Source organism: Loxodonta africana, chromosome 4, assembly GCF_030014295.1.
Source record: "Loxodonta africana isolate mLoxAfr1 chromosome 4, mLoxAfr1.hap2, whole genome shotgun sequence".
Lineage (NCBI taxonomy): Eukaryota > Metazoa > Chordata > Mammalia > Proboscidea > Elephantidae > Loxodonta > Loxodonta africana.
Window position 1 is genome coordinate 117475955 of NC_087345.1, and position 65790 is coordinate 117541744.

The 65790-nt window shown below is 36.2% G+C and overlaps 1 protein-coding gene across 3 annotated transcripts; it reads left to right on the top strand.

Moving 5' to 3' along the window:
- The first annotated feature begins 11848 nt into the window (after window positions 1-11848).
- Window positions 11849-48449, top strand: SLCO1A2 (solute carrier organic anion transporter family member 1A2). 3 transcript variants are annotated; one of them, XM_003405682.4, is made up of 14 exons: window positions 11849-11908; window positions 16922-17063; window positions 19017-19149; window positions 23766-23872; window positions 25495-25641; window positions 26345-26443; window positions 27732-27953; window positions 30246-30410; window positions 31921-32116; window positions 34028-34193; window positions 35132-35304; window positions 42935-42999; window positions 43741-43858; window positions 47983-48449. In XM_003405682.4, the coding sequence occupies exons 1-14, from the start codon at window positions 11849-11851 to the stop codon at window positions 48200-48202; spliced, it is 2013 nt and encodes a 670-aa protein (XP_003405730.2). In that variant the 3' UTR covers window positions 48203-48449. The 3 variants fall into 3 exon arrangements, with proteins under 3 accessions (XP_003405730.2, XP_064140567.1, XP_064140568.1); XM_064284497.1 differs by lacking the exons at window positions 11849-11908; window positions 42935-42999; window positions 43741-43858; XM_064284498.1 differs by lacking the exons at window positions 11849-11908; window positions 19017-19149; window positions 23766-23872.
- Window positions 48450-65790: the final 17341 nt, after the last annotated feature.

Sequence of the window (65790 nt, forward strand, 5' to 3'; positions counted from 1 at the left end):
AGGTAAAAGACTCCTCCATACAATTAAAAAAATCTGCACTGAGAATACCCCAAATGACTTTACTATTAAAATCCTGGTGCCCATGAAGGAAATTTCTGTGGTGACGGAAATGCTCTATTTCTTGATAGGGATGTGTGCTACGTGGTTGTATTCAATTATCAAAACACACTGATCTGTACACTTACAATTTGTGCATTTCACTGTATGTTAACTTTGCCTGCAAAGCTGTAAACACATATTAATTCTATTTAGTAGGTGTGCTTCTCACAGACTTTAACAAGTCTGAAACTATTTTCTATATATTCTATGTTTGAGCAAATAACTGTATTGAGGATAAGGAAAAACAGGTTTCTTGTGATGGAGAGGATATAGAAAGAGGGTGTCCTAGAATGTACCCTGTGTTGTTGGATTGAAATTATCAGTATGATACCAGTTTGTTTATGGTATCAGTATGTTTACTATTCATACGTTTACTTATATCTGTTGATACACACATATGTTTCCTAGGTGTGTATACGTATAAGGATCCCTGTTGGCCCAGTGGTTAAAGTGATTGGCTGCTAACTGAAAGGTTGGTGGCTCAAAACCACCAGTGGCTCCATGGGAAAAAGGATGTGGCAGTCTGCTTCCACAGAGATTTATAGCCTTGGAAATCCCGTGGGGTCTATGAGTTGGAAACAACTTGATGGGAGGAGGTTTGTTTTTTGGCTTATATATGCATACTTCTATCTCTATTTTTATCTTAGATTCTAATTATTATTCTCCACTAAAAGAAGCCAGGGATTTATTTTTTTAAGAAAGGGGAAAGGGTTAATTTGAGAGACCATGCCAGGGAAAGTGGAAAAAAAAAAAAGAGAGGCTGGAATGTCTTCTGGAGTCAGAAAGTAAGGAAGTGCTCAAAGAATGATGGTGACATATCAAAGGATGCAGGAACTAGCTTCAAAGAGCTCTTACTGGACATGGGTACATAACAAGAGGTTACAGGAACCACTCTGAAAGAGCTTCTACTGGACGATTTGAGCATGAATATAAACAATGATGGTAACAGATTATGAATCATTGAATAAAATAAAAATTCATGAGTCCATACTGAAATAAATGATTATAGGGAAGAGAAGGAAAACTTTCTTATAATAGAATGCCAACTAAAACATATAGCATTAATATGAGGTTAGAAAATTTTCGCTGAATGCTAAAACCAGTGGATTAAAGTTTGATGAGAAGCAGGATATTTACATATAAACACTATATAGTCTCAATGTGTGTCTATAAAAATTACTTATAAATTACAAAGGCAAATATAGTAACTTTGTATTGAGAAAGCTGGCAGATATACTTTAAACATGTGATCAAAGCTAACACTCGTATTGGGACAAACTGATATCAAACCTTGCAAGATATCATGTGCTGAGAAGGACACAATATCACTTTAATGGTATTTCTGCCCAAAACGTGCAACCAAAACTTAATTACGAGGAAACATCAGACAGACTCATATTGAGGGATAGTTTACAATACTACTGGCCTATACTCTTGAAAAAAAAAACCAAGATCAAGAGAAAAAAAGGCTGAGAAACTCTTCCTGATGAAAGGAAACTAAGGAGCTAGGAGATATGATAATTGACTGCATTGTGTGGTGCTGGTTAGATCTTAGACCACGAAAAAAAAAAATCTATGAGGGACATTATGTGGATATCATTGATTAAATTATGTTCCCCCCAAAATGTGTATATCAACTTGGTTAGGCCATGATTCCCAGTATTGTGTGGTTGTCCTCCATTTTGTGATTGTAATTTTATGTTGAGAGGATTAGGTTGGGATTGTAACACTACCCTTACTCAGGCCACCTCCCTGATCCAAGGTAAAGGGAGCTTCCCTGGGGTGTGGCCTTTTATCTCTCAAGAGATAAAAGTAAAGGGAAGCAAGCAGAGAGTTGGGGACTTCATACCACCAAGAAAGCAGCACCAGGAGCACAGTGCATCCTTTGGACCTGGGGTCCCTGTGCCTGAGAAACTGCTAGACCAGGGGAAGACTGAGGACAAGGACGTTCCTCCAGAGCTGGCAGAGAGAGAAAACCTTCTCCTGGAGCCGACACCCTGAATTTGGACTTGTAGCCTACTAGATTGTGAGGAAATAAGTTTCTCTTTGTTAAAGCCATCCACTTGTGGTATTTCTGTTATGGCAATACTAGATGACTAAAGCAGTGGACAATTGACGTAATTTGAATACAGACTGTGGATTAGATAATATGGAGTCAATGTTAAATCAATGTTGGTTATGTAATAAAATTTCCCTATTTTTAGGAAATACATTCTGAAATATTTAATGGTAGAAGTCCACAATATCTCCAATTTATTCAAGTGATTAGGGAAATACACACACACACATATAGGTAGGTAAAGAGAGAGAGAAAAAGCAAAGAAAGCAAAATGTAAACAATTGGTGAATGTGAGTAAAAAGTATATGGAAATTCCTAGTATAATTCTTGCAACTCTTCCCTATGTTTGAAATTATACCAAAAGAAAAGTTATCAAAACAATACTGAAATTACACCAAAATAAAAGTTATCAAAACAACACTGGTACCTAACAGGAAAGATGAAGGAAATAGAACTCTTTACAAAAAACTCTGCTTTAGCAAGTTTCATCGCTGTCTGAGATTGTGATATAATGTGGACAGGTAGAAACACTGAAGACAGTGGAACTATGTTCTGGCTAAGAATCATGGATGCCAGTGGATAGTTCGATTTTTAGTCAAAACTGTGACTGTGTTTAAGTGATTTTCTAAGTGTTTTGTGTGCATATGGACTATGAAGGACACATACAGAAAAATTCCTGACATTTTCATATTTGTCAAATGAGAACTTAACTGGATCGATGTTTGCCAATCTCTTTTGACTCACCATTTTCTTTACAGTAGCGCACAATGTTGAAAACTTTCATGAATTAAAAAAAAGATTGACTTAAAATAAATGCTTCTACCTAAAAAGTTTTATTTTACATGTTTTCAGATGATTGTAAACTTTATTTAATTATGGTATTAAGTATGAAGACAAATTTCTTTCTTTAACATGCAATATAGTGCCGTGGTTAAGCATTTGGCTGCTAACCAAAAGGTCGGCAGTTCAAATCCACCAGCCACTCTTTGGAAACCCTATGGGGGTTGTTCTACTCTGTCCTACAGGGTCACTATAAGTTGGAATCGACTTAACGGGTTTGATTGGGTTATACATTCCTTATTTTAAATGAATGTTGTGAGACAAGCAAGACCTGTTGAGAAGTAAATTCAAAGATGACAATATGTTGTATTTGGTTTCGAAGAGTCATATCAAAATGTAGATTGGAGTTATTCTATTACATGTGTTAAGGTGTTAAAATAAGAAAAAGTTAACATTATGATGTTTGAAATTTTTTAATTAATTAATTTTTTTAAGTTTCAGGACTCGGTTAACTTAGTTTTATAATGTTTGTGTTTTATTTTTTGTTTTTTAATTGAGGAAATACAAAACTGGGTTTTATATCATTATTTGCAGCTATTTCTCAGAGTATGAAAAGCCCATGTAGATACAGTTCTCTGTTGTGTTCTGTTATTCCTTTTCAGAATTTTTGAACTATGGAACCATAAACAAGCAATAGGTAAATAATAATAATAATAGGGTAAAAACTTTGAGTAGATGAATGAAATTTACCGATTAAGCTCGTTGACATCGAGTTGATTCTGACTCATAGCGACCCTAGAGGACAGGGCAGAACTGCCCCATAGGGTTTCCAAGGAAGAGCTGGTGGATTCAAACTGCCAACATTTTGATTAGCAGCCAAGCTCTTAACCACTGTAGCACCAGGGCTGCGCTTCCAGATTAGGTGAAGGTGATCTTGAGAGAAACATACAACATGTTATTATTATTTTTATGCTCCCCATTAGGTTACATTTTAACATCAGTGCTCTTCATCCTTTCTGTCTTTATCAAACGGTCTGTTGTAGTATAAATAAAACACTGTATGACCATGAATAAAGATAATCTAAAATTGTCAAATGGTCCAAACCGCCATGCTGAAAAATGGTATTCAGCTGAGGGGTAAACTGAAGGAGAGGCTGAGTCACAGGCACACTATCCCTGAGCATCTCACTTGATAGTTATTCAGAGCCCCAAACTGCTCCCTTTAAATAAATCGGATAATTATTTTTTAATTTAAAAACAGAAATTTGAACTGTTACCATTATTGCCTGTAAGTGCATGGAACCAATAGGAAAATTCAGAGTAGCTGACTGAAGGTGTCTTTCAGAGCTAACATTCCTTGGCCTTTTTGTTAAATTAAACCCCAAATAATCAAAGAGAAGGCAAAGAAAGAGGAGACTGATATTTCACAAGGTTCCTAGAGAAAGCAAAATAGATAAACAAGAAAAGAAAAAGTTGTTAAGAACACAGCATTAATATGGATTAGAATTTTGCAGAGTTCTTATTACATTAAAAAAAAATCAATTCCCATAATGCTTATTCTTTTTTTCCTAAACCATTTATTTTACTTGGAAAAAAATACTTAATGATTCCCAAAGGAAAAACAAACAATACCAATCATAATCCTATCCAGAGATAATCACTTTTAAGATCTGGTTTAGGCTCTTCAGTATTTTACCTAAGTTAATACACAGGCAGTTTAAGGTAGTGGCTAGGGCTGGATTGCCTGGGTCTGAATGCTGGCATTGTCACTTACAAGCTATGTGACCTGGGGCAAGTTACTTGACCTCTCTGTGCCTTAGTTCCCAAATCTTTAAAACTGTGATAATGATAGTACCTGTGTCGTAGGGTTTTATGACAATTAAATCAGTTGACATGTATAAAGCTCCTAGAACAATGCCTAGCATATCAAAAAAAAAAAAAAATTTTTTTTTCAGCAGCAAATAAGAGTTTATATTTTTATTATCTCCAATCATATACAGTTTTACAAAAAAATGGCATTACATTGTATGAATTATATTATGGCTTGGGTTTTTCCAGTTTGGTGCTAGTCCCTTAGAAAAATCTGCTTCTTCATGCTTTTCTTGTATGCTGGGGTCATAGAGGGTGTTCAGTATACACCAGTTTTCTTCTCCCATCCAAATGACGAACCAATTGAGAAATAAGACAAACATGGCACATGGAGTCCAAAATATCCTCCTTAACACTAAACGAGCTGGTATTGGAGAATGTGGCTTGTATCTGTTGGCCGGCAGATGGCAGATGTCCTAATAGTAAAACTCCATACAGATCGTCTGTCTGGAGGGGAGATGAGAGGGCAGAGGGGGTCAGAAGCTGGCCGAATGGACATGAAAAGAAAGAGTGGAGGGAAAGTGTGTGCTTTCTCATTAGGGAGAAGTCAACTAGGAGTATATAGCAAGGTGTATATAAATTTTTGTATGAGAGACTGACTTGATTTGTAAACTTTCACTTGAAGCACAAAAAAAAAAAAGAATCTGTATGAGACCAAAAAGTCAACATTTACTCTAAAGCGAAGATGAGAAGATAAGGGGGCAGGGAAACTAGAGTACTGGAAACGGAACAACCAGAATGTAGTTAAAGAGAATGTTTATACATTGTGAAAAATGTAAGTACTGTCACTGAACAATTTGTGTAGAAATTGTCAAATGGGAACAAATTTGCTGTGTTAACTTTCACCAAAAACACAATAAAAAATTATTGAAAAAAAAAAAAAAAACTCCAAATAGACTTCCCCATGTAGTCAGTGAATCATGTAACCTTCCCCACATAGAATGAGTGAGGTTATATAGAGAGGGAAGGGATGCTATGCCAATGGAACACCATCTAAATAGAAGGGGACAATAGGATTGAGGAAGAACCATTCCTTCCATAGTATTATACTTTCTCCTTTATCTCCTTCCACCGTAGAAAAGTTTTACTTTTGACTTTTTTGTGCTGTCTTTAATCTGACTGCTGAAACAGATAACCAAGAACATGTATCATCTATCTACTTTACTCTCTTTGGACATTTCTATACACCAAACCAAAACCAAACCCATTGCCGCCAATCCCAACTCACAGCGACCCTATTGGACAGAGTGAAACTGCCCCATACGGTTTCCAAGAAGTGCCTGGTGGATTCAAACTGCTGACCTTTTGGTTAGCAGACATAGCTCTTAACCACTATGCTACCAGGGTTTCCTTTCTACACACACATAACCTAAATTAGAAAACGGATTATATCTTGCTGTGTGAAGATTTGATTACTATGGTTGTGTTTAACCCAGATGCCAAAGCAATTGATTAATGTATTCAAGCTAGTTAGAATATCAATTGATTTGATGACAAAATCTCATCTCTTATTTGGCATCACATAGAGATTGTCATGACTACATATGTAAAGTGGATACCTGGCCAATTATGCAGATAGTTCAGTCCCCTGAATCTTTTATAACTGAGAATAAAAGGAGGGCTGAGGGCTGAAGGTATGATTATCCAGTAATATGAATAGTTACCTTTTGCTGAAAGTTGATTGTGCACTAGCATTGCATAATGCATTTAACATGTATTATTTAATTCTACTACCATTGATTATAGTTGTGTTGGTCATTTGCCTCTCTGGCCTCCTCCAATTTATTCCCTCCCTTCTTATCTATTTATTCCCTCCCTTCACTTATCTACTCCGTATCCCGGGAGACTGACTTCTGAAAACTGTTTCCTGGGCTCTGTGGCCATCTAACTTTCTGTTGGGTTGTGTCAGTGAGAGACATTGGCGTGAGGTTGGAGTTGTGGAGAAGGGAAAAGCCAGGGCGCTGTCTCCCCTTACTGCTTTTAGTGGTGCCTCTGGCAGTGGGTGTGTGTCCACAGGGGCTCAGGCTCCTGCGGTTCAGCCCGTTCCCTTTCTGATACAGACCTACAAGTCCCTGCGCCTTCTGCTGTTGTAAACATCTGGGCAGCCTCACTATCTACAGTTTGGCATTTTAACTCTTCTGATCCCTTTTTAAGTATCTTTGTAAGTAGTTTCCCATATTAAATTTCCAGTAGGCTCGGCTGCTACCCAAAAGGTCGGCAGTTCAAATCCACCTGCCACTCCTTGGAAACCCTATGAGGCAATTCTACTATGTCCTATAGGGTCACTATGAGTCGGAATCAATGGCAATTTTTTTTTTTTTTTTGTATTAAACTACCTGTCATGGGATCTGTTTTCCTGTCTGGACCTTAACCAATATAAAAAATAGATATCTTCATTTTATATATAGATTAAATGACTTTTACAATGTCACACGAGTAATTTTAAAACCAAGGTTTACAACGGGGTGTGCCTAATTTCAAAGCCCAAGCACTTAAATTGTTATACTGTATCCAAATAAATATCCAAATGAATAAAAAAAAAAATTCTCATTTTTTTTTTGCATTATTTCTTAGCTCAACTTGTCTTCATCATGGCACTAACTAGCTATTATTTTCATTGAATTCTCTTTCTCTCAATAGCTTACGAGGCCTTTTTTGAAAGCAAGCACATGTTATTCATCTTCATATCCCTAGCACCTACTACTGTGCTTGGAATGTAGTATAGTCTCAATAAATATTTGTGGAATGAATGAATAATAATCATTGCCATTTACAAAGTGACTGTTTAATCCCAGCGACCATGCTAGAGATCTTATATAATTTTCATAAAGCAATGTTCATTGCCAGGTAGGCATAATTATTCCAATGTCTAAATAAGGAAAAATAGGTTCACAAATTTTAAATAATCTGGGATTATACCTGGGCCAAATGGGCACCATGATCTGACATGTGACTATCTCTAGACACCTCCCTATAGCCATTAATGTGAACAAATACACAAATAAATGAGCTGGGGAAAAAAATCCAAACATCTTATTAGATTTTCAGTTACCTTTGAAGTTATACAAACAGATAAAGCATTATCTTTATAAGAAAAAGGGAACAACAGTTCAGTATTTACTAGGCATAAATTAAATGGAAGTACATGTCTGTATATTTAAAGTTATTGCTACCTAGGCAAAAGAGAGAGAATAATGGGATAATGATCTGCAGAAATTAATAAGTTCATATCAGAAGTGTGGTAAACACAGGTTACTCCCGTAATTCTCTAATTATTTCCTAATATTACTTGTACAAGGTGTAACACTGATGGCATGCATAGCCAGTTATATAGAGCTCAACTTTCAGCTTTATTTTTTTGCTCCTTGTTCTATTATTCAGAGTTAGACGGTAGGTTATGCAAAGCAACAGTGTGGGTACATTCGCTGCTTGATTGCTTTGCTTTTGCTTGTGTTTCTGTGAGTCCTATTCTTTGCTTTGCATGATGAGATCATATGTATCAGTAAAATTCTATGGTCAGCTAAGTTTCTCCCTTGTTTTGCTCAGAATGATGCATCCCTGGTATCTCTAAACGTAGGAAGCAAGATAATACCCATATTTGTAAGGCTGATTTATAGAATGTATTATTTTATCCTTTGATTTCTGATGAAAATGAGCTAATAGAAGTGAAATAATTTGCTAGGCATCATACAAAAAGTCATTGTTGCTTCTACATGTACTTCATTTGACACTTCCTTGCTGGGTTTGGTATTGGTTGAATCTCTTTCAGCTGGATACCGCCCATGAGGCTGCTCTCTTCTCTCAGAGCTAGGAGTCATTTGAAGACTCTGGAAATAAATGATTCTTCATAAGAGTTTTGCAGGTGTGACTCTTTATTTTTCTCCAAGGAAAGGACATTCTCCTAAGTCTTCTCCATGTATGTACTAGCTTTTCCATGCTAAAATCTTTATTTCATTAATTCAATAGCAGACACTAATGTAAAATTAAATGCATGCTTTTTTTTTCCAGTTGATTTCTGATGATTACAAATTATGTCAGTATATTTAATACTGAAGAAAGAGCACAAACAAGATTGTTTATTCATTTTGTAAAGTTTCTTTTTTTTTTTTTCTTGTGATTAAGACATGTCCTTAAGGGGGCAACTAGGTATGTCAAAAACCACAGAGTGTGACCGGTAGGCACAGAAGAAACTCAGCCCCGTTTGTATGAGAAAGCATACTGAGGCATTACCTGCTTCCATCTGAACTCTGAGAAGGAAGAGTTAGGGGAATAGAATGACTCTTCACTTTATAAAACTTCAGCAAGAGTCGTTTTCATTAGCAGTGGTGATGATGGGGATTTGTTGATGACGCTGTATGGTCCCAGGGGCGCAAGTCACACTGTAAACAACACTGTGCTAACAAAAGGAGATTGTTCACATGGCTGGCACTTGTAGGGCTTTGTGGATATGAAGAAACAAAGGGGTAAATCCTCCCAATTTTGGGCCAAAGCGCTCAACAGTGAGTGTAATGTTAACTACTGGATTCACGAATTTTGTTGAACAAACAGAATAGGTTTTATTCATCATTTCTTTTTCTCCATTAAATTTTTTAGAAACGTGGCTGTAAATATAAAATGTTTTCATTGTTTAAATTGGCAAATTAGGGAAGGTTTAGGGTTAATTTAATCACCTTTAATTCCTTCAGAGTGCTTAACTTCAAACACTGCCTCTTACCCTAGTCAAGGCAGTTTGTAAAACTTTTCTCAAGACACCAAAAAATATTTTGAAACAGATTTTGGAGGCAAGATAACAAAAACCTGTCCTAGGTGGTTAGATAATGTTATAATTTGCAGGAGGAACTTCAAAATTTTCCTGTGATTTTCTGTGGCACTAATTCCAGTTTCTATGTTTCTCAGCTAAATATGGGAAATAGGCGTTTTGAATAGTCATGATTTTTGGCCGCTAAAAGCAATGGAGATGACTTTGACATGGAAAAGGAATAAGTGCTCTCTTATTTTTGATAGGGTGATTATATTGGGCTTGGATATTGGCAAAGAGGAGTTGAAGAAAAAAAGGTAGGGGAGAGGGATTGAGTTCTAAAGGGATAAGAAGGAAGAAATGAGGGCAGTTGAGAGATTTTGATAAAAGTATATGTATTTATATGTATTAGGAATGAGGACCAAATATTAGCAGTTTCTATTCTTTTGACAAATTAATGCTATTAGTTTTCCAAAACAATTGTCAGGTGTTTGCACTGTAGTTAAGGTGATTTGGAGTCCCTATGTGGTGCAAATGGTTAGTGTGCTCAGCTGCTAACCAAAGCATTAGAGGTTTGAATCCACCCAGCGGTGCCTTAGAAGAAAGGCCTGGCAATGCATTTCTGAAAAATCAGCCATTGGAAACCATATGAAGCACGTTTCTACTCTGACACAAATGGGGTCACCGTGGGTCAGAATCTACTCCATGACACCTGCCTTTTTTTTTTTTTTTCCCTAAGGTACTTTGGAATTTTATCTGAGGGGTTTCAGTGCCAGTTTATTTGTATGGCCGTTCAACATTGCCAGAAGTATTTCTGATAGCTTTCATCCATGACCTATGGATTATTTCACCACTTACATACCAAACAGTTTGTACTTGATTATACTCTACATGGTTCTGTTCCATTGTGTTCTGTTTAAAATTTTTCACATTTCACTATTAAAGTGTAAGTTCCTTGGGGTCTGGGTTTAACTATCTTCCATAAAGCCTTATCCTTCTCTAGCCATCTTATCCATAGGACAACTCACTTGTCTTTTTCACCACTGACTTTCCAGTGCTTAGCGCAATGACTTATGCGTAGTAGTCGATGCAGAAAGTAGGCTTTTGAGAGGTATTTGTTACCTTCGTAAGAGAATGAGTAGAGAGAACTGAGCTCGTATATAATTGTGCTTTAGCTGTTGCCTTAATGTGTATGGGTATGGATTCAACAAATTTGTGGAGGTAAAGCGCTTAGGTTTTTTAAAAGTAGTGCCATTCAAGATCACTTGTTGAAGAGACAATTTAAAATATATTAATAATGCAGAGGATACTGTTAAGACAGCATACTGCAACTCTAAGTTTGAGAATCTGAGAATAAATATTGTCAAAGTGAAAGACTGGTTTGGGTACAAAATATTATCCTAGTCTCAAGACAAAAAAAAAAAAATCTTTGACAAAGGTCTTCATAGAATTTAATGGCGTTTAAGTCATCCTTTTGTTTTATGTATAAAAAATGTGCCTCCATGTTATATATACATACAAATATACATAGATGTATCTATAACTACAAACATATATACATATAGATCTCCACTTACATGGTTGATCCTCACTAAACCTTACATCTTCACTTGCAACTCTAGGATGCTTTTCCAGATGATAGAATTATTTATTATTTTTACCTAGGCTATTTCCATGATTACAATTCCATGTCTCCCCAGGTTTCTGTGAATCAGCAGTGCCCCAGAAAGCATTTCCCTTCCTGAGACTCCAGGGAAGTCTTGGAACACAAAGAACTTGAAGAGGGAGCCTGGCCAAATAGAGATTTTTGAACCTTTGTAGGCTTGCTGGAGCAGATTGTTAGCACAAACAGAAATCAAAGTCTGTGTGTTCTCACAAGCAGCAATTTTCATGTAAGTCCAAGGAGTTCACTTTGATGCTATTCGTTTTGGCTAAACAAATAAAAAACTTTATTTTAACCACATGACCATTATTATTTTGTGAGGAAACCATAACAAATTATTACAATATCTTTAATCTCACTAAAGAGTAACTAAGTTATTTGACATTAACTTTTCAATAGAAAATTAACAACTAAATCTCCTCCAACACCATTATTTTCTGGATCTGAATAAATAGCTTCCTCAGTATTTTTGTGAGACAATGGGTTCCAGTTGCTTTATTCAAATTGAGAACATTCTTCCAAAGAATGAGGGCATATGATTTTGTCAGTTATTTAATAGATTTTTGTTTTTGTAAAAGGATAGACCTAAGAAATATCAAGACTTAAAAGATAAATACCTTGGAACATTCAGAAGAACGACATGGGAGAAACTGAGGAAAGAACTGAAACCCACAGAATAAGATGTTTTTCCAAGATGAAGGTATGGCATTTTTTTTGTGTGGGTATACGTGTACATATATTGAGATATATATACATTGAACTTAGTCCTTGTAAAATTGCTCACATCTGTCTGAAGTGATCTAATAGGAATGTCATACTGCCAGATCTAGTGGTAATTTCTTGATTTAAAGAAGCTGGTTTTGTAACTGAGGGTGTGTCTAAATAGGATTATTGACTCAGGCAATTTAATCAGGAACGTTTTGAGGGACTTCCAATGGAAAACAGGAACTTAAAAATTTTCAGGCATACATTATTTTCATGGATCAAAGCGAAATTCTTTAGGAAACATGGATCAATTCAATCTCCAGCCTTCCAGGACTTTGGGTGTGGGGGATTCTCCTAGGAAATGGTTCGATGGACAGAAATGCCTTGTTTATCTGTTTGCAATGGTTGCTTCACAATGACCCAGTAAAACAAATGTTTTCTTCAAGCTTTGGCAACGTAACAATCATTCTCTATATGAAAAATGCCCATTTATTAGCTGTTTCTGGAACTTTTGACTATTAAAGAGAAAATTATTTTTCATAACTTCAAAGCCATTTTGTATTCAAACAAATTTTGAATTTTAAACCAAGGGATCTGGATATTTGTCTTAATTCTACAGCTAGTGCTTGCAGGTGGTTCTGAAACGATGATACTGCTAGCAGTTTCCTTCTATCGAAAACTTGTTTTTCCTTTATATACGTGTAGAGAAAATCCTCACATGTACACTGAGGGAAAGTTATGCTATACACCTAGAAAAGCACTTTTGCCTAAAATATCATGATAATTACGAAATTTTTTTTTTCTTAAATTATCCCTCAATTTTTACATTTTTTCTCATATAATGGAATGGTTAAAAATTAGGCTCTAAGTCCAGGCTCTCCGGGTTTGTATCTGAGTCAGCTGCTTATGTGTTTTGTGACATTGGACAAATTGCTTACATCTTCGTGCCTCAATTTTCTTATCTGAGGAGGCTAATAAAATAACAAGAGTTCTATGTCATAGGGATTTTTATGTGTCTGGAATAATGACCAGATTATTGTAAACATTCACTAAATACTTGCTGTTGATGCCACAGTGGTTAAAGCGCTCAGCTGCTAACTGAAAGGTGGGTGGTTTGAACCTACCAGCCTCTCTGTGGGAGAAAGATGTAGGAGTCTGCTTCCATAAAGATTACAGCCTTGGAAATGCTTTGGGGCAGTTCTACTCTGTCCTATAGGGTCACTGTGAGTTGGAATCAACTCGAAGGCAATGGGTTTTTCATTGTTGTTGTTGTTTTTGTTACTTTTAATAGCTTTTGTGGTGAAAGTCAAGTTGGGAGTTATTTATAAGTAACAGGCCTTCAGTTTAATTTTTGATTACTTTGGAGTTAGGTAAGATGAGGTATCGATGTGAAGGTTGTGTCAAAAATATTGCAAGCAGAAGGTTATCAGGAAAAAGTGAGAGCTGGTCAATTGCTTAAAAATCAGGTTTCTCAGCTTCACAGAACTTAAAAATATATTCATTAAGCAAAATTCTTTAGGAAGCATCAAAAGACTATCCTTGAAAAATTTGCTTCACACTCTGGGATATTACTGTTAAAAGGTAGTAAGACTAGCTTCATGAATATGGAGGCTATTTTGTACCAGACATGACTCAGAATAGCCACTTGTTAATGAGTCCAGTAGTTCAGGCAGCTCACTGATGTGTTTTAAGAAAAGAACATTGGGGTCATGATCTATCTTATTTCCTTTTTTAGAATGTCAAATAAAATAAATTATTTTTCCAAATCTGATTTGTACTTGACTTGGTAGAGCTTGCTTTTAAATGTAATACCCAAATTATAAAACCATGTGAAAATTTTTTACTCTCAATAACATGCTCTGCAGAGATTCATAGTGTAAAGAGAGACAGTATTTCCACAAATACTACTTAGTATAAAAGGATATATAGCTAGAGGTATAGCTATACTATCTTGGCAGACACCTTATACTTTTGATTCATATTTAGCCTGATGTAATTTAAACTTCCCAGATCTTTTTCACTTAAATTTATATTCAGATTTTCCCAAACTAATTGGTACAGATCCTATTATGTCTCATCTTGCTTTCAGCTGACCACTTCTTCAAGATGTTTTTGAATACTTATTCTATCATTAATTTAATAAGCTTGAATTGAGTGGCTGCTATTCATCAGGCATTGTGCTAGGCACCAAAAATACAAAAGTGAATAATACATGGTTCTTATCTCTGAATTTCTCACAGTATAGTGAGGAAGGAAGTTATAGAGATACAGACACATACATAAAGTGTAATGTAACAAGAGTGATAATAGAGGTAAGTACACAAGGCTACCCGGGGACCAAAGAATCAAGGAGGTGTTCCTAAAAGCAATAATGATTGAGCTAAGTCTTGAGCATTGGATATATTTATCAGATGCACAAAGGGAAGAAAAGTATTACAAGCAGAGAAACATCATATGAAAGACACTGAACTTTGAAACAGCATGGTTAATCGAAGGAATTTAAGTAGAGCATTATGTCTACGGACATCCTGCAGGAGATGATACTGAGATACAAACAAGTTTAGATCATGAGGGGCTTTGTTTGTCATCTAAAAAATTGGGATTTGAGGTGATGGGAAGTCACTGAAAAAATTTTAAAAAGTAGAATAATATGCTAAATGCTCATTTAAAAAATTCTTCTGACATTTACTAAGTTAGAGGTGGAAATCCTGGTAGTATAGTGGTTAAGAGCTACAGCTGCAAACCAAAATGTCGGCAGTTTGAATCCACCAGGCACTCCTTGGAAATCATGTGGGGCAGCTGTACTCTGTCCTATAGGGTCACTATGAGTTGAAATCGACTTGGCAGCAATGGATTTCTTTTCAGTTCCATATTGGTGGTGGCAGGTGGAAGAGAGTTTGGAGGTGAACAAGACTAAAGAAGACTAAGAAATTATTGCAATTGTCTAAGCCAGGCTGTATATAAATCTAAGAAATTTTAGCACATGAGTTGTAGTTAAAAGTCAGGGAATAAGTGAGATTTTCTAGGAACAATAGTGAATACAAGACAAAACCTTGAAAGAGTTGGTCAAAGAAGAGAGGACTGAGTAGAAAGAGCCTAATGGATACACAGAAATATAGGTATACATGGGGGTAAGGCGAATTTCAGGAAGAAGAGAGATTAATGCCATCAAATGACTCAGCGAGATCACGACAGCTGAGGACTAAAACGTATCTTTAGGATTTGGAAATCCGGAGGCTGTTTATGACCTTTTATGGAACAGTTTAAGGCCAGACTGTAGCAGACAGAAAGGTGAACACAAGGTGATATAGTGTAGACAGTGAGTCTATACTAGCCTTTGACACGGCTTGATGGTAACTGGAGTAGTATGCCTAAATGAGGGAAAATTTTTTTTCGAAAGATGAAAGTGTCTTGAATATATTTATAAATTGGTGGGGAGAGAGGAAGTAAAGAGTATGAAGTTGAAAATATGGGAAAGGGGTCGGTAACTGATGGATCATGAACTCAGAAATGGGAAGACCTGACTCAAGAGCAAGAATGAAGGGATTTTCTTGAATAGGAAGAGGGACAAGTAGCCTGCTAAGACTGGAGGGAAGTTACAGGGGCAGATATAGAGGTAAATTTGAAGGTGGAGTTGCTGAGATCACTTTCTGATCATGAGGGGCATGTGGCTAGGTGGGAGGCTGGGAAACTAGAGAAAGTCATGAATAATCTTGAACAGAATGTGCAAGACAGAAGATAAATTGTGGGGGTGTTTCAAGATTGGGGGTATGGAAGGTGGTGGGGTAAGGACTTTAGAGAATCAAGTGTGCTGACTAGGAACCAAAGAAAATCCGAACCCATTACCGTCGAGTTGATTCCAACTCATAGCGACCCCATAGGGCAGAGTAGAACTGCCCCATGGTGTCCAAGGAGCAGCTGGTGGATTCAAACTGGTGACCCTTTGATTAGCAGCTGTAGCACTTAACCACTACACCACCATCCTGGCTAGAGAATAGGTCAAAAGGTCTTTCAGAATGGAAGTGACATCATAGAATATCATTAGGTAGGGTCAAGAGAAAAATTCCAGTGGCATATCATTGGAGACTACCATTCAAGTTAACAGAAATCTATTTTTTCTATAATTTTACTGATTTTGAGGCAGTAATTAATCTACGTAACTATTCTATTAGCCAACGTATATTGCTTCTCTTTACCCTTTTTTAAATCATTTACTGGGAGCTAAATCTTTTTCTTTCTGATTTGATAAACCTATCAATATCTTGGCTTTTCATATTTTTAGTAAAATCATGCTAGTCCCTGGTGATTGCAGTGGCTTTATTTGTTAAGTTGTCCTTGACTTTTTGTTATAGACCACATCAACTTCATTGATCTCTGTATCTATATCAATACATAGGAAATGTAATTATATGGAAATTTGGTGCGTTCATGTTTATAATTGCAGTCACTAAACCTGTTCAGCTGAGAAACACTTTTTCAATGATTTGTAATAAAAGTTTTATTTTGTAAAAAAAAGTTTTCTAGCAGCGAGAAGCAATCTAGTGTAGATATAATTTCTGTATTACTTTGGATAATGGAGAACAGAAGCAAATCTGCTACAAAAACATCATTGCATAATGTCCATTCTTTATTTTCAGTAACGTTTGTGCATTCTTTTGTACTCGAGATCTTGTAGTGCTGGACACATTTGAATCATTAACTGTGTGTTATTAGAATTGCTGTTTGTTTCTGTGTATGTATAAGATGTGACTATAAAATAATGTGTCTGTAGCTATCTACAAAATTCAGTATTGCTAATTGGTTAGTGCCATTTTTAGTTTCAAAGAGAGAACAAGGTGTGCCAGAACAGAACAGAACAGACTACATTAAAAGTTTCTTAAGAACTCAAAGTGTACTTAAGTTGGAGACTATCAGTCTTGTGGTGGAAGTTATTTAGTCACTGGGTAGCAAACAACACACAATTTAAAATAATTTTTTCCTATGTTTTCTTATATTCTTTCCTTTCCAGATGTTTCTGTTGGCATTAACATGGGCATATCTATCCAAAACACTGTCTGGATCTTATATGAATTCCATGCTCACACAAATAGAGAGACAATTCAACATTCCAACATCTCTAGTTGGATTTATTAATGGAAGCTTTGAGATTGGTGATTTATTTTTGCATTACTTCTTGTTGTATGTTTTTGTGTTATCCATGAAACTGGTATGAATTTTATTCTCCTTATTTGCTGCTTTCATCTGTTGAATCTGTGTTATGTATTTTCTAAGACGGATTGGATAGCCTGCAAACTTGGGGTATGCTTAGGAGCAATGCACTTAAGTATTACCTCTGAATAATACCTAAATATTGCCACATGTCCCATCCCTGGCCTTTTTAGTCTAGTGGTTTCTCAGTTATCTAGCATGAGTAGCAGAGTATTTAGAGTGTTTATATTTAAAATCTAACACTTGATAACCCTAAAGAAAACTAAGGGCTGTCTTAGTATTTAGAAGTTATCGTGGGAGACCTAATGGATCTGTTTTCCAAAAGAAAAAGCCAGTGTTTGGGTTCTTCTGTTGTATGTGGAAGATTAAAAATTCTCCTTTCTAAGTGCAAAGGAGAGAAAGAACTGCTTCCAAATCCACTTGAATTTATTTCAGAAACAGGCTTAAGTGTGGCTCTAGGGAAGAATAATGTCTACTCTTAGCATCTGATTTTTGCAGAAGGTTTGGGAAGATGTGAGAATAGATGAGAGAAAATGAGGCAAGATTTCTTCTGCAAACAAAGCTGCAGATAAATATGAACGGCATCTCTTTCTGGTCTTATAATGGCTCTTCCTTCCTTCAAAGTGACAGTTGCCTTTAATATATGTATTTAATCAGGTTTGAGGAGAGGCAACGCTGTGAAACAGATTAGGCTTGATTTCATCTCTTAGTGTTCAACTCTCTCAGAGCTTCCTCTGTACCATCTCTGTGCTAGATCCTGGTGACAGAGTTACAAATGACACTTAGTTCCTGCCCTTGTGTACACTCAGCCACAGCTGAAAAACAACAAGCAAACAAAAACCTCAAAAAACCAAACCAGTTGCCATCAAGTCAAATCCAATTCATGGAGACCCCATATGTGCGTGTGCGTTGGAGTAGAACTGTGCTCCATAGAGTTTTTAATGGTTGATTTTTCCAAAGTAGATTTCTGCGAAGTTACCTCTGGGTAGACTCGAACCCCCAACCTTTCAGTTGGCAGCCAAGTACCTTAACAGTTTGCACCACCCAGAGACTCCCTACAGTGTAAGGGAGGGCATAAATGCAAAATAATAATTTTAATGTAATGCAGTAAGTGTAGTGATGTAGGTATATACAAGGTCCTCTATGGGGCAGTTCTACTCTGTCCTATAGGGTCTCTATGAGTCGGAATCAACTTGACGGCAGTGGGTTATAGGAACACAGAGGATAGGCCACAGCCCCACTTAGGAAAGACCGAGTCTTGAAGGATGAGTAAAAATTTTCTAGATGAAGACAGAGGTTAAGAGAAGGTAATTCCAATAGAAGAAGAAGCAAAAAGAAGGAATCATAAAGGTGAGGCAGTGTAGCATGTGTGGGGAGCCTAATATTATTGCCTGGCAAAGCTTATGGAGGAAATTATTAGGATATGAGTCTGGAGAAACAATCAGGGGTGAGAAATGGGCCATGGGGAGCCTGTGTTCTTATTGTGAAGCTTACCGCTTATCTTCTAGGTGAAGGAGAATTACTAAGTGTCTGGCAGGGGTTATTAATCTTGCTGTGCCAAGGACCCACAAGGCTACATAATCACAAGTAGAACCTTTAGAACTGCCTAGACACCATTCTTCAGTCCCTTTCACTGGCTTCTCTTATTCTGCCCTCTTTAATTGTTGGTGTTCTGCAGAGATTTGTTTATATATCTGTCTACACTGCTAAACACAGCCCTACGTCAGGTCAGGGGTCAGGTCTTACTTATTTTCTTATGCATTCCTAGCTCCATTCCCAGTATGTGAGATAGTTGTCAAACAATAAACGCTAGGTAGTAAATGATGGGTGGGGATGTTAATTAAGACTTTGTTCATACTTACTGAGATAAACATCCTCAATTTTTTTTTTTCTAGGAAACCTTTTGTTGATTGTATTTGTGAGTTATTTTGGAACCAAACTGCATAGGCCTATAACGATTGGTGTCGGATGTGTCATAATGGGCTTAGGGTGTTTCTTACAATCGTTACCTCATTTTCTCATGGATCGGTAGGTATTCCAGCCTCTGATAACTTTTTATGTTCAACTTTCAACTATGGGAAATGAAACTTGGGTTTTTCTTTCTAGGAGCTATGCTTTCGGAAAGCACAGAGCACTGCAGTGGAAAGTAGAAAGTGTGGATTCTGCTCTACCATTCTGTTTCGTGTTCTTGGGTGCCTCACTTCCACTTGCATGGCCACATTTTGCCAACTTATGAAATAGGGATTTGGGCCACCTCTTTTATGATTTTAAGCCTGATGAAAAGATTCTTAGAACCTGCCAAAATCTGAGATTATTCCACTTTTTGGGACCATTTAGACACTTCTAATTACAATGAGGGGTGCCTGTGTGGTGTAAACAATTTAACATTCAGCTGCTAAGTGACAGGTTGGGAGGTTGAGTCCACCTAGCGGCACAAGAGAAGAAAGCCCTGGCAATCTACTGAAAAATCAGCCACTGAAAACCCTGTGGAGCACAGTTCTACTATGATACACATGGGGTTACCATGAATCAGAATTGACGCAACAGCAATTTTTTTTTTTTTAATTACAATGAGGTTCTGTTTAATTGTAGGACACCAAGACACAGGACAAGTCTGAAAGTTACTATTTGTTTTAATTTTTATCAAAGTAATACCTGTACTACCAAACCGAAAAACCCGTTGCTGTCGAGTCGATTCAAACTCATAGCAACGCTATAAGACAGAGTAGAACTATTGGGCAGAAAAGAACTGCCCTGTGGGTTTCCAAGAAGTGACTGGTGGATTGGAACTGCCGACCTTTTGGTTAGCAGCCAAATGCTTAACCACTGTGCTGTCAGGGCTCTGTGCTAGGTGCCTTCAATTTGGACGTTTGGAAAAGTCACTGGTATTATTTCTCTGATAATATTTCTCCTCCTCTTTACCCCTCCATTCTCTCTGTTTTCTCTTTGCAGAACTTCTACTACTTAAATATTGGACATCCTGGATTAAGCTTATGTTTTTCTCATCCTTGTTCTTCAATTTTCTATCTGTCTTATTAGATTCTGGGAGATTTCTTTAACTTTTTCTTTCAAATCTTCTAAAGAATTTTTAACTTGTGATATTATATTTTTAATTTTCATGGATTCTTTTGTTCTTTTTACACCTGCTTTTAATAAACACCTTATTCTTCCTTCAAGAAGACAATGTCCCATGGGATTTGGTTCCTGGGTTTATAGGTTTAGGGTCATAGTTTCATGGGACATCCCAATTAATTGCCCTGATAACACGTTTCCTGCTTCTGTTCTACCTCTTAATTTGTTGTATGCTGTCTGGGTCCTAAAAGCTTGCAAGTAGCCACTCAAGGCACAACAATTTGTCTCTATACATCTGGAGCAAAAGAAGAAGGAGAGCCTGGAATAGGAGGAGGATATGGAATGTGTGGCTAATTGCCTCCATGAGCAGCTGTCTCTTTTGCCGTGAGACCAGAAGAACTGGATGGTGCCTGGCTACCATTACTGAACATTTTGATCGAAGATTCTATAGAAGAATCCTGATCAAAAGGGGGGAAAATGCAGAACATAATTTCAAATTCTCATGGACTCTAGACTTTCTGGAGTCGTGGAGGGTGGATGAACCCCTGAAACTATTGCCCTGAGATAATCTTTCAACGTTAAACCAAAAATATCCTCTGAAGTCATCCTAAAACTAATAATAGTTTAGTTTAACTAGTAAAAAAAGGTCTGCCTTGAGATCTATCCATATGGTATCAAACCGATAACAGCAACTCGAAAAATTAGATAGGAACTTTAAGTGAGTTTATGTTAATGAGGGAGGAACAACTTAAAAAAGGAATACAACTAGAATGGTTGTGAGAATGGTTGCACAACTCAAATAATGTAATCAATGTCACGTTTTTCTTTTTTCTGGGTCACTAAATTGTACGTGTAGAAACTGTTGAATTGGTATATATTTTGCTGTGTATGTTCTCAAAAACAGCAACAAAATTAAAAAAAAAGGATGCAATGTCTTTTCTCATCTAGTTTTTCTTCAGCTGACTTCATTGTCTATCTCTCTTGCAAGTGTACAGTTTTGTTTTTTTATCTCTGCTTTTAATGTAATAGGCTTCCCTCAAGTATTTGGTGGTTCTTAATTATTCATATTTAAGAGAGAAAAATAACAACAATAAGCCGATTGGAACTTCTGCTTACATGTGTAGGACTTGGTAAACGGAAGACTTCTTTGTAGGATGATTACTCAGGTACTGGCTATTATTAGATGACTACAACTGCCCATCAGCTGTCAGTTTTCCTAGATTCTTCAATCTGTTGTCTGGAAGGCAAAAGCTCGGCTACTGGCTGGATTGTTGCTATCGATGTGCAGTCGGCTCTGACTCATGGGGACCTTATGTATAACAGAATGAAACATTGCCCAGTCCTGCACCATCTTCATCCTAGGGGAGTCATCTTCCAACAGTGCATCAGACAATATTTTGTTGTGATCCATAGGGTTTTCATTGTCTAATTTTTGGAATTAGATCTTTAGGCCTTTCTTCTTAGTCTGTCTTAGTCTGGAAGCTCTGCTGAAACCTGTCCACCACGGGTGACCCTGCTGTATTTGAAATACTGGTGACATAGCTTCTAGCATCATAGAAACATGCATGCAAGCCACCACAGTATGACAAAGTAACCGACTATCCACGTACAGGTGCAAATCTTGCTTTTTAGTATGTGGTTTTAGAGTTTTTCTTTCTTTCTTTTTTTTAATCTCTCCGGTGTTTAGTGCAGCCTGTCTATCCTCAGATATGTCTGTCCAGATACTCTAGTGTCGATGACGTTTTCAGTTGGAATGGGGGAGGTATCTCTGTGTGTCTAACTGTCCTTTGTACACACTTTAAACCAAGCCTTCTGTTTTTGAAAACTCGTTTTTAGAAGTACTTTGTGCCCCCGATTCCTGAAAATTTCTAGGGAAGTGTGATGCATTTTTGGTTGCTCCCCTGCAGGTACTTACTTAAAAAAAAAGGTTGTGTTATCTCATACCTGCCATTTCAGTGATCATCCACTAATCTTTTTCCAGTTTTCAAAATGTTGTTAAACTCCCTCTTATTGTCAAGTCTCCTCTTTTCTTTGTCTTTGTGGAATCACGTCTTTTCCACTTATTGTCATTTTACTGGTGTTTTGGGAATGAATAGACTTTGAACGAGCTGTTTGGTTTTGTTAAATGAATAAGTTAATTGGGGAAAAATATATTTTATCTTCTCAGGGATTCCTGAATAGATCAGAAGTTTCCAGGAAAAAAGTTTTTTTTTGTTGTTAGTTACTGTCAGGCGACATTATGTATAACAGAATGAGACATTGTCCAGACCTGTGCCATTTCCATGATCTTTGATGTGTTTGAGCTCATTGTTGAGGCTATTGTGTTAATTCATCTCATTGAGGGTTTCCCTTGTTTTCTCTAACTGCCTGCCAAACATGATGTTCTTTTCTAGTGATTGGACTTTTTCCAGATGATGTGTCCAAAATAAGCAAGACGAAGTCTCACCACCTTTGTTTCTGAGGAGCATTCTAGTTGTATTTCTTTCCTATCCTATCCAAGACCATGTCAAGCAACATTCAGCAGTTGTTTACCTTTCTTCCTCCCCTCTGCCAAAGGTGTATTTTGTTTTTGTTTGAAGCTGGCATATCTCACAGGTGTGGAGACAGAAAACTGTGTCCTTGGCTTCCAGTCACACTCTGGGCATGACGGGCAATTGTTCTAAAGGGAAGGTTTCCTGGTCCTTTTCATTACATCTCATAGCACAGAAATTAGGACTGTTAGTGACAGCTAAGCATAGCAGTCTTCAGCTCATTTGGAACTCAAAAGAGCACGTTTTCTTGTGTCTTTCTCTTATCTAATAGAAATAGAGCAAGCAATTCAGCATAATTTCTAAGAACGAAAGTCTTAGCTGGACATGTTTTCTTCCCTTATTGCAGCATGTAACTTACTTTCTAGAAAAGGACATGTAACTCTTAAAGTAATTTGGGTAAGTAAAATGGGCATAGTCTCGACCATATTATTCTTAAATATTATTCTTAGGAGAGAACAAAGATTTGTTACATTATACTGTCAGAATATTTGAGACTCTTCTAAGGCTTCTCTAATGATGGGTAAATGTTTTGTTTTCTTTAGGAATCAAGGAACGCATGAAGGAATTATTGTTTGAATTCTCAAGAAGTGGTAGCATAATTTCTTACAAGCAAACCTCAGAGAATCCAAAGTTGGAGGCTTGTTTTTTTTTTTTTTTTGTTTATACTTTTCTCCCAAAGCCTTTATCTTCTTAATTATACTTTGTTCAGTCTATTATTTTTCTATGTTTTTTCCTTTATCCTACAGGAATTATTTCCAGGAAATGAGCACCTAAAAATTACAGAAGGATGATGTTAGGTAACCTAAAAGGTTATCACATGTAGATAATTAAAAGCTAATTGTAAAGGAACTGTACATTTACAGTGAGTGGCAAGTTCCTTCTGAGGTTAATAATTTATGATTAAAGTATCAAAGACGAAAAGCCATCCTCTTTAATGGATTTGGATATTGTGTCTTAAGTAAAGCAGGAGTTTGTTAATAATCTGGACAACTGTCCTCACTAGCTCCTTAACATAAATATGTTTTCCCTGTGTTCATACAGATATGAATTTGAATCTACAGTTTCAGCTTCAGGCAACTTGTCCTCAAACAGTTTCTTGTGTGTGGAAAATGGAACTCAGATTTTCAGACCAACAGAAAAACCATCAGGTTGTCTAATTCATTTTTTTTTTTTTTTGCTTTTTGTTCAGTAAATTTGTAACTGAATACTTTCTGCTTAGAGGCTTGGAAGTTGGGCGGGGATCAAGAGAGTGGATAGGAATGGCTAATAATACAGAACATTATTCTTATCTTTGAATGTATTTCATAAGACTGCCTTATGAATTCCATAAACCAATGAATAAATGAGTCAAAGACGTCCAACCAAGGGCCATTGCAGAGCCAGTCCCGCAGGAAAAATGGCTTTGGACCATAGAGATAGAAACAGAGCTCAAAAGATTTGTATTATGTCACTCATCTTGCATAATAAGGGATATAGGCAAGTATGCTATGAAACCAAAACCAAAGCCACTGCCATTGAGTCAGTTCTGACTCCTAGTGACCCTACAGGACAGAGTGGAACTGCCCCATAGGATTTCCAAGGCTGTGAATCTCTACGGAAGCAGGCTGCCACATCTTTCTCCCTTGGAGCCTCTGGTGGTTTCAAACTGCCAACTTTTCATTTAGCAGTTGATGGTTTAATCGCTTCGCCACCAGGGCTCCTCAGTAAAGAATTAGCGATACTTAGTTCTACATTTTTGTAAATATTTCACCATTCTTATGCAAATATTTACAAAAAAAACCTTAGAACTCTCAGTAAAGGATACATGATATTTAATTCCAAGCTTTTTTGTAAATATTTCACCAATCTTATGCAAATATTTACAAAAAACTTAGAATTTAGCATAAGTAAAGGATTAGCGGAGCCCTGATGGTATAGTGGTTAAGTGTTCGACTGCTAAGCAGAAGGCTGGCAGTTCAAATCCATCAACCACTCCTTGGAAACCCTATGGAGCAGTTCTACTCTGTTCTATACGGCTGCTATGAGTTGGAATAGACTTGAGGGCAATGGGTTTAGTTTTCAGTTTTAGTTTTTTGGTTAAAGAATTAGTTATACTTAATTCTAAGATTTTTGTAAATATTTCCTTGTTCTTGTATGATCATAAAACTAAAAAAACCAAACCCACTGCTGTTGAGTCAATTCCAACTCATAGTGACCCTATAGGACAGAGTAAAACTGTCCCATAGAGTTTCCAAGGAGCACCTGGCGGATTTGAACTGCCAACCTCGAACAGCAGCCATAGCACTTAAACACTACGCCATCAGGGTTTCCTGTGTGACCATGGGGCCTTGTAAATTATTTGTATTCTTTTGCCAGGAGGGAATCATTGGGCAGTCTCTATTGCATTTGCTGATAGAGTACGTAGGAAAGTGCAAGTATAAATTTTGTGCTGGAGCCATTTCCCACTCGGCCAGGAGAAATGAATATGCACACCTCTTCCCAGTTCAGTGTCTGGTGACATAATGTAATTCTTTACTGAGGAGCATTGGTGACGCAGAGGTTAGAACTCGGCTGCTAACCAAAAGATCAGTGGTTCAACCTCATGAGCCACTCTGGGGAGAAAGATGGGGTAGTCTGCTTCCATAAGAATTTACAGCCTTGGAAACACTATGGGGCAGTTCTACTCTGTCCTATAGGGTCATTATGAATTGGAATTGACTTTATGGCAACTTTTTTTTTTTAATCCTTTACAGTGAAAACATTAATGTAATGTCTTATTTTTTAAATGCAGAGTGTGTGAAGGAAGTTAAATCATTAATGTGGGTGTATGTACTAGTAGGAAATATTATACGTGGAATTGGTGAAACTCCCATCATGCCTTTGGGTATTTCCTATATAGAGGATTTTGCCAAATCTGAAAACTCTCCTTTATACATTGGTAAGTTTAAAAATCAATATGCTACATTTCTCCCCTTCCGCTTTCCGAGGGAGTCGATGCATAAGGAATTCAAGATAAAAGCTAAGAGAAGTATCAGTAACAGTGAGGTCATAGCCAGAGAGAGTTTCAAGTTGGAGATTTAGGAGCAGAGCTTTTATGAGGAATAGTATCACAAGACATTCATCATTGTATGGTATTGCTTAAGAATTCCACTAAAAACGTGACTATATAAAACACAAAAGGACATAAGAATGGTGAAACATTTACAAAAAAGTTAGAATTATGTATTAGCAAAGGATTAGTGATACTTAATTCTAAGTTTTTTGTTAATATTTTACCATTCTTAGACAAATATGAACAAGTAACTTAGAATTAAGTATCAGTAAAGGATTGTTCTATATTACGGCTTTGTCAGTAGCATGACCCCAGCCTATGCTGTTATAACAGACCTCTACCTGAGACCCAGCATAACAGAGAATTTGAAGACTTAGAGAAAATGGCTTTGAAATATGAGGCTTCGTTTTCAACATTTACAGAAACAACCATCACTTTATATGTACATCAGGCTTAATTTTATTATAATTTGAATAGGTAAAACTACTTATGGCAAAAATAATTCAATTCTGCAACTCTTTATGGAACCAGAACATTTTTGTGGGTATATATAACTATACTGTAAGTTTATATTTTCCTTTATTTTTAGGGATTATAGAAACAGGAGCTATTATTGGCCCTTTGATTGGACTTTTGTTAGCATCATTCTGTGCAAATGTTTATGTTGACACCGGATCTGTGAACACAGGTAATTCAGTAAAATCAATTTATACAGTGTCTAGCACAGAGCATCTTCAGGTATGTGACCACAACTAATCATTGCCTTACTTGACACTCAGATTATCTCCACTTTACAGATGAATAAAATGAAGTTGAGGAGTTCAAGTAACTTTTCAAATGCTTCAAATCAGTGAGTAGGAGAGCAAAATGAAATGCCCATCTCCTGACTCAAAATCCAATGCTTTTTCTAGCACCATAATCCTTGTTTTCGAAAGAAAGAAGCTCATTGATCTGAGTTTCTTTTAATCAAGCAATCGTTTGTGGGTAATGAAATAGACCTTTTAGTTATTTAATGTCTAGTTACTTATAAATTTTTAAAATTGAACTTTAGGTGAAGGTTTACAGAACTAGTTTCTCCTCGAACAGTACACACGTTGTATGACATTGGTTAACAACCCCATGACATATCAACACTCTTCCTTCTTAACCCTGGGTTCCCTATTACCAGCTTTCCTGTTCCCTCCTACCTTCCAGTCCCTGCCCCAGGGCTGGTGTGTCCCTTTACTCTTGTTTTGTTCCATGGTCATGTTCAGCCTTTGGCTGAAGGGTGAACCTTGGGAGTGGCCTCATTATTGAGCTGAAAGGCTGTCTGGGGGCCATACTCTCCAGGTTTCTTCAGTCTCTGTCAGGCCAGCAAGTCTGGTCTTTCTTTTTGAGTTAGAATTTTGTTCTACATTTTTCTCCAGCTCTGTCTGGGACCCTCTATCGTGACCCCTGTCAGAACAATCAATGGTGGTAGCTGGGCGCTGTCTAGTTGTACTGGACTCAGCCTGGTGGAGGCTGTGGTGGAGGCCGTGGTCCATTAGTCCTTTAGACTAATTTTTCCCTTGTGTCTTTGGTTTTCTTCATTCTTCCTTGTTCTGGAAGGGATGAGACCAGTGGAGTATCCTAGATGGCCACTCACAGGCTTTTAAGACCCCAGATGCTACTCATCAAAGTCGAATGTAGAACATTTTCTTTATAAACTCTGATATGCCAGTTGAGCTAGATGTTCCCTGAGACCATGGTCCACACAGCTCTCTGCCCAGCAATTTGGTTCCTCGGGGTATTTATAAATTTTTTACATGAAAGCACAAATAGATTAATTTATTGCCAGGCTTGAATGCTTTTGTAATGCCACAAGAAAAATTTCATGAATATGTAAATTACATACAAATTTGATACTTGGATAGAACCTGAGAATTCTACTTTTAATACTTTTCTAAAATTCATATAGGAAATAATGACCTATGCTAACAGAATGTGTTTCTTTACAGATGACCTGACCATAACTCCCACTGATACTCGTTGGGTTGGTGCATGGTGGTTTGGCTTTCTAATTTGTGCAGGAGTGAATGTGCTCACTGCCATTCCTTTTTTCTTTTTGCCTAAAACACTTCCAAAGAAAAAACTAAAGGATAGTGTTGGCGTCATTAAAACTGATAAGGAGGATAAACACAAAGACGAGGTCAAGAAGGAAAAGAATGGAATCACTAAAGGCAAATATAAAAATTTTAAATACTATATAATTTACTTTTTATTTTACATGTGCCTGTATTTTAGTCCAACACTATAATATGCAATGGTGTGAAATGAAAATTAGACATTAACAGTGTCATAAGAGAAAGAAGAAAAGTTTTTTTTATTGACTATTTATTTCCAAGTAGCAGTACAGGAAGACTCAGACTAGTTACAAATTATTGACTGTTTATTGTCAATATGACTAGTTCAGTTTGTAACTAGTCTGAGTCTTCCTGTACTGCTACTTGGAAATAAATTATGTAATTTGGAAGTTGAAGAATCTCAGATCAGCCTTTATATAAATTTTTATGTCAATATAGAAATGCAATAAGCATATTTATTTCTTTTGAGCCCATGTGCTTTAAAAATTAAATTTTATAGATAACATAGGCATAATTAGAAATAATTTAGAAAGTCAAATTAAGAACAAAAAGAGGAAAAATATATACACTAATCTCAGGAAGTAGCATAGTTCTGTAATCAAAATGTTAATTTAGCCGGGAGCTTGCTGGAATTTAACACAGAAAAAGAAAGCATGATAGGCCACATAATTCTCTATATTTGACAGAAGGGAAGAAAAATAATTCTTAAAAAGAAAACTCTTACCAAGTAGTAGATTGTAAAAGAAAGAAATTATCATAGGAAATATGATGTGAGTAATATTGAGCTGCATAGTGGTTTTCTGGAGACCTGGTGGTGCAGTGTTTAAGAGCTCAGGATACTAACCAAAACGTAGGCAGTTCAAATCCACCAGCCACTCCTTGGAAACCCTATGGGGCAGTTCTATTCTGTCCTGTAGTGTCGCTATAAGTTGGAATTGACTTGAGAGCAATGGGTTTGGTTAGTGGTTTTCTAGCAAATTTAGAGACACATTTCATGTAACAGTTTTTTTTGTTTTGTTTTGCTTGTATACATCCTCAATAAAAGCTCAAATCATAATGCACAGAAGGCGTTTCTATGGAAAACTAAGCTAAGGTGGTCCAAGTATTTAGTGTTGCAGAACACTGATTGTCAAACATGGAAATATATTGGAATCACTTTGGAAGTATTTTTAAAAGTACTGATGCTGGGAGCTTCTGTACTGTTTCCAGAAGGTTCTGATATAACTAGCTTGGGGTGTGGCCTAGGTAATGGACTTTTTTTTTTTAAAGAGTGGTTTTTAAAGTGGTGGGAAGGGGCTCATTTTCCTTACCTGTAAAATGGGGGTAATAATAGTACTTATTATTATAGGGTTGTTGTACAAAGATTAAAAGAGATTCTGGCACATATTACAGTTAGTACTGATGTTATTATTACCTATAAATATGAATTCCACTACTAGAAATCATTTCTTTGCATTACGCCATGCTTCCCCTTCCTCCAATGTTTTATTTATTGATACTTTGTTCCAGAAAGGGTTTCAGGCAGTTTATTAAGCAGACCAGGATAACATAAAGTAAGGAAGTCAAGACAGAGAGCATGAAGATAGGAAAAGTAAAAGAAACAAGAAGTGAGAATTTGACCCATAATGGTGGCAGTGTGGCTTTTGTACACTTACTGGAGATCTGCCACCAATTTGGTCCTGCATGAAAAGTTACAGACTAAAGCACTCGCGTTGTCCTTAATGTGTACCAATTGAATCCATATCTCTAGGGCTGAGCCCTGAGTATTGATATTTTTAAAAACATCTCTAGGCGCTTTGAATATACATCCAGTTGAGAACTGTTAGCAAATACAAGAAAACTGTCATTCAGAAGAAGCAGAAAAACTTCTGGTACTTGAGAAAAATTGATTCCCACATGTATTGTCATTTTAAATGTTCAAGAACTCTTCATATCAATATTTGAGCTTGAACTTGTTTTTCAAATTGATTTCTTTCCAAACTTTATCGGGCAGCATGGGATATGTTCTCATTCTAGAAGATCTCTGAAGAAGATAGGTTGCTAATAGAAGGGAAGAGAGGAAGACAAAAAAGAAATGAAGTGGACACAGACAGTGTTTTGGCCTTTTTATAATTCTGCCCTAAGACAAAACAGTAACTTAGTGAAGACAAAACTATGGTGTCCTGATCCCTGCTTAATCAACGGCATCACTGACTTGCAGAAGCTACCAGAACAACTAGATAAATTTAGCTTTCAGGGGGTAAAAGTAATTAACAAACAAATGTACATTACAAAACTGAAAAAAGTAATTTTTTTGTGGGGAGGGGGAAGATCGATGTTTCAGAAAAAGCCGATCACAAAATGCAAAGCAAAGTTTATTTTTACACGGTGGTTATTCTTTCATTTCAGATTTTCTACCATTTATGAAAAGTCTTTTAGTTAATCCAGTTTACATGCTTTTCATACTTATAAGTGTGCTACAGTTCAATGCATTTGTGAGTATGATCTCCTTCATGCCTAAGTACCTGGAACAGCAGTATGGAATATCATCTTCAGACGCTATCTTTCTCATTGGTAGGTGCCTTATTAGCCCGATTTTTTCCATGATGTGGTGACTAGTGTGATGATGGGTCTAGGAACATCTTAAAAACTGGAGTCCCTTAGGGATATTTGGTATATTTTCCCCTTCTTCTCTCCAGAGGAATCAAGGAAGTGTGGGGAAGGGAAGAGACCAGGAATATCCTGTTTGGTAAGAATACAGAATTATAACATTAGTGGAGATATTGGAGAATACAAAAATTAGATAAAAATTTCAGACAGGCATTCTATTTGTTGAAATAAGGAAGGCTGAGTTAACACATTAGGATTCTGCATTTTACTTCCAGACTTGACTATTTTGGCTGCAATCCGTGAAATCTTTTTTTCCTCCTTAGTTCTCTGTTCCCCCTGGTGGCTGTAAGTGTCTCTGCAGGCCCATGAGTTCTGCTTTTCCTGTGACCACACTGACTCCAATCCTGTAGTTCTATCATATATTTTAATGTTTTGAAAAGTGAATTTCCCAGATTTTGTATCCAAATCACATAGCAAAAAAAAAAAAAAAAAAAGACAAAACCAAATCTGTTGCCGTCAAGTCGATTCTGACTCATAGTGACCCTATAGGATAGCACGCTTGTTAAAAGATCCATATTCCTGGGGCCTAGCTCAGATATACTAAATCAGATTCTTTGATGTGAAGCTCTGGAATGGATTTTTAAGAAGCTCTTCCAAGAATGCAATCCGGTGAGCAAACCCTGACGTTGAAAAAATGCAACCCAGGGTTGTTTTTTCCCTTTCTTTTTTTTTTTTTTTTTGTGGAGGGGCTGGAAAGTGGAGAGTGCTGGTCAGTAGCAGCAATACATGAAGTGTGAATATGCTTGACAATCACAGGCTTAGCCAAGTGACCCTTTATGGCACCTTAGGAGTCCGTGGGTGGTACAAATGTTTAACACGCTTGGCTGCTAATTGAAAGGTTGAAGGTTCAAGTCCACCCAGAGGTGCCTAGGAAGAATGGTCTGGCGATTTACTTCTGAAAGAATTAGACATTGAAAACTCTATGGAGTACAGTTCTATCCTGACACATGTGGGATCCCAGTGAAATGAAATAGACTCAACAGCAACTGCTATTGGTACCTTGGGCTGAGTCAGATTCTTAACAACCAGAGTAGGAATAAAAAAATGTGGAACCACATACCAGTAGATACATAAAATCCCACCCCACAGAAAGGGAGGCAATACATTATGGGTGTTTGTTGACTCTTCTCTCCTGCCTCAATCCTAAGAACAGAAATACTGATCCCAATCCCTGCCTGCAAAGAATTTACAACCTACTGAAATACATTACACTTTTCGAAATGTACCTTGACTTTATGGGTGTGTGCATACAAAGAGCTGCAGCATGTAACCAATGGGTATAAAACTAAATCAGCCTGCCTCGTGTGAGTTAGACTTACATAATTTCTTATGTAAGATGTATTAAATAAAACTGATAGAATATTTGTTCCCTTGAGAAGTCATTTTGTAAATAATATTTTGCTTGCATTTACAGGTATTTATAATTTACCTCCAATATGCATTGGATATATTGTTGGTGGTTTAATTATGAAGAAATTCAAGATTACTGTCAAACAAGCTGCCCACATAGGATGCTGGTTATCTTTAGTTGAATATCTTCTCTATTTTTTAAATTTTTTAATAATCTGTGATAGTTCTTCAGTTGCTGGCCTAACCATATCTTATGAAGGGTATGTTGTTTTCTAATTAAATCCATACCCTTTTAACAAGTTAGTAGCATATATGTGCATGATGTATTAATTCATTTATTTCATGTATATATAGTTATATCTAAAACACTGAGTAATTTTAGATTTTGTACTTTGAGAATTATTTGGGTTTATAGAAAGGCTTGTATAATTTGAAGGCCGTACTTAATCACACAATCAGTTAAAATGAAAGGAAGGGCATCCTAAAATATTGTCTTTAAAATTACCAAGGAATGTAAGATTGGAATAATTTCAAACATAAAATTATAAAGTAATTTCATGTACATCTTCTGATTTAAGTCTTGTAATCTCTCTTTAAGATAGCTATTATTATTTCTATTTTACAGATAAAGAAATTGAGATTCAGAGAGATTAAATGACAAAGGGAATTCATAGCAAACCTCTTTAGCCACATCTATATAGCAATGGAGAATTTAAAATGGAAAAGAATCTTAAAGATTGTCTAGTTGAATCATCTTCAATTATCCCGATGCCCAGGGTGATGATGTAACTTGTATAAAACCACACTGTCATTTAGTGACAGAGTTACGACTTCAGTGCAGTTTCTAGACTTCCATGCTAGTTCTCTTTCAAACACGTTTCACTGAGCATAAGAAAATTCCCTTTCGCTGGGCAGTTTTTATACTAAAAGAATGCATTTGTTTACCCACATATTTCTGGAACTAAATGCATTATCTGTAAGTGGAATTTGTAGTTTTTGGTCTTCTTGGTAGCCCTTCAGTTCGACATTGTTGTTGTAAAATATGACAGGCTTGTTACTTTCCACAATACAGATCAACTCAGGGATTAGATCGAATTAATTTTTGAGTTCTGATAGTGCCGGGGAAAAAGCCTATCATATGGGAGATACTCATTTAATGCTTGTTTATTAACTGTTTGTTTATTTGAAATAAATGACTGAAAAAGTCTCTATGTAGACACTGAAGTAGGTATCTTTTATGTAAAAGCTGCAGTTACCCAGGCCACGCAAATGCTGGTTGGAAGCACTTGATCTAGAATTATACAGGGGCCCAGGGAAGCCAAATGGACCTGATTATCCACTTCTATGTATAACTGGATATTTAAGAGTCATTTGATAATGGAAAAAACCTTTCAATCAAAGGTTAATTTCTCTGATTAATCTTCATAACAACTTTAAAACACTAATTTTATTACTGTTGTTTTATGGATGAGAAAATGGATGCCAGAGAGGTTAAGTCACTTCTCCAAGATCACAGAGCTCATAAGTAGGACAGGAGTAAAACACCTTGGTCTGACCCAAAGGTGAAAATTATCTGACTCTTCTTTGTTGCTTTTGCATATCTTCTTCCTTGCCTTAGTCAATTTGGGCATCCTCAATTTCTAGGGCTAGAGAATAGCTGATAGCTGAGCGGTATCCCTCTAGCTTGTGATATGTTCCGTAAGCAGGCTCTGGGATAAATGCATTTTCATCAACAAAAAGGCCATACAATTTCAGAGTAAAAACTATGACTAAAATCACATTTTATCCTCAAAATTCTATTTCAAATAAAGTGTTAATGGACTTCACAGCCATATATTTGACCTGAAACAGGCCTAGCACCACCTTGCACAACCCTGGCCCTACTTAGTCTCTGACCTGGCACTAGATCTGTAGTACTTCCTACTTCTTTCTTCTCCCTAAATATAATCCCAGGACTCCTTTGAAGGCCCTAAGAAAAAGCAGTACAGGTTTAAAGTAGTAGAAGTCACAGTTTAGGAATCCATGATTCGGTATTAGAAATGTTTTATCCGATTTCTCTTTCTGTGACACGGAAGGAGAGGAAATGGAATTGGGGATGGAGATGAAAGGAAGGAAGAGAAAATGCTTGAATAATCTTTTCATATCCATGGCATCATTTTAAATTATTTCAGAATGCAACACGATTTATATCTGGAAAATACTGTCTTTGCTGACTGCAACATGGACTGCAACTGCCCAGCTAAAATTTGGGACCCCGTTTGTGGAGACAATGGTTTGTCATACATGTCAGCTTGTCTTGCTGGTTGTGAGAATTCCAGTGGAACAGGAATAAATATGGTAACAGATTATCGGCCATTTGTACAGAACTTTCATCTTGGGCATTTGATTGATACCTCTCAGATATGAATTGGGCCTACATAGAATAAAAGTAAAATTAAAGTCTTTCCTCAAAATCAAAATATTATTGTTATTTTTTTTTTGTAAAAAAAAAATCAGTTACTTTCTACATACTCACTTGATTTACCTTTTATTTCCTAGATCTTATTTAAAACCTTCGTAGTTCCGAGTACTGATGTATAGTTTCAAAAGACTTGAGATTATTCTGCTAATTTGGGTTAAAAATACTCTTGTCTGAAATACTTTGATCATTGAAAGAAAGTTAGCAGTTTCGACCTAATTTATTTTTGTTCTTTTTTTCTGTGCATATATGTATGAATGTACTTTCTGTGTTTGTCACATTCTGACAATTTTAAGAAGATCAAATTAGGCATGTTTCCTTGCCTCAAAATTGTCACAATAGTTAAAATGCTGGCAGGTGTTCAAAGTAAAATATAAATTTTAACATTTATTAAAAGCTGAAAACATTTCACAATTCAAAAAAGATTAAATGTATTATTTTTTAAAAAAACTAAATATTTTTGGAGCAAAACTATTTGTAAACATCTGAATATTCAGTTGAAAACTCTAGAACATTTTTTGTTTGTCATACTTATTTTTGTGGGAAAATAGTTTGTTTTTTTTGTTTTCATGTGCCTCTAGGAAAGCTGAGCTATTGCAAATTTACTGCAAATATTTAGAAACAAAATGTATTTTTTTCTGAAGCTATTCTTTGGTATTATATTTTATGCTCTAATCCCGAGAAACACCATAAAGGAGATGGGTTAAAGGATATAAACTGTCTCTATCTTGAACCAACTGACTATGATGAAAATATCTGAAATTTGCATTCAACAATTTTTCTTCTTTAAATGGGATTATATGTTATTTTTTGACAGGTGTTCCAAAATTGTAGCTGCATTCAACCATCAGTAAATTCTTCTGCAATTCTTGGACTGTGTGACAGAGGACATGACTGTACCATGATGCTCCAGTACTTTTTAATATTGTCGACTACCACCAGTTTCATTTATTCTTTAGCTGCCATACCTGGATATATGGTTCTCTTGAGGTAAAGACTTATTTTCATTACTGTGTTAGATAACTTCCCGGTCATTTATTAAGGTGAGTTTTTCTAATAGAGCCCCTTGGAGCCTATGGTATCTCAAGAATTCAGACCTCTACTATACATTTATTAAGGATTTTGCTGACTGACTTACCATGTTGCTTAAGAACCAAACCCACTGCCGTTGAGTTGATTACAAGTCATAGAGACCCCATGGGACATAGTAGAACTACCCCTTTGGGTTTCCAAGTCTATAATCTTTATGGAAGCAGACTGCCACATCTTTCACCTGAGAAAGGCTGGAGAGTTTAGACCTCTGACCTTTTTGGTTAGCAGCCTAGCACTTAACCGTTGTGCCACCAGGACTCCTTACTTAAGACCCTATCTTTTTGATTTTATAGTGCTTTAGGTGAAAGTTTAGGAAACTCTGGCAGTGTAGGGTTAAGAGTTTGGCTGCTAACCAAAAGGTCAGCAGTTCGAATCCATCAGTCACTCCTTGGAAACCCTATGGGGCAGTTCTACTCTGTCCTGTAGGGTCGCTATGAGTTGGAATCAACTCGATGGCAATGGGCGGGCTTAGGTGAAAGTTTACATCTCAAGTTAGTTTCTCATTCAAAAATTTATATACATTCTGTTTTGTGACATCAGTTGCAATCCCTGCAATGTGACAGCACTCTCCCCTTTTCCACCCTGGGTTCCCTGTATCCATTTGTCCAGTTTTCCTACCCCTTCCTGCCTTCTTTTCTTGCCTCTGGGCAGGAGTTGACCATTTGATCTCATATATTCAGTTGAACTAAGAAGCACATTCCTCTCGCGTGTTATTGTTTGTCTTATAGGCCTGTCTAATCTTTGTCAGAAAAGTGGGCTTCTAGAGTGGCTTCAGTTCTCAGTTAGCAGGGTGTCCAGGGACCATCGTCTTGAGGGTTCCCCAGTCTCTGTCAGACCAATAAATCTGGTTTGTTTTTTTTTGTGAATTTGAATTTTGTTCTACATTTTTATCCACTGTGTCCAGGACTCTCTATTATGATCCCTGTCAGAGCAGTCGGTGATGGTAGCCAGGCACCACCTAGGCTCAAGCTGGTGGAGTCATGTGGTCTTTTAGTCCTTTGGGCTAATATTTTCCTTGTGTCTTTCGTTTTCTTCATACTAAGTCTTAATTATCATGATTTCTGTACAAGCAAATTATTTCACTATCTCTAAAGCTAACAATTCATATTGAGCTTTATAAAATTTTAAACTTAGCAATACAAATGTTTCTTGGTTGACATTTTACTCCCCATCTTTCCTTCCTTACTTCTTAGAGCTAAATGAGTGAACCTCTCATTGTTTAATACAAGAGGGGTGAACCATATGAAATGGCCATTTTGATAGGGTGATTGACTATCAGCCATTTCTTATTGTTCAACTTACAGGACAGTGGAGTGTAAAGCTACCAGAAGCCCCATTCACCAATTACTCTCTACAAGACATTAGACGGGTCACTTGACCTGAGTTCCATTTTTTTCTTATATAAAAAATAAGTGTGATAATAAGTGCTCAACTCTCTTACAAAGCTATATGAGATATAAATGATTAAGGATTTTTCAAGGGCTTTATAAATTTGTAAGGTATTCTATTATAAAAAAACCAAACCCCTATTATAGATGTTAATTATTATTAAATTATTACACTGGAAATACTAGTTTAGGAGAGACATTCTTCATTCACACATACACACAAGACAATTAAAGTCAAATTCAAAAATGAAAAGACTTTTCCACATCCACACATCTAGAAAATTGCAGAAGATGCAACTTTAGGATGATTAAAGATATGCTATTTTAATTTTTTTACTCTTCATGCTTAATAAACAATTCTCATCATGGTTTGCATTTTTTCTCTTTTCTTCTTCGTTTGTTGGAACCCAGAATCACAGTTAAGTTAGTCATAATACTCAGTTTACAACATATTATTAGCAGAGATCAAGTCATGGTTTCTGTCTTGTTTTATTTGACTTTATTTTTATTTTGGCGTGTATTTTATTTTCTTTCATTCCGTTCCCTTCTACCTACTTTAAGCATCCACTTTAATATAATTGATACGTTCCCCTAAATGCATATTTTCCTTTGTAAAATGGGTAATATGATTTTTGTGTGTGTTTCGATATTTACACAGATGGTGGTGCTCTATAATTCTTGTTCTGGATAGAGCATAAGGCACCTGCATGCATGCATTCGCCAAGAATTGCTAGTACTTCTAAGTTCTCACATCATCACTGCATGAGAATTCCCACTTCCTTAGGACCTCATTAGCACTTGGAGTTATCTGATTCTGATTTTGATTATTCTGCAGTGTGTAAAATGGTAACTCATTGATGTTTTAATATGTGTTTTCCTGATCTAGTGAGTTTCAGCATCTATTCAGACTTTTGTTTTATTTAGGCATCTATTTCAGGATGTCTTTCATTTTCTCTGCCCATTTTTCCATTATATTTTCTATCTTTTTCTTGTGAATTTGGTGATTTCTTTGTAAAGTGTAGATAAAAATACAATATTGTTTAGATGATATAATTATCTTTTTTTTTTTTTAGTCTGTCATCTTTAATTTGTCCATGGTATCCTTTTTTTTTTATCCTTTGAGAAACAAAATCCAAAATATTGTTGTACCCTAATCTAATAATTTCCTTGCCTCAAGGTTTCTGTTTTTGGGTTCACATTTAAAAATTTTTTTCCATTCCCAATTTACAAAAAAATTCCCATACGTTTTATTCTACTGGCTTTACAGCTTTACCTTTTACGTGAAGAAATTCATCTCAAGTCCATCCTTATGTATAGTGCAAGATAGGTTGATATCCAGTGTTATTTTTTTCTCTACAAAATAAGCGAGTTTTCCCAACATTATGACCTTAATAATAGGTTCTTTGACCATTGATTTGTGGTGTCCCCTTTTTCATATCTCAAGTCTCTCTATACACATGTGTCTATTTTGCACTTACACTCTGATCCACAGATTTGTCGGTTTTCATGCTAGTGCCATATTGACTGTATTGCTCTGGCATGACATATGTTAGTATCCCTTATGGTAAGTCTTCCTCTCCCACACACTCTTGTCACCTTAACTCTTCCTTTACTCTTTTCTTTCCAAATTGATTGAGCTATTCATGGATCTTTATGCTTACATGTGAATTTTGATTGAGTTTGTATGGATTCTACAGACTCATTTGAGAAAAATCTCAAAACGTTAAATCAAATGCCTTCTGGATAAAATTGTTGATGTTGTTTTAAAGACGCTATGTGTCAGATCTCCAGGTCTTTGCATATGTCATCATAATACTTACTTTGTCTTCTTGAGATGCCCTTTGAAATCTCCTGTGCAGCTCTTTGCTTCACCATTTTTTCCGTTTTCTTTAGGTACTTGACATTCAAGAACAAGTTTCAGAATCTCTTCTGACATCCATTTAGGTCTTCTCTTTCTTTCCTGTCTTTTTAATGACCTTTTGCTTCCTTCATATATGATGCCTTTCATGTTATTCCACAACTTGTCTGGTCTTTGGTCATTAGTGTCCAACATATCAAATATATTCTTAAGATGGCATCTAAATTCAGGTGGAGTATACTCAAGGTCATATTTTGGCTCTCAGTACCTTGCTCTAATTTTCTTCAGTTTCAACTTGAACTTGTACGTGGGTAATTGATGTTCTGATCTACAGTCACTCCCGGCCTTGTTCTAACTGATGATATTGAGCTTTTCCAACATTTCTCTCCACAGGTGTAGTCAATTTGATTCCTGTGTATTTCATCTGGTAAGGTTCATGTGTGTAATCACCTTTTATGTTGGTGAAAAAAGTTATTTGCAATGAATAACTTATTCGTTTTGCAAAATTCAATCATGCAGTCTCCAGCATCATTTCTATCACCAAGGCCGTATTTTCCAACTACTGATCCTTCTTTGTTTCCAACTTTCTCATTCCAATCACCAGTAATTATCAGTGAATCCTGGTTGCCTGTTTGATCAATTTCAGACTGCAGAAGTTGGTAAAAACCTTCAGTTTCTTCATCTTTGGCCTTAGTTATTGGTGCATAAATTTGAATAATAGTTGTATTAACTGGTCCTCTTTGTAAGCATATGGATATCATCCTATCACTGACAGTGTTGTACTTCAGGATAGATGTTGAAATATTCTTTTTGACGATGAATGCAACACCATTTTTGTTCAAATTGTCTTTCCCAGGATAATAAACCATCTGATGATCTGATTCAAAATGGCCAATATCAGTCCATTTCAGCTCACTAATGCCTAGGATATCAATGTTTATGCATTCCATTTCATTTTTGACGATTTCCAATTTTCCTAGTTTCATACTTCATACCTTCCACATTCTGATTATTAATGGATGTTTGCACCTGTTTCTTTCCATTTTAAGTTGCGCCACATCAGCAAATGAAGGTCCCAAAAGCTTGCATCCACCCACATCATTAAAGTTGACTCTACTTTGAGGAGGCAGCTCTTCCCCAGTCGCATTTTGAGTGCCTTTCAACCTTAGGGGCTCATCTTCCGGCATTATATCAGACAATGTTCTGTTGCTATTCATGAGGTTTTCACTGGATAATTCCTTTCAGAAGTAGACTGCTGGGTCCTTCTTCCTAGTCTGTCTTACTCTGGAAGCTCAGCTGAAACCTGTCCACCATGGGTGACTCTGCTGGTTTTTGAATACTGGTGGCACAGCTTCCAGCATCACAGCAACACACAAGCCCTCACAGTATGATAAACTGACAGACACGTGGGGGAAACACTCTCAGCATTTCTGAAGCTGAAAAAACTGAAGAAAAAAAAAATCAAGTCTTGAGTTGCAATGCTGAAGGATTCTACAGAGGAAATATTAAATGATGCAGGAAGCATCAAAAGAAGATGGAAGGAACACACAGAGTCACTATACCAAAAAGAATTGGTCGACGTTCAGCCATTTCAGGAGGTAACATATGATCAGGAACCAAAGGTGCTGAACGAAGAAGTCCAAGCTGCACTGAAGGCATTGGTGAAAAAGAAGACTCTGGGAATTGATGGAATACCAATTGTGACATTTCAACAAATGAATGCAGTGCTGGAAGTGCTCACTCATCTATGCCAGCTACCTGGCCAACCAACTAGAAGAGATCCATATTTATGCCTATTCCCAAGAAAGGTTATCCAACAGAATGTGGAAATTATCGAACAATATCATTAATATCACATGCAAGCAAAATTTTGCTGAATATCATTCAAAAGCAGCTGCAGCAGTATATTGACAGGGAAGTACCAGAAATTCAAGCCAGGTTTAGAAGAGGGTGTGGAACCAGGGATATCATTGCTGATGTCAGATGGATCCTGGCTGAAAGCAGAGAAAACCAGGAAGATGTTTACCTGTGTTTCATTGACTATGCTAGGGTATTCGACTGTGTGGATCATAACAGATTATGGCTAACATTGTCAAGAATGGGAATTCTGGAACACTTAATCGTGCTCATGAGGAATGTGTACATGGATCAAAAGGGAGTAGTTCGAACAGAACAGGGGATACTGCATGGTTTAAAGTCAGGAAAGGTGGTGTGTCAGGGTTGTATCGTTTTACCATATCTATTCAATCTGTATGCTGAGCAAATAATCCGAGAAGATGTACTATATGAAGAAGAAGGGGATTGGAGGAAGTCTCATTAACAGCTTGCTTTATGCAGATAACACAACCTTGCTTGCTGAAAGTGAAGAAGACTTGAAGCACTTACTGATGAAGATCAAAGACTACAGTCTTCAGTATGGATTATACCTCAACATAAAGAAAACAAAAATCCTCACAACTAGACCCATAAGCAACATCATAATAAAAGGAGAAAAGATTGAGGTTGTCAAGGATTTCATTTTACTTGGATCCACAATCAACACCCATGAAAGCAGCAGTCAAGAAATCAAAAGACATGTTGAATTGGGCAAATCAGTTACAAGAGATCTCTTTAAAGTGTTAAAAAGGTAAGATGTCACCTTAAGGTCTAAAGTGCGTCTGACTCAAGCTGTGGTGTTTTCAGTCGTCTCATATGCATGTAAAAGCTGGACAATGAATAAGGAAGACTGAAGAAGGATTGATGCCTTTGAATTGTGGTGTTGGAGAAGAATATTGAATATACCATGGACTGCCAAAAGACCAAACAAATTTGTATTGGAAGAGGTAGAACCAGAATGCTCCTTAGAAGCAAGGATGGCGAGACTGTGTCTCACATACTTTGGACCTGTTATCAGGAGGAATCAGTCCCTGGAGAGGGATATCATGCTTGGTAAAGAAAAAAAGAGTCAGAGAAAAAGAGGAAGAACCTCAACAAGATGGATTGATGCAGTGGCTACAACAATGAGCTCGAGCATTGCAACAATTGTGAGGATGGCGCAGGACCGGACAGTGCTTCATTTTGTTGTACATAGGGTCACAGTGAGTCAGAGCTGACTCAATGGCACCTAACAACAACAACATGTGTCAGATAGTGTCTAGAACAGCTGTGTCTCACTTACTTTAAGAGATTGTAATAAAATATTGTACTGAGAAAATGCCAATATATGATGTATTTGCTAAAAATATATTTTACCCTTTTGCAAGAAGAGCTGCTTTTATTTTCTCAACCTTGAGTTAATCAGGAAAGAGGGAGGGGCACAGTGGAGTTCAGGAAGTGTATTCTTCTAGCAGGTAGCTGTGCAGACCCTGAAGTGCACGAGACACCAAAAAGTGCCATTGGGAAATAAAGGTTTTCATTTCTACTCCTGGGAATTATAGGCAACAGCGAGAAAGTAGGGGGATTTTTGGATAGAAGGAAAGAACGTCTTTGCAACTCTTAAAATTGTGCCAGATCATTTAAAATGTGTTTGTTTGGGACTTTTTCATCACTTTTCTTTTAAAAGTTTTACTTTTGCCTTATTTCCTCCTTATGTTTACTTACACAAATTCTTACATATCTTTTGTATGCTGTTAATATAAATAATTTGAATACAGATAGGGCTGCATTGCTCTTGCTTTAGGCTAAAGGTTTAACCATTAGAAGCAAGAACTACTAATGCCAATAGGAGGATACAAAAAAAAAAAAAAAAAAAACCCAAAACCCAAACCTGTTGCCATCAAGTAGATTCCGACTTCCAACTTATAGTGACCCTATAGGATGGAGTAGAACTGCCCCATAGGGTTTCCAAGGAGCGGCTGGTGGATTCGAACTCCCAACTCTTTGGCTAACAGCTGAACTCTTAACCACTACCCATTACGCCACCAGGGCTCCAAGGAGTGGCTGATGGATTTAAAATGCCGACTTTTTTGGTTAGCAGCTGAGCTCTTAACCGCTGTGCTACCAGGGCTCCAACAGGAGGATACAAGAATGGAAATTGACTGATATGAATTATTTTTTTCTTCACTACCTTTTTGATAGAAAATGAACAAGCAAAATTGACGTTGGGTAAAGGTCAAGGGTCAGTAACAGGGCTTCTGAGTAGACTGCAAACTGGATAGTCAGTCCTTGAATAACCAAGACCTGACCATTTGAGTAAAATTTTCTAACTTTCAGTGTGTGTTATTCGTACACAAAAATCCTTTTAACAAACTATGGTAGCTTTTAAAATCTCTATTTTTATTTTATTTGTGAATTTATTTTTCAGGTGTATCAAGTCTGAAGAGAAGGCTCTTGGTGTGGGAATACATACATTTTGTACAAGAGTACTTGGTAAAAATATTTTTCCTACCATCATAACAGACCATTATTAAATACTTTGTAATGAAATCACTCTCTCAGGATCACAGCTTAGCAAGTATTTTACCTTTTGCTTGTAAACAACACTTTGCAATTAGTGTGAGAAGGAATATAAGAAGAGATGGAGAATTTTCTCTTTTTTCTTGATAAGGTCCTAACCAAAACCCTTTGCGTCAAGTAGACTCCAATTCATAGCGACCCTGTAGGACACAGTAGAACTGCCTCATAGGGTTTCCAGGTAGCAACTGGTGGATTCGAATTTGAACTGCCGACCTTTTAGTTAGCAGCTGAGCTCTTAACCACTGCACCACCAGGGCTCTGAAAAGGTCTATCTGCCCTTAATTCCACTTTTCAATCATTGGAAGATTTGAAAAGCAAATGAACAGGAAATATTTTGTTAAAATAATATATTCACATGATTGGCCCAAATCATTGAAGAAAAAATATAAAGTGTAGAAACTTTAATTGAATGTTTTTCACTAGCAATAATTTTTAGGTTGTATTTATTCATCAGATTACCTATTCTTTAAAATCCAGACTTTTACAGTAAAAGTAACTTCTAATTTCTAAAAATAAAATTTAAAGCATTAGCTTTATATTTTACTAAACTTTATTTGTTCTAAAAATAGAGGAAATTGAAATATTTGCAAGAAAAATAATAGGTCTTAATTGTTATGTTGTCGATGGATTTTTCTTTCTCTCTTTTAATTGCAGCTGGAATTCCTGCTCCTATATATTTTGGAGCTTTAGTGGACTCCACATGTTTACATTGGGGAACTTTGAAATGTGGTCAGCCAGGGGCATGCCGGATGTATGACACCACCAATTTCAGGTACAGATAGTTATTTTTTTAGAACTTCTTTCTAAGCAATAGAACCCACTGCCGTCGAGTCAATTCGACTCATAGATTCTGTATAAAATGGTACTATTCATATCAAACATTGCCTTTGCCAAATGACTAGAATACTTTATTTTCAGGATACTGATGCTTATCTCTCCATTTCTTATTTATGTATTAGTGGATGACTTCCCTAACCCACCCAGAACCAACCCAGTGCTGTCGAGTCGATTCTGACTCATAGCGACCCTATAGGACAGGGTAGAACTGCCCCACAGAGTTTTCAAGGAGCGGATTCGAACTGCTAACCTTTCAAAATGTTGTTTGTTAAATTGTCAGTAATACATACATTATTGAAGATAATGTTTATACTTGTTACTCATCAAAATTATATGACTCTCTAAAGTATCTCCATTTCCTCCGACATCATTTTAGCATCTTACTAGCCTGAATCTTCACTGTCTCTCAATCATACCCATTGCCTCTCCCCGGGGCTCTAAAATGATATTTATTCTCCTTCTTTACATCTTGGCTGAAACAATACTCTTCTAATGGCTCATTTTTTTGTTAATGTTGATCTCTTTTTGAACAAAACTCTATTGTTAATATTAATCTGTTTTTGAATGAAGCTCTTTTGTTTTGATCTATTTTCATATGAATATCTGAATTTTTTAAAATGTCGTTTGACTTCTGACCGGTCAGTAAGAAAACTTTTTCATTTTAAAACAATTAAAAAAAATTGCATTCTAAGTTCTTCATCTTAATCAATAAAAGGACTGTCAAGAACTGTGAAGGCTTGAGATTTTGCCCTGCTGGCAAGACAACAGATTAGCTTGCCACAGTTTCGTGGATGCAGTGAGTCAAGAAATGAGGTCCACATTTCCTCCCAGATAAAAAAAAAAAAAAAATGGAAATAAGACATATATACAAAAACTAGGCTAAGCCATCAGCTAGCTCCCTCTGTGGCTTTCCCCATTATTACTATGGAAAAATCACCCTTATAAAAACTAGGTTCTGGAAAAAAAAAAAAATTTTTTTTTTTTTTTTTCTGGTCTGAGGACCTGGCACATTGGGTAGGAAAATGAAAAATTACTAGATTTAGAAGAATACTACAAAGGAACAGAGAGAGAAAAACAAAACAAAATAAACAACCAAAAACACAAAAGGAGATTGCAAACTAAAACTTAAAAACATATGAACAAATCCAATGGCAAAAAAGATAGCACATAATTACCAATTGAAACATGATAAAATTTAATTGAATGTAAGTCTTTAAAATAAGTATACTTAGCCAGCTCAATAGTATAAAATTACTAATAGTATAAGATTATTTCATGCTATAAAATAAGCATATTTATATTATATATTTATAATATTTTATGAAATATATATAGTATAAACATCAGAAATATTAAATGGATGGAATAGTATCCATTAAAAATAAAAATCTAGCAGAAATGAAACATGAATATTAAAAAGAACTATTGGTGGGTATTGGAAATATTAGACATTAAATGTATAGATTGAAATAATAAATAGAATCCTAAATATACAACACATTCCAAGTTCAAAAAATATTTAAAATGAGAATTAATGAACTGTCAAGGAACAGTAAAGAATTTATTTACAGTGCAAAACAATGATTTGAAGAGATTAAAAAAGAATGACCACCTAAGAAGTAAGAAAGGCTAATTAACAATTAAAACGTTTATCTAAGAGGATTTCCAGAAACAGAGAATGAAATGTATGGCAGAGATAAATTCAAGAAATAATAACATAAAATTTCATATGATTGACGAGAAACATGAATTTTCAGACCAAATGTCCACTTCAAGTGTCTAGCAGAAGAAGTATAAATAGATACAAAGAATAAAATTGAAAAACCTCAAGGTAAAGGAAAAAAAAGAACCATGAAAATTACCCAGAGAAATAACCAGATTGCCTACAAAGAAATAACAGAACAGTAGTGTATAGCTCATCAAGAACAACAGATCCTAATAGTTATCTGACCTTTATGGCTTCGAGTTTGGATTGAAACAAAAACACAAACTGTAAATCGAGAAGCGAGAAATTTTAATTACACATAAGATTTTTTTTTTTTTTTAATGTGAAATGCTAGAACGCATTGTGGGCATTAGGAACTCTGGTACACTGTTGATGGTGAGAAAAACTGGTAACCTGCTTAAAGTGAACTTTTGGCCACTATCTACAAAGTTGCAGATCCTAAGACCCTTACACATGTTTAAGAGAAACTCTTGCTCATATGCACAAGGAAGCATGTACAAGGATGTTTATCGAAGTATGGTTTGAGTTAGAAAAAAACTGAACACTGTAAATGTCCATCAGCAGGAAACTGGCGGTATGTTCACACACTGGAATGTGATATAACAGTTCAAAACCAATGAAGTACATTTATTGCCATAGTTTAGAAATGTCGAGCTAATACAGAAAGTTTCAGATTAAAACATACATTATTTAATACTTAAAATATACAAAATAATAGTATATATTCCAAATGTATACATACTTACTTGGTAAAACTACAAAAATAAACTATGAACACAAAAAACCAAAAGATCCAACATAGTTTTACATTTAGGAAGGTAGAGAAGGACATAGGATCATAAAGGCAGTATATAGGGGTCTGAAATGTGTATTTTTTTCTATATTCATGAAATGTTTTATAATGAAAGCAAATCTTAAAGGTAGAAAGACAAAAATAATTACAAAAAAGAAAATTAGTAATTCTACACATCATAGAAGTAACCAACAAAATAAAAAAAGCTGCGTGTTTGAAAAGATTAAAATATAACAGCAATAACAATCTAGAAAGAAAAATCAAGAAAGAACAAGAAGAGCCAAAAATAAACACTATTAGGAATAAAAAAAAAAAAAGGGAAGATAAGTACAGATGCTTATGGATTTTGAATATAACAAGCTTTCTAGACATATATATATATTACTAAATTTTACTATGAGTTAATAGAAAACATGGATATTCTCCTAGTCATTTAAAAAAATGTGTCCAGTTAAAAATTCCCATCTCTCAAAGATTCCAGGTCCAGATAATTTTAAGGCAAGTTTGATCAAACCTTTAAGGTATTGATGATACCTCTATTATACAAGTTAATGTAGGAAATAAAAAAGGAAGAAAAAATTCCCAATTCATTTTACAAAGCTGGCACAATGTTGGTATTCAAACTGGACAAGGTCAGCACAAGAAAAAAAATTACAAGCTGGTCTTAGTTGTATATACATATGCAAAAATCCTAAATAAAAACTAGCATATTGAAGCTAGTCATGTATAAAAAGGAGCACTAGAGTACAATGGTTAAGCACTCTGCTGCTAATCAAAAGGTTGGCAGTTCGAACCCACCCAGCGGCTCTCTAGGAGAAAGACTGGTGATTTGCTCCCATAAGATTACAACCTAGAAAACCCATGGGGCAGTTCTACTCTGTCACATGGGGTTGCTATGAGTCAGAATCGACTCGATAGCACTTCACAAAAATGACTAATGGGGTTTATTTCAGGCATACAAGGATGGTTCAACATCAGAAAAAATCAATTAATGTAATTTTTTTTATCCTATTAACACAATAAAGGGGAAAATCATAGGTGCAGAAAAATGATTTGATGATATTTCAACATTCATAATTAAAACTTTGAGCAAACTCTGAATAGAAGGGAGGAACTTCCTTAGCCTGTTAAAGGCCATCTATATTGTAATTAATGGTGAGTCTTTGAAAGCGTTCTTATTAAATACTGGAGTAAAAAACTGTTGTCACTGTCAATACCTAGTGCTGTCAATATTAAATTTAAATTAGAGGTCCTATTCAATGAAAAAAGAATAAAATAAAAATAGCAATAAAAGATTAGAAAAGAAGAAAATAAATTTGGATTTTCCAGATGAAAATTCCAAAAATCTTTAGCAAAATTAGCATTAATAAGAGAATGCAGCATAATTACTTATATAAGATCAACCTGCAAAACAGTTAACTGCTCTTGTCCTTATGGGAATAAACTATCAGTATTTAAGGAGATGCAAAGTTAGTTTGTACTCATCACACTGTTTATATCAGATTTAATATGTTCTAGTTTTTTTTTTTTTTTTTTATAGATACGTTTACTTTGGATTGCCAGCAGCACTAAGAGGCTCAAGCTATATTCCAGCCTTCATAATTCTATTTATTTTGAGGAAGCGCCGTCTACCTGGTGAAAATATCTCTTCAGATATCATGATTGTAGAGACAAAAGTTACAGGGAAGGACAATGAGTGCAAAGATACATCCCAAAATTCCAAACATGTGAATGATGATGAAATGAAAACTAAACTCTAATTCCCTATGGTATCATGTTTCTAGAGTGATTTGGGGAACACGCTGTACAAGTTAGTTGTTTTTAAAATCAGTAGTACTGTAGAGTGACATTTTCTTGTCTTTAAGAACCTCAAAAAGGAAACGTTTTACTCATGGTATTTCTGAGGAATCGATGGTACTTCGATTTTCTTTGGAGGACATTTGTAACAACCCACCCTGATCCTGTGCCGTCCAGTTGATTCCGACTCATAGCGACCCTACAGTAAAACAGGATATTAGAGCCAACTTGATTTTTATCTTAAAAAAGCAATATCTTTCTTAACTCATGCGTAAGGGTATATTTCCCACATCTCTTTTTCAAAATGGTTCTAAAAATTTCCTGTTATGAAAATCTATTTAATTCCACTGAATGTCTGCTTTGATACAGGGGTTATTTAGAGACTGAAATTCTCATTCTACTTATGAGGAAATTTAAATATTTTATTCAAATGAATCATTTCTATGTAAAAGAAGCCTAGATCTCATTCTGTTTAGAAATCATTCTATAAGTTGTCCTCGTCAATTCAGGCATGAGTTTTTAAAAATAGATTAGTTATTAATGTTACCTGTTGCTTTCAGCTCTTTCTCCACATTATCACTCATATCACATATTTGTTCATTTTGTTCAGAGTACTGACACATTTAATCAGACTATTAAAAATCATGTAGCTTATATCGTTTGGATTTTTTTTTCATTTATTCCAACCGAAGTGACTAAACTCTCCCTTAAAAACAAACATCTGAGACAAAAAGTGAAAGGATAATATTAGAAAAACATTAGTATTTAAAGGCTGTTTGTACATAGTGTCAGATATTTTCAAAGATAACCTTTCCCAGATTCATGAGGCCTCCTTAGACTAATGTTTATGTCACTTATGGTGTCCTAAACTGGAACACAAACACTAATTTTCTATAAATCTTATTAGAGAATAAAGTTTTTTAAAAAAATAACTTCTGTTAAGAAATTGAATTTAATAAAATTCATAATACACAGATCTGCTCATATTATTATTTTGTAATTCATGCATATAGTCAAAGAATGAAAAGATTTTAGAAGTGGAGGAGGCATTACCGATTTTATGGGGCTTCCGGTTCAAAAGGGTAGAATGAACAGACATGTTTGTCTCTTCCTTATTGTCCCTCCTTATTCTCCAAACCCTTTGGAATGATAGTCAATATATGAAAATGATATGAATCCCTAAAGGTGAGGAGAATGCAGGAAGGAGGGCAAGAGAAGTGGGTGTCAATATACTATGGCTTATTTATGCATGATATAAAGAAATGAGGGTGTCTTCAGGGGTAAACAAAATGGAGGAAGCTCTGATTCAAAATACACTTAGAAGGAGCCTAGAATGTTGGTGGGAGCCTTTGAGTTGCAGATTCTGTGAAGTCTCTGAGTTATAGGTTCAGAGAGTATGAGTTGGTAGCTATTGACAGTTGTTTTGCAGACCAACAAGAATTCCTGACAGATTGATTGTACTGTATAAGAAGAAAGAGACGAGAAAGACTGAGTAGAACAGGTTTTGAAGGACAAATTAAGAGTTAAGCTTTGGACTCATGGAGTTCATCCAGGCATGGGCCAGTAACATGAAACTTGCCTCCAAATATGAAGGGCACTGAGAGATCAAAGAGGCAGGCAACTCCAGTGTGGTGGTGAAAGAGTTTTATTAGGGAGACTTACAGACATGGCCAAGTCCTGGGTGGCAGCAGGACCAGAACACCCTACAGAGGATGGGCAGAGGTTTTACAGTGGTGGTGGCCAATACTGGCTCCATGCCAGGGGATTACATAAGAATACAAACTGTAGTGAACTGGTGGACCACATGAGGGCACTCATATTTGACTTCATAAAGCCTGTTTACCCTTCAGTCCACCCCTCGAGGCTGGCTCTTAAACAATCTGCAGTGCTCTGCTTCTTGTGCTGCCCCCTCCACCTTGTGTTGTAGTATGAGAGACCCTGTTCCCTCCCCAATGGGAACAGATAGAAGTATGGTTGGCCAGGTGTCGTATGGTGCCTGCATATGTGCAAGAGACAGAGAAGGTTACCCAGGACAGGGGGAAGACTTCTCTGATAAGGAGAAGGAACTGGAAGAGAAAAGGCAACCCAATTCCCAGCCTCCTTATCAGAGAATGCTCTGGGCCCAACAAATTTACTTAGGCAGCCTGGATGGAAGGCATATAGTTAGAGCTTCATCTCTGGTTGTATTAACATAACCAAGATTTAGACAGGAGTAGTGTTGAAATACGAGACAGGAGCTAAAATCTTTGGAAACAAGGATGTGTAACTTATAGATAAGTATGATTGAAAGGATGAAGTGTAGTGAGTGTTAGAAACAGCCTGGTAACATGAAATTGGAGCTTCTTCTTTTTTTTTCTTTTGAGAAGTGAGGAGAAAGGTCTAGAAGCTAAAGTGAGGCACAAGGTATTTATCTATATTCAGGTCCAAGGGCATGAGAATTGTGAGGAAAATAAACAGTCACCACAGGAGAAGACACCAGAGGAAGCAGTTTCCTTAGGAGAAATCCAGATTTTGATTGGGATGCCATAGTAAATAGAATACCCATTTTTTGAATTTGAAGATGTGTTTTGGTGATGAGCGACTGAGTTCCGGAGAACAAAGTGAATGGATTTCAGGAATAGGAAATATGAAGTATAAGGAAATTAGACTTACAGAAACTAGAGGAGGAGATAAAGGATAACCTGAAATTCTGGGGCTTTTTAGGTGACTGACATAAACAGATGCTAAGGACATAATGAGAATAGTTCTGATAGATTCAAGGCAGATAGTATGGTGGGACTATAAGTGTTAAAATTAGAAGGGATAGTGACTGGGGCTCCCTCGCAACCCCTTGTCATGGAGGCAAACTGGAGAAACTGAATTTTACTTGAACACCTGTGGCTCCTTCTCAGCTCTCATTGATGGGCTTAAGGTGATCAGAAGAAGCTGAGTTTTACTCTGTGCACAATTCTGCCACTTGAACTCCCCGTATGGAGTGTAGTAGGCCCAGAGGAACATGGTTTTAGACCCAGTGTCTTGGGATCACTCTTATCCCTCATGGAGGAGAGGACATTTTACTCTGAGAATGTAGAATTCTCCCTTGGCACTTATTGGTGAGAAAAGCCAGCCAGCAAAAGGGGGCCTTGAAGTGCTTGGGGATCCTTCATGACCTCTGTTGTTGGAATATATGAGGTCTGGGGAGGTCAGTTCTTATTCTGAGCTGTTTTACCCCTCATAACAGGGCAAAGGCAATGGCATAGTATACAGATGTGAGGGAAAAAAATGGAAAAACAAGTAGTAGGAAGAGTTGGGTCACTAATTTTCTTACTTAATATTGTGGGAGCCTAAAGTTAATGGAATTAAAAATAGCAGTTCTATATATCATTTATAATTCTAAAGGAAACCAATATTTACAGGAATTTTAAAACTAGTTCAGAAATTAGAAAAATAAATGTAAAAGAGAGGAAATAACCATTTTTTATATTTTATGGCGTGTTGTTAAAATGTATTTTAGACTTGATAGCTTAAGATATAATGGTATAAAATATTATTTAGCATTATGGATATTACTACAAACAGCTGTTTAAAGGTAGTTTCCTCTGGAGCACTGGACTGTTCATGAGGAGGGGCAGAGAATGATACTTTTGTATTTTATTTTAGTTCCTCATTTACTCTTTGATTTTCCTTTCATCATGTGTGTCAAAACATGATTGGAAATAATATTTTATAAATGATAACACATCAGTAAAAACAACAAAATAATAATAGAAGAAGTAAGATAATGCACTTTGCAGAAGGGAAAGAAACTGATTCCCTAATGAGAGTTGTTGAGAATCTCCAAGAGGAGTTTATTAAACAATTGTTTTCTCATTTCTCTACTTAGTTCTAGAGGGTGTGTGTGTAAATGAGAGTACGTGAGGCGGCTGGTAACTAAATACGTTGTAGTCTATAGAGCTCAAGTTGGTGTCGTTTTATTAGGAAGAATAAATATACACAGAAAAATAATTACGGAACAACAAGTAAAAGTACAAGGTTACTTAAAAAAACTATGCATATGTGATGGGTCACGAAGTAATCAGAGTTTTTTTTTTTGCATAAGCGTCTAATTCAGGTCTTGAGGGGCATGACTACAGAAAATGGAAAGAAAGAAAAAAAGCACCATTCTTGACTGAGGAAATAATCAAGTAAACATAAGAATGCCTCCTTTAATAATGCTGACTCCCCCTACAACTGTTAGAGTTTTGGCCAATGAAACATTGGCAGAAACCTGCTATTTGGAACGATATTTCCTTCCTAAATAAAAAAGACAAAGCCTTTTGAGAAGATATTTTGTCAATTTTTCTTCTTCTTTCCTGGACTGTGAATATTAGATTTTGAGGAGCAGCAGCCAAAATGCAACCAAGAGGCAACAAGCATAGGGCTGAAAGACAGCATAAGAAGTACAGCTGAGCAAGAAGACGGCCAGGGCCTGGATACCTGATACAGAGCTGAGTGCCTGCACCAGCAGGGGCTGGGCTAGGTTTTGTGGGGGTCTGAAGCCTATAACATTTGAGGGGAGGGCTTTTTTTTAAGAAAACATGCAAAACTGTGGCTGCAAAATAAGGTTAAAAAGTGAAACTTTATTTATACTTAGAAAAAAATTACAAATAATTCCATGTGATAAGATTCTAACTTTAAAATTATAATTAAAAACAAACAAACCTGCAGCAACCATCATAGTTTAATGGAAAATATTAGCATTTTTTTCCTCCTGATGTTGGTAGAGGAAAGATAATGACTGCCATCACCATTTCTGTTCAAAATTATTGTAGATGTCCTAGCCTGGGAAATAGGGGAAGAAAAAGCATTGATCATTTTTCTTTTTATAATTTATTTTATTTTTGTTCTTGGTATTGAGAATCTCCACAGTAGAACAGACACCAATTCGACAATTTCTACGTGAACAATTCAGTGACATTGTTTACATACTTCGAGTTGTGCAATCATTCTCACCCTCCTTTTCCGAGTTGTTCCTCCCCTGTTAATGTAAACTTATTGCCCTCCAAGTTTCCTATCTAATCTTTCGAGTAGCTTTTGTCAGTTTGATCCCATATAGATGGATCTTAAAAGAGCACAATGCTCCAGGCAGACATTCATTATTAGTTAAGCTAAATTATTGTTTGGCTTTAAGAAAACTTCAGGAGATTTTTGTCATTGTTGTTTAAGGTTTAAAGATTATCCCAGGGAAATGGTTTCAGGTATTCATTCAGCCTCCATGGCTCCAGAAAGTATGGATTCCACGAGAATTTGAAATTCTGTTCTGCATTTTTCTTCATTTGATTAGGATTCCTCTATAGAATCTTTGATTGAAATGTTCACTAATGAACCTCCAGTTCTTCTGACCTCATGGCAAAGGAGACAGTTGTTCATGGAGGCAATTTGCCACACTTTCGATTTCTTCCTCCTATTCAGGACTCTCCTTCTTTCTCTGTTGTTCCAGGTGAATAAAGACCAGTTGTTGTATCTAGAAAGACCATTTGCAAGCTTTTAAGACCCCAGGCGTTATGCAATGAACTAGAAGGTAGAACAGAAGCATAGAACACATATTTAAAAACAAAACAAAACAACAAACCCATTGCCATCAAGTTGATTTCGACTCTTAGTGACCCTATAGGACAGAGTAGAACTGTGCCCATAAGGTTTCCAAGGAGCAGCTGGTGGATTGAAACTGCTGACCATTTGGTTAGCAGCCATAGCTCTTAACCACTGTGCCATCAGTGCTCTGAACACATTATTAGGCCATTAAAAATCTGTAAGAATAAAAAAGGGGGGGGGTCTGTCAGTACTACGTGGTGTACCTAGAAAATCCAAAAGTTTCTACAAATAAATTATCAAAATTATTAAGTGAATTTAGGAAGTTCAGGAGATACAAGGGCAATATGCAAAATTACATGTATTTTTCCATATACATCACTAGCAATTATAATAGTTATTAGTAAGTGATATTAGCGAAGCATACCATTTAATGTAGCTTCCAAAACCATTGAAATCTTCGGAATAAATTTCATACAGGTAGGTGTTTGCGATCTCTACTCCAAACCAGAAAACATTATTCAGAGAAATTAAATACTTATGTCATGTCCATGATTGAAAGATTTAATATTGTCAAGATGTCAGTTCATATTCAGTGAAATCCCAAACAAAATTTCAGTAATTTTTGAAATGTGTAAATTGACAAGGCTATTTTAACCTTTACCAAGAATAACAAGCAATCTTAAAGAAGAATTAAGTTGTTAGAAAAGTACACCACTGGCTACTAAGACCTATAAAGCCAAAGTAATTAAGGCATCATGTTATTTATAACAACTCTCCCATCCCTGGTGCCACTCAATCTCCCATCGCTGACGTCACCCTCTCTCCCTTGCAAATGCCCTCTTCACTCCACTCAGGACCCCACACTATATGCTACGCTGCTCTCCTGCTTAGATACCCTTATCACCTTATTCAGGCTCCAACATCCTACATCAGACCCCACCCCTCTCCCACACAGGAATGTTTTTTCCACCCTATTCACGTTATGACACCTGTGACTGGATGTTCCATGTGTTGATGTCCTCCTTCCTATGCTTGAGTTCTGACATCTTTTATGGGACTGTCCTTCTTATGGACATGGCCCTCATGTTACTTGGGCTCTTAAACTCCACTGTCATTGTTGTTTGCTGTCACCAAGTCACCGTCAGTCATGATGACCCCATGCACAATGAGATCATTGGACCATTGTGATCCATAGGGTTTTCATTGGCTGATTTTTTTCAGAAGTAGATTGCCAGAACTTTCTTCCAGTCTGTTTTCATTTACCAGGGCTAAAATGATGTATTGCATTGGGGCAATCTGCTGCAAAAGACCTTTTTAAATTGCTAAAAAGCAAAGGTGTCACTTTGAGGACTAAAGTGTGCCTGACCCAAGCCATGATATTTTCAATCATCTCAGATGCATGCAAAAGCTGAAAAACAAATAAGGAAGAGCAAAGAATTGATGCCTTGGAATTATGGTGTTGGTGAAGAATATTGAATATACCATAGTCTGCCAGAAGAACAAACAAATCTGTCTTGGAAAATGTACAGTCAAAATTTATAAGTGAGGATGGTGAGACTTTATCTCCTGTAGTTTGGACATGTCATCAGGAGGGACCACTCCCTGGAAAAGGACATCATGCCTGGTAAAGCGGAAGGTCAGCAAAAAAGATGAAGATCCTCAATGAGATCAACTGACACATTGGCTGTAACAATGAGCTCAGTAGGAAAAATTGGCACAGTAGGAAAACAGTGTAGGACTGGACACCATTTCCTCCTGTTGTACATAGGGTTGTTATGAGTCGAAACCAATTTGACTGAACAACAAGGGCTACTAAAATTCCCCTTAAACACTACTCTGCCCCCCACCTTACATAATATGCACTTGCTTGGTCCCACCTAATTGCTTCAGGGTTTAATTATTCAAGAAGAGGTAAGAAGGGAAGGACAAAAACAAAAAAACATTGCAATGGAGTCAATTCTTCTCCTAGTAACCCTATAGGACAGAGTAGAGCTGCCCTTGTAGTGTTTCTAAGGCTGTAAACTTTTATGGAAGCAGACTGCCGCATCTTTCTCACCCTGGTGGGTTCGAACTGCTGACTTTTTGATTAGCAGTAGAGCGCTTAACCACTGCACCACCATGGCTGCTTAGGGCAGGACAAAGAAAGATAAAAAAAAAATAGAGGGATGAGAAAGGGGAATTAGAAAGACAGTTGAATGTATGATAAATTTTGGTAAGTAAATGTCACATTGGGTGATATATATCTAGAGAGTAGACACATATTGTCAATTATGTTTCATACTTACTTACTTCAACTATGTCTAGAGTTGGGTTAATTAATGCTGTTACATAATATAGCAACGTAACCTTGAATCTTAGCTTGATTTCATATTATCTCCTGCCCTAGGATGTATAGAAACAAAGAGTTTAATTTTATTGATTGCAAATTTAATTTTTTTTTTTTTTTCAGTTTGTTCAACCATGTAGAAAGCATAAGAACTCTTGGAAGTGACTTTAAAATTCATGACTGGTGTATCTAATATTTAAATACACTGCTCAAGACTTTCGTGGCTCCACATACAACTCTCTGAGTAGGTTATTTAAAAGTTCTTAGTCAGTGCACTTTCTTTTAATTTTTTTTCAGTTATAGAATGATTATATACAGGGACGACTCATACAGAACAGAAATTATAGAAATGGGCCAAGTAGTGCTGCAGCTACTATATTATTCCCTTTTTGTAAAGAGCTCAGAGCTTCATTATAAATAAATGCTATTGAAGTAAAAGCCAGTGATAAAAGCAAAGTAGGAAGCTTTTCTGCAATTGGCTGTATGAAGAATTTAAACAAATATTACCAAAAAAGTTAAAAAGCTATTCACAGGAGAGTCCTAGCCTTCTGATGTCTATAACTCCTGTTAAAGTTAATTTCCAAATTAATAATAATAATAATTTAGCTTATCCTGATGACATGTCAAGCTTGGGAAATTAAAAAGGCATCCTTCGCCAATGTAATTCCTTGTAACTAATTTGCTACAATAAAAGTTAAGAGCGAGACAGCGAGAGAGGGACGAGATGCTCCCCAGCAGTAAATATATACATACTGTGCTAAGTTTTTTTTAGAATGGCTAATACAAGGGAAAACATATTTAGGTGGCTTTGGTGTGAGTAAAAAAAACCCTCATTTAAAAAAAAAATTTTATGTTTCCTTAAGACTTGGGAGAAAATCACTTGCAGACCCAGAGTAGTACACATCTAATAACTTCCAACAGGCTTGCCACATTGGAAATATTCTTGTGTTAAATCAAAGTATCAGATGTATTTGAAGATTACAACTTTGTTTTCCACTTTCTTAGTGGCATTATTTGCTATTCTGTTTATCAGTTGTCTAGAGTCCACATGATAATGAAAAGATCACATGAAAAGTTTGGAGAGATCAGACCATCAGAGAACGGCCCCTCCCCTGCTACACTAACCCAGGAACACACAAAGAAACTTTTAGTAAAATTGAGAATGGATTAGAGCTTGGAAAGCTATAGAGATATTGTTTCTGGTGAACAGCACAATGAAAAAAACAACCCAAGTAGGGAGAAGACATGAGAAAAAAAAAAAAAAAAGTCAAATTAGTCTATATCCTAAACGTAGGATTTCATCAGAGAAATTTGAAGCCTCTGGGAGACATGGGGCCACCATGAGTCAGAATCAACCTGATGGCAACAGGTATGGTTTTTTGGTTTCGGTGAACTGAAGGTAACCATAAAAAAAAGAAATTTTTTTTTTTTAACCATAGCAGCAGCAAACTTCAAACCCTGCCCTCCTCCTGACTTGATTAACACAAATTCCCACACTAAAGTCCTAGAAGAAGGAAATGTGCTCATCTCCAAGCATAAAAAGTATTTTCCTCTGTTCTGACTGTCATATACAACAATTATAGCTTTCAACGAAATTTATAAGGCACAAAAAGCCAACAAAAAGTAGTCCGAATGAATAAAGGAGTCATTATAACCAAGCTCAAATATGTCAGAGATGTTGGAACTTTCAGACAAAGTGATTACTTTTATTCTTTTTTTATGCATGTGACTCAAAGAGACAGTTTTATAGAGGGTTTAATGTATATAGAATCATTACTGGTAAGATCAGTTCTAAACTAAATTGTGGATTAAAAAAAAAAACCCTCTGCCGTCCAGTCGATTCCAACTCATAGCGACCCTATAAGACAGAGTAGAACTGCCTCATAGAGTCTCCAAAGAGCACCTGGCGGATATGAACTCCCAACCTTTTGGTTAGCAGCTGTAGCTCTTAACCATTACAGCACCAGGGTTTCCAAAATGGTGAATAGACACAAGATTTTCCAGTGTTTCAAACTGTACTTTTCTGTGACCTTTTCTTTAAGCCAAAAAACCAACCCAGTTGCTGTGAAGTCGATTCCAACTCATAGAGACCCTACATGTTTCAGAGTAGAACTACGCACCATAGAGTTTTCAAGGCTGGGACTTCTCAGAAGCAGATCTGGAAGGCTTTCAATTTGACGCACCTCTGGTTGGGTTCCAACTGCCAACTTTTTCATTAGTCATCAAGATCTTAACCGTTTGCACCACTCAGGGTCTCCACCTTTTCTCTAGTTCTGAATATTCACATGTTCTCCATTTCCAATTCTATCAAAACCCCACTTTTAATAAAAAAGTTTGGAATCTCACTTATACGGTGAAGTGAGTGATTATACATGATCTCTTCCACCCTAACTAGAGACCAAAACTTAATTGGAAGGGATAAACTGCTAATGATGGAACTTGGGGCACACCAAGATTTACAGTGGAGATTGGGTTGGGATGAGGGGTGTGTCTGTGGGTGAGGGGTAAGGGGCACTCTCTGGTGTTGCTGAAATCACACTGCTTGTGTAATCACTGTTCATCAGGTTGGCTTGTTGGTTTTCAGGTGGTAAGTACAGCCTATCCAGGAAGGATAGAAGGCACACAAGAGGAGAGTCACAATTGTCACTGCCAAATTTCTTATCATTAATTCTGAATAATTGTGTTTTGGTAAAGTCTCTAGCAGTACATATGTTGGAAATAAAACCATAGAGAAAAGATGAGCATGGTGCCTGTGAATGAGACAAAAGAGCAGTTTTTATTCTGTTTTCATTGTGTATTATCATATGTTTACATCCCTATTTAGCCACCTCAGCTGTTACCCTCCAGAGGGCAAAAATTCTGTATTGTAAATGCTTTTTATTCCCCGGTACTTAGCACATATAAGGCAGTCAAAAGACACTTTTCTTTTTCTATATTTTAAAATTTATTTTTTCCATTTTAAAATCTTCAAAAGATCTGAAACAATCACTGGTAATACTCTGAACTTAGTGTAGCTATTTTTATTTCTGCATGTTGTTTTCAGTTCTTATTTATAAAATTCATATATGTATGATGGGCATTTATTGATTGATTTTAATTTTATTTATTTTGTTGTAGTTGTTGAGAATATATACAGCAGAACACACACCAATTCAACAATTTCTACATGAACTATTCAGTGACATTGATTATATTCTTCAAGTTATACAACCATCTCACCGTCCTTTTCTGAATTGTTCCTCCCCTATTAACATAAACTCACTACCCCCTAAGTCTCCTATCTAATCCTTCCAGTTGTTGTTGTCAGTTTGATCCCATATAGATAATTCCTAAAAGAGCACAGTGCTCAGGGCAGGCATTCATTACCAGTTAAGCTGAAATACTGTTTGGTTTTCAAAAGACTTCAGGGGATATTTTTGACTTGAGGTTTAAAGATTATCTCAGGATAATAGTTTCAGGGGGATGATGGGGGTTTTTGAAATTCTTTTTTTTTTTTTTCCATTCACTTATCCATTCATTCAAAAAATTATTTGTGATGTACCTGCTAGATATTGGGAATAATAAATGTAGATAAAAATAAATTCAATTCCTAACTTCCTGAAGCTATGGGACAGACTGAGAGTTATCAAGTAATCATAAATAAATGTAAAATTACATTTTTGATAACTTCCACGTTGCTAATAATATAATTGGGCAATTTTAACATCAAGAGATCAGAGAAGTTGAAGGAATAATGATTAAGATTAGATCTCAGTGCTCACCAGAAATTACTTAAGTAGAGAAAAGAGCATTTCAGGAAGAAAAAACGTTGTGGCCGAAGGTCTTGTCTCATGAAAATGGTTGGGGGCATGAAGTCACGGTGTTAATAAAGACACTGTAGTCTAGGTACTCAAGACTTTCTTCATTGCAGGAAGGCATTCTTCCATGATGTCTTCAGTCAGTGTTTGTTTTCCAGTTGCTCTGATTTTGTCCTCAAAAAGATCAGATTTCTTGGGTTGGTGCTTTAATTTGTCCTCTAAATCATGCACAGGCATACCTCAGAGATACTGCAGGTTTGATTCCAGAGCACCACAATAAAGCAAACTACATGAATTTTTTTGTTTCCCAGTGTATGAAAAAGCTATGTTTACTCTATACTGTAGTCTATTAGGAGGCCTGGTGCCATAGTGGTTAACAGCTCAACTGCTAACCAAAAAATCAGCAGTTCAAATCCACCAGCCGCTCCTTGAAAACGCTTTGGGGCAGTTCTACTCTGTCCTATAGGGCCGTTTTGAGACAGAATCAACTCATCTGCAACGGGTTTGGTTTTTGGCTTGGTAGTCTATTAAAGTGTGCACATTATGTCTAAAAAAATGTACATATCTTAATGAAAAAATGCTTAATAGCTAAAAAACGCTAACCATCATCTAAGCCTTCAGCGAGTCACAATCTTTTTGATGGTGAAGAGTCTTGCCTCTGTGTTGATGGCTGCTCACTGGTCAGGATGGTAGTATATTCAATATTCTTCATAATTGCCATAATTCAAAGATATCAATTTTTCTTCTATCTTCCTTATTTATCATCCAGATTTCACATGCACGTGAGGTGATTGAAAATACCATGACTTGGGTCAGGTGCACCTTAGTCCTCAAAGTGACATCTTTGCTTTTTAACACTTTAAAGAGGTCTTTTGAAGCAGGTTTGGCTAATGCAATATGCAGTTTGATTTCCTGACTGCTGTTTCCATGGGTGTTGATTGCGGATCCAAGTAAAATGAAACTCTTGACAACTTCAATCTTTTCTCCATTTATCATGTTGTTGCTTATTGGTCCAGTTGTGATAATTTCTGTTTTCTTACGTTGAGGAGTAATCCATAGTGAAGGCTTCAAGTCTTCTTTGCTTTCAGAAGCAAGGCTGTATCATCTGCATATCACAGGTTGTTAATGAGTCTTCCTTCAATCCTGGTACGGCTTTATCTTCATATAGTCTAGCTTCTTGGATTATTTGCTCAGCATAGAGATTGAATAAGTATGATGAAAAGATAAACCCGGACGCACGCCTTTCCTTAAACCATGCAGTATCCCCTTGTCCTGTTCGAATGACTGCCTCTTGTTCTATGTACAGTTTCCTCATGAGCGCAATTATTATTCTGGAATTCCCATTCTTCGCAATGTTATCCATAATTTGTTATGATCCACACAGTTGAATTCCTGTTGATTTTGCACATATGACCCTAATTATGTTGAGGAATTTCCCTCCTATTCCTATTTTGCTGACAGTATTTATAGGAAAGGGCGTTAGACTTTATCAAATATCTTTTCTGCATTGGTTGAGATGATCATGTGATTCTTTTCCTTTGTTCTATTTATGCGGTAAATTACATTGATTGATTTTCTAATGTTGTACCACCCTTGCTTCCCTGGTATGAATCCTAACAGATCATGATATAATATTTTTCTGATACCCTGTTAAATTCTGTTGGCTAGAATTTTTGCATCTATATTCATGAGGGATATTGGTCTGTAGTTTCCTTTTTTTTGTGGTGTGTTTGCCTGGTTTATGCTGGCTTCATAGAATGAATTAGGGAATATTCCTTCCTTTTCTACATTCTGGAATAGTTTGAGTAGTATTGGTGTAAACTCTTCTCTGAATGTTTGGTAGAATTCTCCAGTAAAGCCATCTGGGCTGGAACTTTTTTGCTATTGGAATTTTTTTTAAAGACTTTTTCAATTTCTTCTTTTGTTATTGGCATATTTAAATTTTCTACCTCTGTTTGTGTTAGTTTTTTTTTTTATTATTATTTGTGTTAGTTTAGGTAGGTAGTGTGTTTCCAGAAATTCTTCCCTTTTTTCTAGGTTTTCAAATTTGTTGGAGTACAATTTTTCATAATGTGTCATGATCCTCTTTATCTCTGTTGGTCCTATTGTAATGTTACCCATTTCATTTCTTATTTTGGTTATTTGGATCTTCTCATTTTTTCCCTTTTACAATTTGGACAGTGGTTTGTCAATTTTATTGATCCTCTCAAAGAACCAACTTGTAGTCTTGTCGATTCTTTCAATTGTTTTTCTGTTTTCGGTCGCATTTATTTCTGCTCTGATCTTTATTATTTCCTTCCATTTTTTTTTTTTCCTGTTTGGTAACTGTGGTCTTCTCTTGCTGTTCCTTTTCTATTTGTTCAAGCTGTCAGGTTATTTGTTTTAGTCCATTTTTGCTATAAAATTTCCTCTATGCACTGCTTTTGCTGTGTCCCAAAAGTTTTGGTATGTTTTGCTTTCATATTCATTTGATTCTAAGAATTTTTTAATTTCATTTTTAATATCTTCTATTTCCCAATAGTTTTTAAGTAAGATGTTATCCAATTTTCAAATATTTTTTTCCTGTTGTTGATTTCTAGTTTCATATCATTATAGCCAGAGAAGATGCTCTGTATTATTTTGAGGTTTTTAAATTTATTGAGGGCTGCTTTGTGGCCTAAAATATGTTCTATTCTGGAAAATGGTCCATGTATGTTGGAGAAGAATGTGTACTCTGTACTGTGTTGGGTGATTTGTTCTGTATTTATCTACGAGGTTGAGTTTGTTGATTTTGTTATTTAGATCTTCTGTATCTTTCTTGAGTTTTTCTAGTTGTTCTGTCCATCACTAAAAGTGGTGTGTTAAAGTCTCCTATTATTGTACACTATTTCTCTTCTGTTTTCAATTCTGTTAGAGTTTGTTTTTTCTATTTTGGAGCTTTGTCACTGTATTTTGACTTAAAGCCTATTTTTATCAGAAATTATTATTGCCACCCTTGCTTTCTTTTGGTTACTGGTTGATAAATTTTTTCCAGCCTTTGATTGTTAACCTATTTATATCTAAGATGTGTCTCTTGTAGGCAAGATATTGATGGATCATTTTTTTTTTTGTTTTTAATTCATTTTACCACTATCTGCCTCTTGACTGGTGCATTTTATGCATTTATATCCAGTGTGATTATTGATAGGTATGACTTCACTGCTGCCATTTTGTAATACTTTTTTTTTTTTTTTAATGTGTGGTGTTGTTTCTTTGTTCTTCTTAATTTTCATTTTTTATTGTATTTTAGATGAGGGTTTACAGAGCAAATCAGTTTCTCATTAAACAATTAATACACATGTTATTTTGTGATATTTGTTGCCACCCTCACATTGGGTCAGCACTCTCCCCTTCTCGAACTTGGGTTCCCCATTACCAGCTTTCCTGTCCCCTCCTGACTTCTCATCCCTAGCCCTGGGCTGGTGTGCCCATTTAGCCTCATTTTGTTTTATGAGCCTGTCTAATGTTTGACTGAAGGGTGAACCTCAGAAGTGACTTCAGTACTGAATTAAAAGGGAGTCTGAAGGCCATACTCTAGGGGTTTCTCCAGTCTCTGTCAGACCAGTAAGTCTGGTCTTTTGTGTGTGTGTGTGTGAGTTAAAATTTTGTTCTACATTTTTTCTCCAGCTCTGTCTGGGACCCTTTATTGTGATCCCTGTCAGAGCAGTTGGTGGTGATAGCTGGGTACCATCTAGTTGTGCTGGACTAAGTATAGTGGAGGCTGTGGTACTTGTGGTCCATTGGTCCTTTGGACTAATTTTTCCCTTGTGTCTGTTTTTCTTCATTCTTTCTTGCTCTAGAAGGGTTGAGACCAGTAACTCTTAAATGACTCCTTACAAGTTTGTAAGATCCCAAATGCTACTCACCAAAGTAGGGTATAGAGCATTATCTTTATAAGCTATGTTATGCCAGTTGAGCTAGATGTTCCCTGAGATCATGGTCCCTAGCCCTCAGCACAGTAATTTGGTCCCTCAGGGAGTTTGGATGTGTCTATGGAATTTCCATGACCTTGCCTTGTTCAAGTTGTGCTGGCTTTCCCAGTATTGTGTACTATCTTACCCTTCACCATAGTTACAACTTATCTAATGTCTACTTAGTGTTTTCCCCTCCCCACTCTTGTTTCTTTTTGTGTTTAAACCTTTTCATGATTTTTTATAATAGTGATTTCATAAAATATTTGTCCTTTTGTAATTGACTTATTTCACCCAGCATAATGCCCTCCAGATTCATCCATGTTGTGAGATGTTTCGCAGATTCATTATTGTTCTTTATTGTTGCATAGTATTCCATTGTGTGTATGTACCATAGTTTGTTTATCCATTCATCTGTTGATGGGCACTTAGGTTGTTCCCATCTTTTTCCTATTGTGAATAATCCTGCAATGAACATGGGTGTGGATATGTCTATTTATGTGATGGCTTTTATTTCTCTAGGATATATTCCTAGGAGTGGGATTGCTGGATCAAATGGTATTTCTATTTTTAGCTTTTTAAGGAAATGTCATACCATTTTCCAAAATGGTTGCACCATTTTGCATTCCCATCAGCAGTGCATAAGAGTCCCAAACTCCCCACAGCCTCTCCAAAGTTTATTATTGTCTGTGTGTGTTTTTTTTTTTTTTTTTAATTCATGCCAGTAACATCAGGGTGAGGTGGTATCTACCTCATTGTGGTTTTGATTTGCATTTCTGTCATGGCTAGTGATTGGGAGCATTTCCTCATTTGTCTGTAAGTTGCCTGAATATCTTTTTTGGTGAAGTGTCTATTCATTTCCTTTGCCCATATTTCATTTGGATTATTTGTCTTTTTGTTTTAGAGGTTTTGGATTTTCCTGTAGATTTTAGAGATTAGATCTTTGTCAGATTTGTCACAGCCAAATTTTTTTTCCCAGTCTGTAGTTTCTCTTTTAGTCTTTTGGTGATGTCTTTTGATGATCATAAATATTTAATTTTCAGAAGATCCCAGTTATCTAGCTTATCTTCTGGTGTTTGTGTATTGTTAGTTATGGTTTGTATCCTATTTATGCCATGTATTAGGGCCTCTAGCACTGACCCTATTTTTTCTTCTATGATCTTTATTGTGTTTGGTATTATAGTCTTCTTAATTTTTTGTGCTGAGTTCTTTTCGTATATGGATTTTCTTTTCCTATCATTTATTGTTGTTGTTTTTGTGTTTACTGAGTCTTTTTGATTTCCTTTTTCTTTAGTCTGGTAAGTAGACTTATTAATTTTCTTTGTGATTACCTTGAAGTTTACCTTTGTCCTCCTAAATTTAAAAGTCTGTTACATCTTGAGCTTCCCTTGACTTTCTCTTCATATGGGAGTTGTATAACTTCCCCCCTTTTATTCTCTGCTTTTGTTTTGACTTTGTCATCGTTTACAGCTTAACATCTCTGGTTCCCTGTAATCAGTTTTGTGGCTTTATTTTACTTTGTGAAGTCTTTATCTGGGTTGATATCTGGTTATACTCTTGCATGTCTTTATTTCAGGTTATTGTCTATGTCATTGTTTCTCTGTCCAGAGGACTCCCTTTATTATCTCTTGTGATGCTGGCCTGGGTTTTACAAATTCTCTTAATTTCTGCTTATTGGGGAATGTCTTAGTTTCGCCATCATTTTCAGAAGACAATTTTGCTGGATATATGATTTTTGGTTGGTAATTTTTTTTTTAAGGATTTTTTTTGTATGTCTTCCCATTGCCTTCTTGTCTGCATGGTTTCTGATGAGAAATCAGTGTTTAGTCTTATTGATGCCCCTTTGTAAGTAATATTTTTCACTAGCTGCTTTCAGAATTCTTTCTTTGTATTTGGTTTTGGAAAGTTTGATTATGATATGTCTTGGTGAATTTCTTTTGGGGTCA

Coding starts and splice junctions, on each gene's coding strand:
- SLCO1A2 (XM_003405682.4), top strand. CDS start 11,849: ATGGGAGAAACTGAGGAAAGAACTGAAACCCACAGAATAAGATGTTTT. Junction 27,954..30,245: donor AAAGAATGGAATCACTAAAG/GCAAATATAAAA, acceptor CTTTCATTTCAG/ATTTTCTACCATTTATGAAA. Junction 43,000..43,740: donor ATTTTGTACAAGAGTACTTG/GTAAAAATATTT, acceptor TTTTAATTGCAG/CTGGAATTCCTGCTCCTATA.